Here is a 72,089-nt window from a genome sequence, read left to right on the forward strand (position 1 = left end):
AAAACTGTGTGCCCGACCGAGACTCGAACTCGGGACCTATGCCTTTCGCGGGCAAGTGCTCGACCAACTGAGCTATCGAAGCACGACTCACGCCCGGTACTCACAGCTTTACTTCTGCCAGTACCTCGTCTCCTACCTTCCAAACTTTACAGAAGCTCTCCTGCGAACCTTGCACAACTAGCACAGTTTTAATCTGCCAGGAAGTTTCATATGACCGCACTGTTTTGCTCTGGTGTACAGTGTGGAACAACCAGGGACCGTTCAAAACTATTCGACGAAATTTGGACACTGTTCGAAGTAGCACAGGGCGCTTATGCTTTTTCAGACCTGTTTCGCGCCCTCCCATGGTGTAATCATGGAGGGTTGCGACATTGCGTGAACAAAACGGCAAAGACCTCCATCTCGGCAACAACATCGGTGCCACCTGCCAGCCTTCATTGAGCACTTTAAAAATGTTCCTGTACAGAGAGAGACTGTGATGAGTGTCCTAGGCGCCTAGAGGCAAGCTGCACTGATTCTCTAGCGCCTGCTAGTAGGCATGTGGAATCGGAGGGCTGTCAAGGGGTTGCCTGTGCTGCAGGCGCCTAGGACTCAGTTACAGTATACCTCTGTACAGGTGCTTCCCACCGCCGATCCCGGTATCCTGGCGTGTTTTGGTGGCGAGTTTTGTAGTGTCGGCACACTTGCCAACACTACGCACACTAATTGAAAGAGGCGGCCAAGATGCACGCGCTAACTCACGAAGGATGGAGTGAGGTCTGAAACAGGAGACTTAATGAATGTGATAAAGAAAATACGTATCTTTGGAATATACTTAACTTTTAATACATCCTTGTATACATCGTTCTTGATGAGACATCTGGAGATTGTGGCGATACAAGTGACTTTTTATATACAAGCTATTTAAGGCTAATGGCGCCTTGCTAAGTCGTAGCCATTAACTTAACTGAAGGCTATTCTAACTGTCTCTCGGCAAATGAGAGAAATGGCTTCGTCCGTATAGTCGCTAGCAACGTCGTCGTACAACTGGGGCGAGTTCTCGTACGTCTCTCGAGACCTGCCGTGTGGTGGCGCTCGGTCTACGATCACACAGTGGCGACACGCGGGTCCGACATGTACTAATGGACCGCGGCAGATTTAAGCTACCACCTAGCAAGTGTGGTGTCTGGCAGTGACACCACATTCCTCCCCCGCAAATCGGCGAACGGTCGTGTTATAAGGCTTCCGCCCGCCGTGGGGAGGACCCCATGTTGACGTATGCGATGAGGTGGGGAGCCTAACAACAGGCGAGGCTGTGCCACCTGCACCCGGCCATTCGGTCCGAGGGGAGCTAGGAAACGCCTGAAAACCTAGTCCAGGGTGCACGTCAACATGCGGCGTATGCGCCCGTAGAGAGACAGGAGGGGCCGAAGGGTCGACCTCCATGTGGTCGGGGCACCCGACGGGCGAAGACGACATCTGGTCCGGAGCGGGCAAGAGTTCCATGGTGGAGGACATCTGGTCACGGGAAGCGAGTGGCGGCGCGTAACCCAGGGAGGCGCCTGGCGGTTGCAGCGACGCGTCCACTGCGGGCGGCGCCGGCGGGAGAACAGGCGGCGGCGGCGGCGCGTCGCCATGAGGCAAAATGGAAGGCAGCGTCGGTAACACCTGGGGATGAGGCGAGCCAGTAGATGGTTCCCCAGGGCGCTGACCGGACGGCACCGTCGCTGAAAGCAGACGGGGAGCGGCAGAACCCAGGCGACGACAGGGGCGCAGCTGATTGAGATGCCGACGCACCTCACCAGAGGCCCCCAAAACCAAATACATCGCGCGGCCGAGGCAGCGAAGAATGCGCCCTGCGAGCCAACGCCGTGAACCTCGATAGGTGCGATAGAAAACAACGTCGCCAGGAGCAAAAGCAGTAGTCTGCCGCTGCACTGGAACCTGATGCGGCGGATGCAGCAAAGACATCAAGGTTCGATGAGGACGACCATGGAGCAACTCAGCCGGCGAGCGACCATCGCGGGGCTGAGAGCGATACGAAGACAAAAAGAGCAACAATGCGTCCTCCCTAGAATGCGACCCTTTCAACGTCAACATCTGTGACTTGAAAGTCCGGACCAATCGTTCAGCGGCACCGTTTGACTGAGGCGAAAACAGCGCGGATGTCAGATGTTGAATACCATTGGCCTTGCAGAATGACTGAAATTCTGCGGACATGAATTGTGGGCCATTGTCGGAAACAATAGTCTGGGGAAGACCTTCAATGCAAAAAATAGCGGACAACGCTTGGATGGTGGCAGATGACGTCGTGGAAGACATCTGGACAACAAAAGGAAAATTACTGAAGGAATCCACCACAACCAACCATCGAGCATTCCAGAATGGACCAGCAAAATCGATGTGCAAGCGTTGCCAAGGGGAAATGGCTGTCGGCCATGCAAAGAATTTCCGCGGCGGGGCGGATTGTTGTTCGGCACACGCCACGCAAGAAGAGCACATAGTCGTAATCGCAGCATCGATTCCGAACCAAGTACAGTGCTGACGAGCAAGTTGTTTCGTTCGCACTATACCCCAATGTCCTTGGTGAAGAAGCCGTAAGACAGAGGACTGTAACGAACGTGGGACCACGACTCGGAATTGATCATTATCCGAACGCAACAACAAAACACCACGTCCTACAAAAAGTCTCCCCTTGTGAGCAAAAAATCGGCAAACCAACGGATCCTCGATCCGTGACTTTGACAAGGGCCATTGCGTAACAACAAAACACAAAACAGTAGCAAGGACAGGGTCAGCAGCTGTGGCTGTAGCGACACGACGAAAATCAATCGGAAACGATTCGACCACGTCATCGGTTTCCGAATCAATGAACATGCAAGCAAGTTCGGAAGAATCGAATGCTTTATCCTCAGCAACAGGCAAACGGGACAACGCATCAGCGTTTCCGTGCTTAGCAGTGGACCGATACAAGATATCGTAGCGGTACTGCGAGAGGAAAAGAGACCAGCGAATGAATTTCTGCGCAGTACGTGGAGGTACAGGCTCGTTTGGATGAAAAAGCGATGTCAAAGGTTTGTGGTCTGTGATGATGGTAAAGTGACGACCATACAAGAAATCATGGAACTTAGTAACACCAAACACGAGAGCTAAAACTTCTTTCTCCATCTGGGAATAATTGCGTTGCGCAGACGAGAGCAATTTTGAAGCAAAGGCAATAGGACGATTATGCGATCCATCTTTGTGCGCAAGCACAGCACCGATCCCGAATTCCGATGCATCGACCATCAACAAAAGTGGTTTCTGGGGATCGAATGGCGTAAGGCAAGTATGAGAAAGCAACGCCGATTTCAACTGGCGAAAGGCGCGTTCGCATTCCGTCGTCCAGACGAACGGAACACCTATACGGCGTAAGCGATGAAGCGGAGCTGAAATGGAAGAAGCGCGCGGCACAAACCTGGCATAGTAGTTAATTTTTCCCAACACACTCTGGAGCTGTTTCAAGTTCTGTGGCGAAGGCAACTCCTGTATGGCACGGAGGTGCTCTGGACTCGGATGTATGCCTTGGGCATTTATGACATGGCCCAGATATGGTAAGTCGCGAGCAAAAAACACACATTTGTCCTTCCTCAAGCGAAGACCATTTTGTCGCAAGACCTGAAATAACGTTCGTAGGTTGGCTAAATGTTCGGCTTCTGTCTTTCCGGAGATCACAATATCGTCCAGATAGTTCGCAGCAGTAGGGACCGACGCACAAACAGTTTGTAAATATTGCTGAAACAATGCAGGGGCGGATGCACACCCGAATGGCAGTCTTTTGAATCGGTACAATCCAAGATGCGTGTTAACCACCAAGACGCGCTGGGATTCGGCGTCCGCTGGTATTTGCAAGTACGCCTCTTCTAGGTCCAATTTCGAAAAGTATCTACCCGGGCACAGTTTGTCAAAAAGATCTTCCGGGCGGGGCAAAGGAAAAGTTGCAGTCACAAGTTGTGGATTCACAGTTGCCTTGAAGTCCACGCAAAGTCTCAATTTTCCGGAAGGTTTTGGCAAAATTACTAAGGGTGAGGCCCAGAGAGAAGCCTGCACACGTTCAATTACACCTTGAGATTCTAAATCGTTTAATGTTCTTGCGACCTCATCACGCAATGCGTGGGGAACATTGCGTGCTCTGAAAAATTTCGGTTGCGCGTCCACTTTGAGTTCCAAATGTGCTTCATAGTTCTTAGCGCAACCAAGGCCCGGTGCAAAAATGTCTGCAAATTCTTCACAAAGACGAGAAACACTGGCGGAAGGCACAGACTGGTTCACTGATAGGACCCGATTTACTATAGACATGTTAAACAACTGAAATAAATCTAAACCAAACAAGTTCACTGTCGTAGAAGAACGAAGAACGTAAAATGACACAAGTTTTGTTTGTCCCTTGTATGTTGCAAGAAGGCTGCACTGTCCTAACACAGGTATCTGCTGTCCTAAATAACTATTGAGCTGAACATTTGCGGCACGCAACGGAAGCTTGCCCAGCTGTTTGTACGTGTCTTGATTGAGCAATGAAACTGCAGCTCCGGTATCGAGCTGGAATGGTATCACTTTGCCTCTAAAGTCTAAGTCTACAAAAAGTTTATTGTCCCGCTGACGACAAGAGCGACTTTCACGTGTAATTTGAACTGATACAGGTACAGAAGCACTTGCGACTTTACGGGATTTCCTGCGACGTCGACACACACTTTTTGTGGGACGAACACAGTCACAGTTAGATACAGTGGCACTGGACGGGGTGGAATTAACGACATGAATGTCCATGGGCGAAGGTCCACGAGCCTGATTGTCGCTGGTTCGATTCAGGCGCGAAGCAAAGGGCCTGGAAGTGTTGTGATTGTCTGATCTAAGCTTTTTCTGGCAAACACTTTGAACATGTCCTTTCTTATGACAGGAAAAGCAAATAGCTTGGCGTGACGGGCAATTGTCCCGCGAATGTCTAGTTGCACACCGCGGGTATGATTTGAGCACGGCATTGGCCTGCTTACGCGGCACACGTGTTTGCAAGCTAGGCTGCAGCTGCTCGGACGTGCGCGAGGGCCGTTTAACGTCCCGTGCTGCGCGCCCGGCGGGCCGGTTAATGTGACACACTGCTGGCGAAGTTTCAAATGATTCCTGAGCAAAGTCAAGTGTGTCTTGCCTATCTAAAATGTCGATCACTTGTTGAAGGGAGGGATTTACTAGTTTCAAAATCTGTTCCCGTATGCGAACATCAGAAACGTTCTGTGCAATTGCATCACGCACCATAGTATCTGAATACGGAAGTCCACATTCACATGCAAAATCACAATCCCTAGTAAGTCCTTGCAATGTTGCAACCCACTCCCTATTAGTCTGACCGGCCGTACGTGTGGTATGAAAGAACGTATACCTTTTTGCAACTACATTAACTGTTTCTTTGAAATAGGCATCTAAAGCAGACAAAATTTCTTCGTAGGACAGAGTTGCTATGTCGCATCGGGGAAACAATTTCACTATCACACGGTAGGTGGACACACCGACACAAGAAAGCAAAAACGGCTGCCGCTCATTACCTTGAATTCTGTAGGCTGCTAGATGGAAGCCAAACTGGCTTGACCATTCTGGCCACGTTTCTTGCGTTGAATCAAAGCTACGAAACTGAGGTGCAACCGCGTGTGTTGGCTGCGGTAGCGATGAAGCGGCGGCGGCCGCATCGTGTTGCAGCGCACGTTGACCCTGGACGAGCTGTCCAAGGGCATCCAATAACGCCAGCGTCTGCTGATTCTGCAAGCGATAAAATTCGGACAGTACATCTGGAGAAGCCATGACACAAGTAATGTAAGCAAAGCAAGAAGAACGAAGACCGTTTTTACGCTCGTCGCCAAAATTGTAGTGTCGGCAGACTTGCCAACACTACGCACACTAATTGAAAGAGGCGGCCAAGATGCACGCGCTAACTCACGAAGGATGGAGTGAGGTCTGAAACAGGAGACTTAATGAATGTGATAAAGAAAATACGTATCTTTGGAATATACTTAACTTTTAATACATCCTTGTATACATCGTTCTTGATGAGACATCTGGAGATTGTGGCGATACAAGTGACTCTTTATATACAAGCTATTTAAGGCTAATGGCGCCTTGCTAAGTCGTAGCCATTAACTTAGCTAAAGGCTATTCTAACTGTCTCTCGGCAAATGAGAGAAATGGCTTCGTCCGTATAGTCGCTAGCAACGTCGTCGTACAACTGGGGCGAGTTCTCGTACGTCTCTCGAGACCTGCCGTGTGGTGGCGCTCGGTCTACGATCACACAGTGGCGACACGCGGGTCCGACACGTACTAATGGACCGCGGCCGATTTAAGCTACCACCTAGCAAGTGTGGTGTCTGGCAGTGACACCAGAAGTTTCGTCAAAGGGCTCTTGCTGTGAGAAATGATCGTGTGGCTTTTATGGCCAGGAGGCACCATCTGGGAAAGTTCGGCCGCCGAGTTGCAAGTATTATTTGAGGTAACGTCAGATTTGGCGACTCGCGTGTTGGTGATGATGAGATGATGGTGATGACAACACTGAGTCCACAAGTGGAGAAAATCTCCAACCCGCCGGGGAATCGAACCTGGGCTCACTCCATGGCAGGCACCACATTACCACTCAGCTAAGCACGCGGACACAGTGGCTTTGATTGGGCATCAGCGCTAGCGTCTGTCCGGTAGCTCACTGGTGGCGTGGCGGAGCGAACAGGTGTTGTTTAGTGGCTAGCAAGCGAGACAGAGACGTGAAGAGTCTGGAGCGTGGGGTGCAGTGGGGCACGCAGACGAATATGGCAGCCAGAGCCAGGAGCGACGAACAATGGAGATTAGTTACTACTATATTACGCAGAGCATTAGTTGTTGTGTGTTTATGTCATATCTACTCATGGGAAGCTGGCAGATATTGTCAGGGTGAAATTATTGTGCAGCTGGGACTGAGAACAGCAGAGACAGATAGTGGCTGTTGTATTTGCAAACACGATATAATTGTTCCAACTTGTAAAATCTGTACTGCACGGCGTGACCGTGAGAGTGTAAGAGAGTGTTTTTGTATTTTGTATTCACGCAGAGGTCATGGTTTAATCACTGTGTGTAGCTGTGTCTTTCTCTTTATTACGCTGTTGCCCATTGTCAGTATATTAGGCAGAGTGTGACTCTTGTTGTGGCGTTTGTTCATTTAGCATACTGTGTTATTATGGGTGCCAGCTTATGAAGTCACTACGGGGTGATAGTGTGAATAATGTGATTTCCGTCAATTTGTTCTTAGTCGGTACCTGCTTGTGCCAGGGCCAAATAAGATTAGTGTTTAAAAATATTGCCCATTATTTCTGTGCAGAATGCTGTTTATTTCGATATTAACTGCTAAGAATTTCTACTTACATCATTTGAGCTTTATGTGATGATGATGTACACGTCTGTTCTGAATTAAGCCGACGCTGGCACAGCCTCCAGCCCACCTACTGACCTCAAACATAGTAATACAAGCACTAGGGAGCTCCCAACGTTACCCGCTAGAACAGTGGGGTACTCCCTGAAATTACCTTTCAGTCAGTCAGTTTCGACCTGTGAAGAACAGCGTGTTGAATTTCATTACTTGTAAGTCCTGAAGCCAGTTACAAGTCTAGTCCGATATTCTAGAAGCTATTATTTTATTCACCACACGACAGTGAGGAATTGTATGGAGAATTTCCATGCTTGCGAGGTATTTTCATTTAAGGGGAGACGGAACGCCATTTCTATCAATATTATGCCAATGCTATTTCACTCCTACGAATGTTAAAACAATAAAATTTTGTACTGAATATGTATAACATGTATGCTTGCATTTGCAAGTAAAACTTACAATTACAAATTTACAAGTAAAACTTCTTACGGATTTGAAGAAAAATATTTTTTTGTTCTTTCACTAATAAAGTTATACTTTTTTAATGCATTAATTATTATAGAACAGTTTCTGTTATGTTGGTGGTTCTCAGTTTACTTGTAATAACTTATTACCATCCTGAGTACAAATTGACCAAATTTCGTATTTCTAACCCAATTAGTTAAGAAAATAATGGTACCTGAAAGTCAAAAAATATAGTTTTGAGAAAAAAAAATCAACTTAAAGTTTAATATTGCAATTTTAGTACAGTTATTGATGAGAATTGCTTACCACTAATACGTCCTGCACCATGCTGAGCATCATCTGAACCATACTGATCTACTTTTCTTCTGTTGGTCCCTCTCGTTTCCTGTTTAGCTTCTTTGGGCATTTGAAATTAGCAATTTCTGCTTTGAGAATTCTCTCTTTATCTATTTTTTACCAAGGACTTTCAAGTATTTCCACAAGGTTTTATGCCCAGTACTACCAAAACATCCAATTTTCTTGTTACACTATCACTGAAGCATAAATAGGACCATAAACACCAAATTTGAGGGTTGCAATTGAACAAATACAGTTGTCGGTAACAGGCTCCCAATGACAGAATTCACACATTCTTTTAAATATGATGTTTTCCGATGACGCTATTTCTTCAACAAAGTATCTTTACAAAGGTCCCTAACTTTAGGTTTAATTTCTTTACTGCTGCAGGTAAAGAATGTTTGTGATCACGTGTTGCACTTCTCCTGCACTTGCACCTAGGACCATTCTGGTAAAGACAATGCTGAGGACTTTATTTGTGGAAAGTTTATGGAAAAAGATAGCCCATATAGCTTTCATCAGGTTTTCTAAATTCACAACATTCCTTCTTGTGGCCAAGCCATAATAATTCTGTAACCCAGTAATTTCAACTTTTGTCAGGAGATCTTTACCACCTATCATCTTACCTTCTTCTCGTCCTATTTTTGACTTTCCTTTTAATGGTTGTCGCCTTAAAAGTAGGAGCCATTTGAGTACACAAGTATGCATTTGTTGCTACACTCTTCGGGATGTTTCTGCAAGTCGTCTTCTGCGAGGGTGCGTGGTAACTCCGTCACCTTTGTCTCCGGCGAGAACATGCCTGAATTAAACTAACAGTCCGCTGACGAGACTTTCATATTGTACACTGAACATCGGTACAGCATAATGGTACAGATAAAAGTCGAAAGCAGGCGTGCACTAATGCCCCAGGAGGAATAACTAGTCAGCAACGCAAGCAGCTCGGTTTCTGCTGCTCCAGAAGTGGTATGTACAGTCGTGCTCAAAAGTATCCGAACGACCTGAATTGCATTTCGCCTAATTCCCATACAACCCTCATAACGCAGCTGTCTAGCAGGTACTCTAATCGCTCCTCGGTACAGTCATTTGACTATTGAAAATCGTTCCAACAAATCACCACTAGAAAACACTGCTCTGTATCGCAATAACTCAAGATGTAAAGCAATACCACGATACGACAAATATCAGGGAACAACTTATCACAGATAAGACTGTCCTTAAGGCTTGTAAGCTCACATTTATTACAATAAATGACATACCTGAAATGTTACCAATCTCATTATTGCGTCAGATAGGTAATGCACGTAGTAAATTCGTCCTATTCATGAATTCCTCTTCAAAGTAACATACCGTACTTATTATCTAACACAAAATGACATTAAAATTTTCAGTTTTTCACGAGCTGCTACTTGAGAATATGTATGAACTTCAAATGACACGACGAACCGTCTCGTTCAGCATATGGATTCAAACCTAGGTCATGCAGACTAAGCAACGATTTCGTGACTGACGCAAACTAACAGTCATTCCTGACTAGGCATACAGAGAGTGATATACCTCGATTTCAGACAGTATGATTTAGCAAATATCAACTTTAAATTAAATAATGTAAACATTTTTAACAGACGCGAATTCCTACCCAGCATCTACTGTCCCTGTTAACGAACTACGAGAGATGTTAAATATTGCTTCTTCACAAGTAAGTTACTTGAAATGCCATGAGGTAAAGCTTTATGTTGGATAGAGATTCGAACCCAGAACCTAATCGGATTGTTATCGAAGCACAATCAACTGTGACATGTCGGATTTTCTTGGCAGTAGCAAGATGTTTTAACTGAAATGACGAGACGAAACATTAAGTTTTTCCTTCCCAGGACTCCAACCCGGCACCTATCGCTTTTGTATTCTAGAGAAAACGAACGTTAAATATGAGTTTGTTACACCGGCAGCGACATGTGAGAATATTTCAACTAGAAATAATATGACGAAGAGTTCAGTGCTGACTGGTAATCGAACCCCACACATATCGTTGTTGACTACACACAAAGAGACGCCAGCTACCGAATTTTTCTCCACCAGCAGCTCGGAATAACATCCTCGAACTTACAGTGCTCTCGCAAATAGTTCTGTGTCTCACTGGGAGTCAAAAACGTCAGATATCGTTAGTGTTGACAACGAATGAACATACATTAAAAAGCAAAGTTATTATACACCAGCAGATAGGTGTTCTCATGCTAGAGCTCGATAATACATAACGAAAACATTAGTGTCGGGCCAGGATTGGAACCCATTCACTGGCAGTATGTGGAGATGTTGAGGAATCTGCAGTTTTGAACAAACAACAAATTGTAGTCGAGCTGTATTGTCACGAAGGGATCAAATTCCGCGTTAAGGGCGGCCTGAGTTGCATTCCCAGTTCAGAACCAATTTTATGGACCTACAAAAGTTCAAATAAAAGATGGAATAAGTGTCGTGCGACCCTAAATACCGTTTGTTTCGTCACTAGAAATAAATAACTGGTATAAGAAAGGTTACTGGTGATAGAGTTTCTACATGTCGCCACTCCTGACTTTATTGCGGTTCAACCTAATTTCTACTTGGTAGAGAAGGAATATCATGTTTCGCTACGGTCGCAGGTTCGAATCCTGCCTCGGGCATGGATGTTTGTGATGTCCTTAGGTTAGTTAGGTTTAACTAGTTCTAAGTTCTAGGGGACTAATGACCTCAGCAGTTGAGTCCCATAGTGCTCAGAGCCATTTGAACCATTTTTGAATATCATGTTTAATGTGAATTTCAGACCACATTGCCATTATACGTTCTTCACATGGCGTAGCCAGATGGGAATAGAATCTGTCTCTATCTATTAAAAATCATCAGCAGAAGTTGTAATCGAACCCAGAATCTGAATATGAATCTAACAGCAATCCAAAAGACCACCAAATCCTCTGCTCTGTGGCTCATTTTCCTATTCTAATACCGTGCACCACACTAGATGAGAATTCTGATACACAGGCTCCCTGTAGTGGTTTGCAGCGTGTTCAGTACATTCATTTACTTGGTTGTCCGAATCGCCATGAACTAGCTGTCTCGGCTACCCAGTGCATACATTCGATTCTATTTTGTAATCACCGAAACAAAATCATGGAACTGCCACCTACACAGAACTGCCAACAGTGTAGGATGCATAAATTTAAATAGGAAGTGTTCCTATCCACTTGAGCTACTCTATTGTGCTATCTGTTTGTTGAAAACTTCGTGCAGTGCAAAAGAAAACCTGTAACGGTGTCTCTTAGAAGTCTACATCCGGCCATATGTATTGTCTCACAACACTGTGGAATGCGGAAGTTCTGGGGAATTGTTAAGTTCTAGAGCTGCGATAATTACAATTCAGCTAGCAGTGTACCGTAGACAAAACGTCGCGAGTTCAAATACATTCACTGATACATTTTTTAAACGCAATTCTGCTGTCTGCTGAAGTTATCAATCTACTGGAACTTTGAACATAATTCCCTTCAATTCTCAACCCAAAATAGTTGCATCTGCAAAAAGGGCCAACTACTGCGACGTTTTGTTCTTTACAGGTTTAATAGACAGGCAGGTAGCAGATTCATATCGAAACTTTTGTATTATGTATGGGGAGAGAGCATCGTGCCAAAATACGTCAGAAAAGTATTTTCTACATTAGCTGTCGTGTGGTTGTGGCATTTTATTCTTCTTCAAACCTTGTTTGACAGCTTGAACCCAGTACAAGTATTCTACATGCATGTAATCAATAAACTGCACCTGCGTTGTCATAGTGTCAATAGATAACATGAGAGAATTCGCATATATCTTTGATGATTAATTTGTCTCTCACCTTTACTATTGTTTAAACAACACTAAAATAAACCCTACAAACATTGTGCACTGTATTATAAGAAGTGAAATAAAACTACCCACGATAACCTTACGACTACAGTCTGTTTTAATAAAGCTGAGTATCCGTACACAAGCGTGCCTCTATAGGACCGAATTAGCAAAATACTACTCACTTAGATTTAGATTGGGTCGGTGTTTAATTGGTATGCTGTGTCATACTCAAGAGGTATGCAAATGTAGCATTTCATAAATAAAGTTATGTATTCCTAGAAACCCACAATTTGCTTGTCAGCAAGGGAAAGAGGCATTACCTGTTGTGCAGCATTGTAAGTTTTTCACCATTGATCTATGAGCCGAAAGTATTTTCTTGCGTTTTCCTTATCGATGTTTGATCTGACTACTTGTAGATCTTTCACAGTCAGAGAGACTAGAACCGCGAACCAGAACAAACACTTTTTTAGACGTCAGCATGTTACCACAGAGGTACCGAATAGGTATGTGTCTGGGATTCCTATTACGAGGCTAATGGTGGCTAGAAGTCGTAAATCGTTATTTACAGGACAAGATTAGTTGCGATTTCCACGTGCAACGACTCTCCTGGGCTGAAAACCGGAAATTTACAATCTTTTGTTACACCTCAAGAGATAATAACTCAGATTATTCAATGGAAATGGCAGGTAAAATCAAGTGAACTTCGAGGCTTAATTCCGTGCACAGAGTTGCCAAATCTCAGTTACAGCACAGCAGGAAGAAGACGTTCCGATGTGTTCCTACATAGGGCTGAGAAGTGACCATAGCTGGTATCTCAAAGACGGGGCTGGTACGGCCTGCGTCTGATTCGCATTTCTGTAACTAGGTTTAGGGACTGGAGCGTAGTTACTAATAATACTCAGAACTGACTTCAAACTAAGCATCATAAATCAGTAACTCTCATAGTTGTTTTTATATTTCTTTCGCAAGTGTACTCAAAACTAAAGAACTCATTCATGGACGTTTTCGTGCCTGGCCGATAGTCGTGCACAACAAACAAAAATAAAAACAAAGGGTGTGTGTATGTATATTGTACATGGTATGCAAAGAAATATTTCATTAAAATGACATGTTCTACATCATTACGAAATGTCGTATTCATGATCTATGGAACAATAATTAATCTAATCCAATCTAATCATATTGCTGTCTAGCCATGAAGCGTCTTGAAATTACCGAAATTTTCGCCAATATCAGTAACCAAATCTAAACTTGAAAATAAAAGACCACAGTTTTTGTAATAAACCGGGACTCCTACCAAAACCCTTTCGTTCCTGTTAACTAACCACGAAAGATGTCTGATAGACCTCCATTCGGAAGTAACAAAGTGTGCATCCATTTAAAGATGAAGCGCATGATGTGAAGTTCTGTGATGGAGATGCGAACCCAACACGTTATCTGATTGTTAACTATGTAAGATCAAATGTTATGTATCGGTTTTTCTTACCAGCTGCTAGGTGTTTGAATCTAAAATAAGGATACAAATTTTTGTGCCTGAGCGACAATCGAACCGCACACCTACCGTACTTCTTTATTATCCACGAATATAGCTTAAGTATCAATTGGTTACTCACCAACAGTAAGATGTGTGCGTGTTTGACCAGAATAACGACATCTATTGTGAATGTTGGCAGCACATGAACAGACATTAAAAATGCATGTAAATTTTCACTAGCACGCCGGTGTGCACGTGATAGGGCTTGAAATGAAATTATAAATATTTTTGTACTGGATCAGTTCGGACCCACATACTTACTTTTGGAGGAGACATAGAGAAGATTGCAGTCTTGGGAAAAGAAACGAAATGACTGAACTATACTATTCCGAGAGATTTAGATCCTTGAAAGAAGAGATACGAATTCAAATCACAGTCCAGCACCAAATTTTTCAACGTCTGTAGTTCAATCAAGTACAAGTAAAATAAGAGCCCTCTTCCTTTAAATGGCTACCGGTTCATCAGATAAAATAAATTTTTCTAATGTAAGAAAGTTTACGCTGGCGATAGAATTTCTGTTTACCATAACTTCCGCCTATGTTATATCCCAATGTAAATCTGATCTGCCCAGTTGGTAATGTAGGAACGTGGTGTTCAATGCGGATTATGAATTATAACGTCTTTCTCTTGAGGTTACCAGAGGCAAAGTAAATCTGTTTGTGCCTGTTAAAAGCAAATAGTTGGTAATGTAGGAACGTGGTGTTTAATGCGGATTATGAATTATAACGTCTTTCTCTTGAGGTTACCAGAGGCAAAGTAAATCTGTTTGTGCCTGTTAAAAGCAAATGCCTGAACCCACGCATTGTACCTGTGATAGTTCGTTCCACCAGACCACTGTGGGCACATTTCCCAGCCCCAGGAGTGTGCTGTAACGGATGATATGCTTAGCTTACAAAATTAGTCACGGTGGAAAAATGCGAGTCTAATAAATGGTTAAGTAGAAGCAAGATTCTGACGTGGACATTATGCTATTCCCATGTCAGCAGGATGTAAAGACTCTTCCAGGCATCATAGCCACGATGTGAAGCCATTTGAAATTTTCACAAAATCAGCAAATTTCTTAGTTCGAGAAAATCCACTGTGGTGTGTGAAGTTACCGGATAATTCGATTATTACCGTCATTATTACTATCATTTTCTTCATACCACTGCTGGAACACATGTGCCTGAACATCATTTAATGCCTTTTGGTCATTATAGAAGTAGCTGCCCAAGAACAGGTTCTTTCCCTGTCTACAGAATTCTTTTCATGTTGATATCAAACATCAGCAATTACTCGTAGATTACATTAAAACTGGGGAAATTGATAAAGACGTCACTTGATAACAAAAACGCGCTGTCTTTTTTCATTTACTTGCGCCTAGAAATGGCTGTCGAATACTGCCAAACCAAAAGCCAAGGGATCTTACTGCCTTCCGATATACGTCGCTGTCAGTTCTTCCATATGATTTGGTCGACTTGACCTGTTTCAAGTTGTGTATGACAGAGAATGTTTTAGAAAACAATTGTTTTCCTTTGCAATAAACAGAAAAATGTTCATTCTAAGCTATCCAAGTTCAAAATTTTCGCAGTATTTGTTCAAATTTAATATTCGCTTCTGTGAAATGGGAAAGTAGTTCAGAGTTGCAAAACCCGCATCGTACCCATTGACCTTACACTTATTCGCTGACCATAAATTCTAGCTCTGAGTGACACAAGTTTAAGTAACTTAATGTAGCGAAGACTGTTTGCCAGTGCTCTTTCTCGCCGGGAAATACGCAATTAACCCACGGGCAGTGCAACATCATACTGACAACAGTAATTTGCCTTTACTGACAACCTCACTGTTCGTTTTACCTGAATTTGTAATCAGAGTTAAAGCTGCCAAACAAGGTTTGAAGAATAATAAAATGCCACTACCACGCGACAGCTAATGTACACTCCTGGAAATGGAAAAAAGAACACATTGACACCGGTGTGTCAGACCCACCATACTTGCTCCGGACACTGCGAGAGGGCTGTACAAGCAATGATCACACGCACGGCACAGCGGACACACCAGGACCCGCGGTGTTGGCCGTCGAATGGCGCTAGCTGCGCAGCATTTGTGCACCGCCGCCGTCAGTGTCAGCCAGTTTGCCGTGGCATACGGAGCTCCATCGCAGTCTTTAACACTGGTAGCATGCCGCGACAGCGTGGACGTGAACCGTATGTGCAGTTGACGGACTTTGAGCGAGGGCGTATATTGGGCATGCGGGAGGCCGGGTGGACGTACCGCCGAATTGCTCAACACGTGGGGCGTGAGGTCTCCACAGTACATCGATGTTGTCGCCAGTGGTCGGCGGAAGGTGCACGTGCCCGTCGACCTGGGACCGGACCGCAGCGACGCACGGATGCACGCCAAGACCGTAGGATCCTACGCAGTGCCGTAGGGGACCGCACCGCCACTTCCCAGCAAATTAGGGACACTGTTGCTCCTGGGGTATCGGCGAGGACCATTCGCAACCGTCTCCATGAAGCTGGGCTACGGTCCCGCACACCGTTAGGCCGTCTTCCGCTCACGCCCCAACATCGTGCAGCCCGCCTCCAGTGGTGTCGCGACAGGCGTGAATGGAGGGACGAATGGACACGTGTCGTCTTCAGCGATGAGAGTCGCTTCTGCCTTGGTGCCAATGATGGTCGTATGCGTGTTTGGCGCCGTGCAGGTGAGCGCCACAATCAGGACTGCATACGACCGAGGCACACACTGCCAACACCCGGCATCATGGTGTGGGGAGCGATCTCCTACACTGGCCGTACACCACTGGTGATCGTCGAGGGGACACTGAATAGTGCACGGTACATCCAAACCGACATCGAACCCATCGTTCTACCATTCCTAGACCGTCAAGGGAACTTGCTGTTCCAACAGGACAATGCTCGTCCGCATGTATCCCGTGCCACCCAACGTGCTCTAGAAGGTGTAAGTCAACTACCCTGGCCAGCAATATCTTCGGATCTGTCCCCCATTGAACATGTTTGGGACTGGATGAAGCGTCGTCTCACGCGGTCTGCACGTCCAGCACGAACGCTGGTCCAACTGAGGCGCCAGGTGGAAATGGCATGGCAAGCCGTTCCACAGGACTACATCCAGTATCTCTACGATCGTCTCCATGGGAGAATAGCAGCCTGCATTGCTGCGAAAGGTGGATATACACTGTACTAGTGCCGACATTGTGCATGCTCTGTTGCCTGTGTCTATGTGCCTGTGGTTCTGTCAGTGTGATCATGTGATGTATCTGACCCCAGGAATGTGTCAATAAAGTTTCCCCTTCCTGGGACAATGAATTCACGGTGTTCTTATTTCAATTTCCAGGAGTGTAGAAAATACTTTTCTGGCGTATTTTGGCACGATGCGCTCTCTCCATACGCAATACAAAAGTTTCGAGATGAATCTGCTACCTGGCCGTCTATTAAACCTGAAAAGAACAAAATGTCGCATTAGTTGGCCCTTTTTGCAGATGCAACTAATTTGGGTTGAGAAGTGAAGGGAATTATGTTCAAAGTTCCAGTAGATTGATAACTTCAGCAGACAGCAGAATTGCGTTTAAAATATGTAGCAGTGAATATATTTGAACTCGCGACGTTATGTCTACGGTACACTACTAGCTGAATTGTAGCTACCGCAGCTATAGAACTTAACAACAATTCCTCCAGAACTTTCGCATTCCACAGTGTTGTGAGATAATGCATATGGCGGGATGTAGACTTCTAGGAGACACAGTTACAGGTTTCCTTTTGTACTGCACGACGTTTTCAACAAACAGATAGCACAATAGAGTAGCTTAAGTGGAAAGGAACACTTCCTATTTAAATTTCTGCATCCTACACTGTTGGCAGTTCTGTGTAGGTGGCAGTTACGTGATTTTATTTCGGTGATTACAAAATAGAGTCGAATGTATGCACTGGGTAGCTGTTGCAGCTAGTTCAAGGCGATTCGGTCAACCAAGTAAATGAATGTACTGAACACGCTGCAAACCACTACAGGGTGCCTGTGTGTCAGAATTCTCATCTAGTGTGGAGCACGGTATTAGAATAGGAAAATGAGCCACAGAGCAGAGGATTTGGTGGTCTGTTGGATTGCTGTTAGATTCACATACCCAACTTCTACCGATGATTTTTGATAGGGAGAGACAGATTCTATTCTCATCTGGCTACGCCATGTGAAGAACGTATAATGTTAATGTGGTCTGAAATTCACATTAAACATGATATTCCTTCTCTACCAAGTAGAAATTAGGTTGAACCGCAATAAAGCCAGGGGTGGCGACATGTAGAAACTCTATCACCAGTAACCTTTCTTATAGTAGTTATTTATGTCTAGTGATGAAACAAACGCTATGTAGGGTCGCACGACACTTATTCAACCTTTTATTTGAGCTTCTGTATGTCCATAAAATTGGTCCTGAACTGGGAATGCAACTCAGGCCGCCCTTAACGCGGAATTTGATCCCTTCGTGACAATACAACTCGACTACAATTTGTTGTTTGTTCAAAACTGCAGATTCCTCAACATCTCCACATACTGCCAGTGAATGGGTTCCAATCCTGCCCCGGCACTAAAGTTTTCGTTACGTATTATCAAGCTCTAGCATGAGAACACCTATCTGCTGGTGTATAATAACTTTGCTTTTTAATGTATGTTCATTCGTTGTCAACACTAACGATATCTGACGTTTTTTACTCCCAGTGAGACACAGAACTATTTGCGAGAGCACTGTAAGTTCAAGGATGTTATTCCGAGCTGCTGGTGGAGAAAAATTCGGTAGCTGGCGTCTCTTTGTGTGTAGTCAGCAACGATATGTGTGGGGTTCGATTACCAGTCAGCACTGAACTCTTCGTCATATTATTTCTAGTTGAAACATTCTCACATGTCGCTGCTGGTGTAACAAACCCATATTTAACGTTCGTTTTCTCTAGAATACAAAAGCGATAGGTGCCGGGTTGGAGTCCTGGGAAGGAAAAACTTAATGTTTCGTCTCGTTATTTCAGTTAAAACATCTTGCTACTGCCAAGAAAATCCGACATGTCACAGTTGATTGTGCTTCGATAACAATCAGATTAGGTCCTGGGTTGGAATCCCTGTCCAACATAAAGCCTTACCTCACGGCATTTCAAGTAAGTTACTTGTGAAGAAGCAATATTTAACATCTCTCGTAGTTCGTTAACAGGGACAGTAGATGGTGGGTAGGAATTCGCCTCTTTTAAAAATGATTACATTATGTAATTTAAAGTTGATATTTGCTAAATCATACTGTCTGAAATCGAGGTATATCACTCTCTGTATGCCTAGTCAGGAATGACTGTTAGTTTGCGTCAGTCACGAAATCTTTGCTTAGTCTGCACGACCTGGGTTTGAATCCATATGCTGAACGAGACGGTTCGTCGTGTCATTTGAAGTTCATACATATTCTCAACTAGCAGCTCGTGAAAAACTGAAAATTTTAATGTCATTTTGTGTTAAATAATAAGTACGGTATGTTACTTTGAAGAGGAATTCATGAATAGGACGAACTTACTAAGTGCATTACCTATCTGACGTAATAATGAGAGTGGTAACATTTCAGGTATGTCATTTATTGTAATAAATGTGAGCTTACAAGCCTTAAAGACAGTCTTGCCTGTGATAAGGTGTTCCCTGATATTTGTCGTATCGTAGTATTGCTTTACATCTTGAGTTACTGCGATACAGAGCAGTGTTTTCTAGTGGTGATTTGTTGGAACGATTTTCAATAGTCAAACGACTGTACCAAGGAGTGATTAGAGTACCTGATAGACAGCTGCGTTATGAGGGTTAATGCGATTCAGGGGAAACGCAATTCAGGTCGTGCGGATACTTTTGAGCACAACTGTACGTCTGGTGACCTGTCCTGTCTCAGCTCCTTGTCTAATAATTGAAACTATATCTCCTAAGCCGATTTCGCACAAAACGCCAGTTCTATGCAACAGTTTATACATCTAAATGCACCGTCAACAACGAGCTGTTTACTGTTTTCGTGTTGGTTCGGCCAGACGAGCAAGATTATAGTTGCAATCATGCTCTATTTCACAAAGTGGGACCCGGAAATTTTGTTCCACAGACTGCGTATGGCGGAAAACAGCCAATGCCTTTTTTCAATTTTTTTTATGGCAGATGATGCAATGATATTACTTCGGAAACGGTCGTAAGCAGTAAAACTTTATTATTGTAACAACTGTTGCGTTTTTGCTCATTTTTGCGAAAATGGCCGTGTACAGTTGCGGTTGCATTATGAAAGGATCCGTTTGTGAGATAAGGACGCTGCTTAGCGCTTAAGCTCTTAAAAATGTTTTTGAAGGAAGCACTAAAACATAGGAAAAGGAAGTGCAAGAAACATAGGTATTAGAATAGCTGATGACACCGTGTTCTCTCTACATTTCGGCCTGAATTGGATTATTTTCGCCGAGGAAGAAGACGTACATTACATATTAAGAAAACTTAAAGAAGAATATGAGCAGTGGGGTACGAAAATAAACTTCACAGAGACTGACTACTTGGTTGTCGAAGATATAGGAAGGGATCTTGTTACGGGTGATGGATATGTAGTAAAATGTAGTCAGTCATTTAAGGACAATCATTTCGGACACAGGTGGAAGCAACGAAGAAATAAAGCATAGAATATGTGAGGGAAAGGTGGCAATTAAGCAGCTACGCTCCATTATTGGGCATACGTATAAAAAATTGGTAATTGTACAAAACTGTAGTTGAGAGCATTGCTCTGTATAGTGCTAAACTGTGAGAAGTCTTCAGGGTCAGTGAGAAGAAATTAAAGGCAACAGAAATGGAATTTTGAAGACGGAATTATGAAGTAACTAGAAGACAATAAGAAATGAAATGCTACGAAAACAGACAGAAGTTATCAAGGATATTACAGAGACAATTGAAAAGAAACATTTAACTTGGTATGGACATCTCAGAAGAATGCAAAAGAAAAGATGCCTTCTACAATGCAGCGATGAAGACCTCCACGACACAGAAAAAGAGAAAGACTCCGGCTGAAGCGTGCGATGCGGGACAGAACCATGCAAGAAGAGGACTGGGAAGATAGAAGGAGATGGAAACTTGGATGCGAGAAACGCCCCATGGTGTGAAAACAGACAGATAAAGAAGCGGGTTTGATACCAAGTACTTCGTTGCGTCATGGGGAACAAGCAGGTCACACCTCTAAGACTCGTGAGGGAAAATAGAAACAGTAACTTAGTTCACTTACTTTGGAACCTTCTACATCTACATCTACATTCATACTCCGCAAGCCACCTGACGGTGTGTGGTGGAGGGTACTTGAGTACCTCTATCGGTTCTCCCTTCTGTTCCAGCCTCGTATTGTTCGTGGAAAGAAAGATTGTCGGTATGCCTCTGTGTGGGATCTAATCTCTCTGATTTTATCCTCATGGTCTCTTCGCGAGGTATACGTAGGAGGGAGCAATATACTGCTTGACTCCTCGGTGAAGGTATGTTCTCGAAACTTCAATAAAAGCCCGTACCGATCCACTGAGCGTCACTCCTGCAGAGTCTTCCACTCGAGTTTATCTATCATCTCTGTAACGCTTTCGCAATTACTAAATGATCCTATACTTCTCTATCAAATGGTTCTCTGAGCAGTATGGGACTTAAAATCTGTGGTCATCAGTCCCCTAGAACTAAGAACTACTTAAACCTAACTAACCTAAGGACATCACACACATCCATGCCCGAGGCAGGATTCGAACCTGCGACCGTAGCGGTCACGCGGCTCCAAACTGAAGCGCCTAGAACCGCACGGCCACACCGGCCGGCCGATCTTCTCTATCTCTTCTATCAACTCTGTGTGGTACGGATCCCACACTGGTGAGCAATATTGAAGCAGTGGGCGAAGAAGTGTACTGTAACCTACTTCCTTTGTCTTTGGATTGCATTTCCTTAGGATTCTTCCAATGAATCTCAGTCTGGCATCTGCTTTACCGACGATCAACTTTATATGATCATTCCATTTTAAATCACTCCTAATGCCTACTCCCAGATAATTTATGGAATTAACTGCTTCCAGTTGCTGACCTGCAATATTGTAGGTAAATGGTAAAGGATCTTTCTTTCTATGTATTCGCAGCACATTACACTTGTCTACATTGAGATTGAAGTGCCATTCCCTGCACCACACGTCAGTTCGCTGCAGATTCTCCTGCATTTCAGTACAATTTTCCATTGTTACAACCTCTCGATATACCACAGCATCATCCGCAAAAAGCCTCAGTGAACTTCCGATGTTATCCACAAGGTCATTTATGTATATTGTGAATAGCAACGGTCCTACGGCACTCCCCTACGGGACACCTGTAATCACTCTTACTTCGGAAGACTTCTCTCCATTGAGAATGATATGCTGCGTTCTGTTATCTAGGAACTCTTCAATCCAATCACACAATTGGTCTGATAGTCCATGTGCTCTTACTTTGTTCATTGAACGACTGTGGGGAACTGTATCGAACGCCTTGCGGAAGTCAAGAAACACGGCATCTACCTGGGAACCCGTGTCTATGGTCCTCTGAGTCTCGTGGACGAATAGCGCGAGCTGGGTTTCACACGATCGTCTTTTTCGAAACCCATGCTGATTCCTACAGAGTAGATTTCTAGTCTCCAGAAAAGTCATTATACTCGAACATAATACGTGTTCAAAATTCTACAACTGATCGACGTTAGAGATATAGGTCTATAGTTCTGCACATCTGTTCGACGTCCCTTCTTGAAAACGGGGATGGCCTGTGCCCTTTTCCAATCCTTTGGAATGCTACGCTCTTCTAGAGACCTACGGTACACCGGTACAAGAAGGGGAGCAAGTTCCTTCACGTACTCTGTGTAAAATCGAACTGGTATCCCATCAGGTCGAGCGGCCTTTCTTCTTTTGAGTGATTTTAATTGTTTCTCTATCCCTCTGTCGTCTATTTCGATATCTACCATTTTGTCATCTGTGCGACAATCTAGAGAAGTAACTACAATGCAGTCCTCCTCTGTGAAACAGCTTTAGAAAAAGACATTTAGTATTTCGGCCTTTAGTCTGTCATCCTCTGTTTCAGTACCATTTTGATCACAGAGTGTCTGGACATTTTGTTTTGATCCACCTACCGCTTTGACATAAGACCAAAATTTCTTAGGATTTTCTGCCAAGTCAGTACATAGAACTTTACTTCCTAAATATAGATCCAAATGACAAAGACGAAATAAATAGCAGAATACAAAAAGCGAATAGACCTTATTTCGCGTTATTGGACGTATTAAAAACATATTATTTCAAGAAATTAAAAGATTCGCATGTATAAAACTCTTAATCTTAAATGTTCTGACACAAAGAAAATCAGCAGAATCAAAAATATGAATCTTTGAAAGAAAAATTTTGAAGAAGATAATTGATGGGATGCAAGATAAGAACACAGCGCGATGGAGAATATTAACAAACAAAGAATTATATGATTTGAATGGAGAACTAGACATTGTATCCAAAATTGAAACTAGTAGACTTCGTTGGATCGGACACACGCAGATGAAAGGAAAATCTATCAAGTATGTACAGAACATCCTCGAGATAGAAGACCTTTGGAAAGTGCAAGACTACCAACGTCGACAACATCAGAGAAGTTATGAAAACCTTACACGTGATGAATTAGAAAGTTAAATGCCAAGATGTAAGTATCTAGCAAAACATAAGAGCTTTCATACGAGGCCTGTTCAGAAAGTAAGCTCCGATTGATTGCCAAATTGAAACCACAGTGAACATCAGAAATGTTTTACTTGTAACAATTAGCTACACCTTTCAGCTACTTCTCTACGTAGTCGCCGTTCTGACTTAGACTTTTGTCATAGCGTTGTACCAACTTTTCAATAGCCTCATCATAGAAGGCAGCCGCCAGTGCTTTCCGCCAATTCTCCACGCTGGCCTACACCTCGTTGTCTGTGTCAAAATGTTGTCTTCGAAGACAGCGGTTCATGTGACCAGAGATGAAACTCAGGGGGAGACAATTGCGGACTGTAATCTCACATTTCCATTTGAAAACGATGCAGGAGCATCTTCATTGCCCCTGCAGAATGCGGCTGAGAATTGTCTTGAAGACGAAACAGCACGACAGTTATGTAATGTTAGCTGCATAGCTTCAGGCGAAATTTCTCACCAGGCCCTCGTACTTGGCGGCGGACACTATTTTCTAGACATCTTTACGCACTCACTGCGAGCTCAGAAATGAGAAGAGCGACGTGATGCTAGCTGGGGTTATACTAGAGACACTACCCAACACATCTGTGCAAAGCTTTATCGGATTTTCATAGTCGTTTCCATTTCGCGACCGATCGGAGCTTACTTTCTGAACGCCCCTCGTAGCTTGTGAAACTTGCTAATAATAATAATAATAATAATAATAACAATAAGAAGACTGAAGAATAGGTGTTTTGTACCACAGTAATCCCATGTGGCCGCTTCCCTCCGTAACAAAAAGGAACTAGCGTGGCTGGAGATGATAAAATTGCAACGGTCTCGTTTGCAGTGCTAATGCAGTATCACAAACTTGGACCTACGCTTTATATCGTACCGAACAGTGATCACGGTCACACACTCAGTGGCTGGTGTTAGATGTTTCTCTCTCTCTCTTCCCCCGTACTTCCAGCGTGCAGCGGCCATTTGCTGATGAAAACCCAGTACGCAAAAAATTGGACGTACACGCGGGCCAGTTATGGAAGTGACGTCCGCTCATGAATATCGACCGTCGAAGTGTCGCGATGCGGGCAATGTAGCAGAGTGATGGCTGACCCACTTCTCTCCTGCAGTTCGCAATGTCTGAGGTGTCATCAAATGAGAAGCAATGTTTAAAGTGAACTTCAGCTTACCTCAGTGACAGAAGTATTTTCGGAAGTTTACTTTAGTGGCAGAATGTACCACTACAATCTTATCTTTAAATACAAACTAGCATTGAATTTACTTGCCTAGGATATTCCGATTTACTGTGTTCGCTCTGTGTATTAAAAACTCAACAAAACTGCTTTGCTTCTTTAGATAAATTTGATTTTTATTTGGCTTCTTGGATAGAAAAGACGTATTTATTGCGTTTTTTGTTGTTTCAGTGCCTAATTGCTACATTTTAATGTTATTTTGTTTAAGAATAAAAATGCTTAGAAAACAGGTGAGTCTTTCTCAATATACTAGAAGGGCTAAAAGACTGAGGATTATAGATTGATCAGCCAGGAACATTTTGACCACACAACTAATATCCAGTAAGTCCACCTTTTCCAAGGATAAAAGCGGCGACGCGTCGTGGCATGGAAGCAATGAGGCCTTCGTAGATCTCTAGAGGGAGTTGACACCACATCTACATACACAGGTCACCCAATTCCCGTAAATTCCCGGCAGGGGGGGGGGGGGCGATGAGCTCTGACACCACGTTCAATCACATGCAAGGTGTGGTCGATCGGGTTCAGGTCTGACGAGTTTGGGGCATCAATTGGAGCTAGCCAATGTCTTCCTCTAACCATTCTATCTCTCTACTAGCCCTGTGTCATGGCGCATTATCTTGCTGAAAAATGCCATTGCCGTCGGGAAACATAATCGTCATGAAGGGTTGAACGTGCAGTCAGTGCACGATAGTCCTTGGCCATCATGGTGCCTTGCACGAACACTGCACCCATGGATGTTCACGTGAATGTTCCTCAGAGCATAATGGAACCGCCGCCAGCTTGTCTCTGGCCCATAGTACAGGTGTGAAGGAGCTGTTCGCCTGGCAGACGACGGATTCGCGCCTTCCCATCGGCAAGATGAAGAAGGCATCAGGAATCATCAGATCATGCAACGCCCTGCCACTGCGCCAACGTCCGCTGCCAATGGTCACGTGGCCATTTCAGTTGTAGTTGCCGATGTTGTGGTGTTAACATTGGCACATGCGTGGGTCGTAGGCTGTGGGGGCCCATCGTTTGGTGCACAGTGTATTCCGACACACTTGTATTCCGCCCAGCATTAAAACCTGATGTTGGTTCCGCCACAGTTCGCCGCCTTTCCTTTTTTACGAGTCTGCCCAGCTTACGACGTCCGACACCTGTAATGAGGGTATTCCCCTAAATTTGGAAATTTTTGGTAAGTGCTATGGGACCAAACTGCTGAGGTCATTGGTCCCTAGGCTTACACACTACTTAATCTACCTTAAAGTAACTTACGCTAAGGACAACACACACCCATGCCCAAGGGAGGACTCGAACCTCCGTCGGAGGTAGCTACGCGAACCGTGGCAAGGCGCCTGAGACCGCATGGCTACCCCGCGCGGCGGTAGCCGCCCAAACCCACGACGTCTGGAAGTGGTTTCGCCTTGTGTTGAAGAGACCACAGCACTCCTCGAACACCCGACATGTTGTGCAGTTTCCGCAATGCTCGAACCGAGCCTCCGGGCCATCACAATCTGCCATCGGTCAAACTGAGATCGCGCGCCTTCCCCATTCTCCACACAGACTGCACGCTCACTACAGTACATCTATCGTGTTTGTGTGTGACTAGCAGTCAATCCTCGACAAGTGACGCTATTATCGCTTTGACGGATTTGTATTGATAGTAGGTCGGTGGTCATAATCTGTCTAAGCAGTGTAAGATCTCAAGAATCCAGTGAAGATCATCGGGCGAGACTCGTTGCGGCCCGAGAACATTAGGCTCTAACTCGCTCTTTGGAAACTGCTTCTGGAAGTGAGTTCTGATCCTCAATGGATATTACAAAGAAGTCGTCCGGCCAGAGAAATTTACTGTCACCCTTGTGAAGCCGGTGCAGGTAGCTATTAAGTACTGTGGGCTATAAGAGAACATGAAAATTCTGTGGCATTGTTGAAAGACTAATCCTCAAGAGAACACACATTTCATCTGGAAGGAATTTAAGTGAAAGCTGCTGTTTATGTAATCACGATAGCTTGGAGCAGCTAAAATGCACTCATGTTCAGAAAAAAACAGAACACCTTGAACGGCTAGAGACAGGGTGTCCATATCCACAGGAAATGTGCATTAGTATGTTGTGCAGAAATGATTAGCATTTGAATCACGTCGGCCCGTGGGTACAAGCTCAACATCCATGTCGCGTCCCAACTCCACCTACCGGTAAAATGTGCCTGCGGCTTTTGTTATTGCTATAAGCCGAAGATAATGGATCAGTGTATAAGGCAGAGATCTAGTCCTTCGCCATTACTAATCAGTCTGTACATCGAAGAAGCAGTAAAGGAAATAAAGGTTCAGGAGTGGAATCAAAAGTCAACGTCAAAGGATATCAATGATAAGATACGCTGATGACATTGCTGTCCTGAGTGAAAGTCATATTACTTAATAGATACCTGCCCCGGCTTCATACTAGTAGCAGTAAGTGTCTATGGCCGGACGACTTCTTTGTAATATCCAATGAGGAAATAGATACTCCATGACGCTCTCGATCAGAACTCGCTTTCGGAAGGAGTTTCCAAACAGCGTGTTAGAGCCTAATGTTCTCCGGGTGCAACGAGTCTCGCCTGACGATCTTCACTGGATTCTCGAGACCTTACACTGCTTAGCCAGAACATTATGACCAACGACCTACTATCGATAAAATTCTGTCAAGATCTGCTGAATGGAATGGAGTCTGAGTACAGAATAAGATTTCTAGTAAACCGAAGAAAGAAGAAAGTAAAGAGAAGCAGCAGAAATGAGAACAGGCGAATATCAGAAGCCGTGATCACGAAGTAGATGAAGTTAAGGAATTCTGCTACCTAGGCAGCAAAATAACCCGTGACGGACGGAGCAAGGAGCACACAAAGAGCAGATTAATACCGGCAAAAAGGGCATTCCCGTCCAAGAGAAGTCTACTAGTATCAAATTTAGGTTTTAATTCGAGGAAGAGATATCTGAGAATGTACGCGTCAAGTACAGCGTCGTACGGTAGTGAAACATGGCTGTGGGGAGACAGGAACAGAAGAGAATCGAAGCATTTCAGACGTGGTCCTAAAGATGAACATTGAAAATTATGTGGACTGATGAGGCCAAGAATGAGGAGGTTCTGTGCACAATTGTAGAGGAAAGGAATATATGGAAAACAGTGAGAAGAATGAAACCTCCCCTTAGAAAAATTTATGAACGGTTGTGTTGATAAACCCCTTACGTTATTTGATTTTCAAACAGCTGAGCAGAGCTGAACGTACTCAGACATTTCTCTCTTTCTCTGATCAACACTAAACTGACTCACAATATTTTTAGCGCAACGCAATCTGACTTTCAATAATCCCTACAAAAGAATGGCCCTGGTTAACAATGACCTATACCTTTCATGAATCACTTACCTCACAAAAATCTTCGTTTCTCGAACTACTGCAATACAGCGAACGCCAATACTGACAGCTAAATAAAAGATTCTAACTACTGAAGCCACGAACTACTGATAGGCATAGTTAGCAAATGAAATATTTTGATAGAGAACAAAGAATGTATTTAGCTTAATAGTGTTCAAAGGTCATAATATACACTCCTGGAAATGGAAAAAAGAACACATTGACACCGGTGTGTCAGACCCACCATACTTGCTCCGGACACTGCGAGAGGGCTGAACAAGCAATGATCACACGCACGGCACAGCGGACACACCAGGACCCGCGGTGTTGGCCGTCGAATGGCGCTAGCTGCGCAGCATTTGTGCACCGCCGCCGTCAGTGTCAGCCAGTTTGCCGTGGCATACGGAGCTCCATCGCAGTCTTTAACACTGGTAGCATGCCGCGACAGCGTGGACGTGAACCGTATGTGCAGCTGACGGACTTTCAGCGAGGGCGTATAGTGGGCATGCGGGAGGCCGGGTGGACGTACCGCCGAATTGCTCAACACGTGGGGCGTGAGGTCTCCACAGTACATCGATGTTGTCGCCAGTGGTCGGCGGAAGGTGCACATGCCCGTCGACCTGGGACCGGACCGCAGCGACGCACGGATGCACGCCAAGACCGTAGGATCCTACGCAGTGCCGTAGGGGACCGCACCGCCACTTCCCTGCAAATTAGGGACACTGTTGCTCCTGGGGTATCGGCGAGGACCATTCGCAACCGTCTCCATGAAGCTGGGCTACGGTCCCGCACACCGTTAGGCCGTCTTCTGCTCACGCCCCAACATCGTGCAGCCCGCCTCCAGTGGTGTCGCGACAGGCGTGAATGGAGGGACGAATGGAGACGTGTCGTCTTCAGCGATGAGAGTCGCTTCTGCCTTGGTGCCAATGATGGTCGTATGCGTGTTTGGCGCCGTGCAGGTGAGCGCCACAATCAGGACTGCATACGACCGAGGCACACAGGGCCAACACCCGGCATCATGGTGTGGGGAGCGATCTCCTACACTGGCCGTACACCACTGGTGATCGTCGAGGGGACACTGAACAGTGCACGGTACATCCAAACCGTCATCGAACCCATCGTTCTACCATTCCTAGACCGGCAAGGGAACGTGCTGTTCCAACAGGACAATGCACGTCCGCATGTATCCCGTGCCACCCAACGTGCTCTAGAAGGTGTAAGTCAACTACCCTGGCCAGCAAGATCTCCGGATCTGTCCCCCATTGAGCATGTTTGGGACTGGATGAAGCGTCGTCTCACGCGGTCTGCACGTCCAGCACGAACGCTGGTCCAACTGAGGCGCCAGGTGGAAATGGCATGGCAAGCCGTTCCACAGAACTACATCCAGCATCTCTACGATCGTCTCCATGGGAGAATAGCAGCCTGCATTGCTTGCGAAAGGTGGATATACACTGTATTAGTGCCGACATTGTGCATGCTCTGTTGCCTGTGTCTATGTGCCTGTGGTTCTGTCAGTGTGATCATGTGATGTATCTGACCCCAGGAATGTGTCAATAAAGTTTCCCCTTCCTGGGACAATGAATTCACGGTGTTCTTATTTCAATTTCCAGGAGTGTATATATATCAGTTCATGACATCCAGTCTTACAAATTTACTGTCTCTGATGGACACACGCCCTGATCATCCGCTCTCAAAACTCTGCCACCTCTCTCCCCACAGCCACCACTGCTGGCGGCTCACCTCCAACTGTGCAACGCTACGCGCTGTTCACATCCGACTGCCCAACACTACAATAGCGAATATTCCAACAGTGCCAACCAGCCACAGACTGCACACAGCACAGCCAGTGATTTTCATACAGAGCGCTACGTGGCGTTACCAACATAAAAACCTAAACAGCCTACTTACAAGAAGTAAGTACGGGATGATAGGACAAGACATCAGGGAATAACTTCCACGGTACTAGAAGAAGCTGTAGAGGGTGAAAACTGTAGAGGAAGACAGACATTGGAATACATCCAGCAAATAATTCAGTACATATGTTGCAAGATGAAGAGGTTGGCACAGAAGGGGCATTCGTGGCCGGCCGCATCAAACCAGTCAGAAGACAGATGAATCCACGAACAATGAAATAAAATAAAAATAAAATGAATAAAACTGTTTACGCACATGCTCATACAACTTGGAATACGTTTCGAAACAAAGTTTTAATTTCTCTTTCACAAACGTCCAATGTGCTCTCTAAGGATTCACAACAGGACATGCAAACGTTAGTCAAACTCTTCCGATATGTCTGCGAGTAAGTCTGCAGTTGCTGCGTTCATTGATGTGGCAGGTCACCCAAGGCCAGAAATGTGAGGCACATAGACGAAGCCTCTCACAAACTCCCACGGTGATAAATTACATACCATGAGTTAGTTAATGGTGCAATGTGACATATGCCATTCTGTGTCTTTAACGTAAGTTCCTGCAGTACATTGAGTCATCTGATAATCGGCAGCTCAAAATGTGCAAATGGTATTTTATTAATTAGATGCGAACCACTCAAGTAATGGCTCGATAATGAATAACCCGGTTTTTTGCTCAAGCAAGGCGGAAAAATAAATAACGTCAAAAGTACTAGTAACCGTATTATTACAGAGCGAAAAGAGTTTGCACTTCTGAGTCGTTTTCATCGAAAATCAGATTTACAAATACTCTGTTTTATTACTGAGAGATGTTGACACCAGTAAAATTAAAAATTTGCCCAAAAAATAGGCAACAGGCACCTAAAAATAGCTTTTACTTCAGAAGTAGAAGAAGGGAATTCCATTAACTACCTTGAACTCACGGTTAAGAACGTTGATACCAAACGAAAATTTTCGGTTTTCAGAAAACCTGCATGTACAGATAGTATCATCAGTTCCAGTTCGTGCCAGCCTTCACGATATAGAAAAGGATTCTTGACCTCAAGGATTTACCGGCTCTTTCATTTACTTTTGGCCGATAATGAAATACGTAAAAAAAGTCAGTATTTTAAAGCAAAATGTAATAGCTAATGGTTTTTCTGTAAACAATACAAAACCAAAAATAAACAGGAGGCAAACACACATTCACCAGAAAATAGAATTAATAAAAAAAGAAGGAGAACCAATGCAATGAAATTTCTCGGCAGTGTATCACAGAAAAGAGGGAAAGGTTTCAGAAAATCTAATGTTAGATGTTGCTTTCTAATTAATAAAACCCTAAAACTTCGAGTAAAACATAAATTCCAAAGTGCCTATGACAAATGCGATGGCTCTGCGGTATATGGATTGGTTCTAATAACTGTGATAAATATTAGAACGGCCAACGCGGCTGCTGTTGTAGTGCGAGGTTTAAGGAGCATTCACAGCAGTAAAATAAAACGGCTGTGGCTTTGCATTTATCAAGTAATGGTCGTACAATAGGGAGTACTGGGATTGTAGGGTATGATCCACAAGCTGAAAAAAGGTCGGGCTCTCAACTTGTAAGAAGAACCAGTAAGAGTACTCAGTGGACATGGCAGATCTGCTTCATTTTCTTACGTTGAGCGTATTATTCTCATGTTTACCTGTCCCTTCTCTGTTTATATGTTTCATTAATGCGATAATCTTATTAATAGAATTTTTTACTGTGTTTTGTCGTTCTTTTTTTGGAACAGCGTCCGCAGCTCGTGGTCGTGCGGTAGCGTTCTCGCTTCCCGCGCCCGGGTTCCCGGGTTCGATTCCCGGCTGGGTCAGGGATTTTCTCTGCCTCGTGATGATTGGGTGTTGTGTGATGTCCTTAGGTTAGTTAGGTTTAAGTAATTCTAAGTTCTAGGGGACTGATGACCATAGCTGTTAAGTCCCAAAATGCTCAGAGCCATTTTTTTGGAACAGCGATTAGCAGAGTAAGAGAGGCCCTCTTCTAGTGGCTAAGTTCCTCCGACCACTTGTCGCCTAAGCTGCATTCTGGTGGTGGCACCAACAGAGGGCGCTAATTACTTCGTCAGTCTTTTATCCATTTGGTTTTTTGTCCTATTTATTTTGTCATTTTTATATTATTCTGTAAGATTCGTAATCTTAATTTTATGTAACTTTTGTTGTGTTTTTAATTTTTGAATTTTATCACTGTACTAACTCCTATGCTTATTAAGCTTACCATCGACTTTACCTATTGTATTCCTCCGTATTGCATTTTGTACAGTTGTATAACTGACGAATAAGTGTAGGCCTACAGCAACGCAAACAGTACTGTAATTCGTAGCTCCGTTAACAAGATGACTCGGTCGACACTGTGACCTAGAATAAACTATGTTTGAAATGTCTGCGACAATTCCAAGCTGATTTTGTGTTTATATTTTGACGAGATCATTAGGGCTTGCTTACATTAGCAAATGTTTTAAAACAGGCAGGCATCATCATATTTTAAGCGCATATTTTCCACTTGTATGCCGGTAACACTTTTGATTATGGCCTATTTTATTGTTTTAAGGTGTATACGGTCCACTAGTTGTATTTGTTTTTTCACATGTTTTGCTACATATTTGAAGGAGGTGATGGCTAACGGAAACCGGTAGCGTAAGGACCTAATAAGTTGGTGATCATAGACAGAAATAAAAGAAATTCATTCTACGTTATCTGGTGACTGTTCTATTCGCGAACATTTCGCGGCTTGTGATATTATATTACCATTCAAACACGGAAAGTTTGCTAATACACAGCGTGCAGTTCTGGGAAGAGCACTTCACTCCATGCTGGAAATAACACAGTGTTGCGTGGGAGTGTTGTGATCCACACGCAGCTGACGCGCCGTTGTACGTTAACTCGAGTGAAAGCTTTTTAATGCTGTCACTGATTGGAGAAGCTAATTATACGTCCCAATAACGCAAGCGAGAGTTACGTAGTACAGCAGGGAATAATGTTTACTTCGACAGGAACAAATTTGTTTACTCAACGTAATTCGACAACTGCAAAATTAGAACGTGCTGATTATTCTCTGAAAAGTTTCAAAATCAAAATTTTATTGTATGAGGACTTATAATCTTCAGTAGCGAATATTTATACTCACTGTTGTAACACGCAGGGGGAAGATCACACTACTTGCTGTTTCTGTAATACAGACATCGGCATTCGTAAGAAAAAATAACATACTGTATTACTTGCCTTTTGTTCTTCTCGAATCTTCGAATGCCTTCTTGAAGCTCTGCTGTGGGCATCCCGAAGACCATATAAACAGGTGAAAAATTAGAAAGAATAAGTACTCCGTAGAATGTAAAACTAAGCTTTCCTAACATTCATACATCCAGACATTGCCAGATCCAAAACAAACGACTTCTATACTGAAAAACTAGGTTTTTCTCCTTTAGAGGCAAGAATAATTTTCCGGAAAGACTTTTCACTCTGCAGCCGGTTTGCATTGGTTTGAAACTTCGTGACAGGTTAAAAATATGCGTCGGACCGGGCCCCAAAACCTGGAACCTTTGCCGAAGATCGCAGGCTCGAGTCCTGGTACCGTACACAGTTTTAATCTGACACGTTTCAATAATAATTTCTGGTGAGAAATCTACACTCCTGGAAATGGAAAAAAGAACACATTGACACCGGTGTGTCAGACCCACCATACTTGCTCCGGACACTGCGAGAGGGCTGTACAAGCAATGATCACACGCACGGCACAGCGGACACACCAGGAACCGCGGTGTTGGCCGTCGAATGGCGCTAGCTGCGCAGCATTTGTGCACCGCCGCCGTCAGTGTCAGCCAGTTTGCCGTGGCATACGGAGCTCCATCGCAGTCTTTAACACTGGTAGCATGCCGCGACAGCGTGGACGTGAACCGTATGTGCAGTTGACGGACTTTGAGCGAGGGCGTATAGTGGGCATGCGGGAGGCCGGGTGGACGTACCGCCGAATTGCTCAACACGTGGGGCGTGAGGTCTCCACAGTACATCGATGTTGTCGCCAGTGGTCGGCGGAAGGTGCACGTGCCCGTCGACCTGGGACCGGACCGCAGCGACGCACGGATGCACGCCAAGACCGTAGGATCCTACGCAGTGCCGTAGGGGACCGCACCGCCACTTCCCAGCAAATTAGGGACACTGTTGCTCCTGGGGTATCGGCGAGGACCATTCGCAACCGTCTCCATGAAGCTGGACTACGGTCCCGCACACCGTTAGGCCGTCTTCCGCTCACGCCCCAACATCGTGCAGCCCGCCTCCAGTGGTGTCGCGACAGGCGTGAATGGAGGGACGAATGGACACGTGTCGTCTTCAGCGATGAGAGTCGCTTCTGCCTTGGTGCCAATGATGGTCGTATGCGTGTTTGGCGCCGTGCAGGTGAGCGCCACAATCAGGACTGCATACGACCGAGGCACACAGGGCCAACACCCGGCATCATGGTGTGGGGAGCGATCTCCTACACTGGCCGTACACCACTGGTGATCGTCGAGGGGACACTGAATAGTGCACGGTACATCCAAACCGTCATCGAACCCACCGTTCTACCATTCCGAGACCGGCAAGGGAACTTGCTGTTCCAACAGGACAATGCACGTCCGCATGTATCCCGTGCCACCCAACGTGCTCTAGAAGGTGTAAGTCAACTACCCTGGCCAGCAAGATCTCCGGATCTGTCCCCCATTGAGCATGTTTGGGACTGGATGAAGCGTCGTCTCACGCGGTCTGCACGTCCAGCACGAACGCTGGTCCAACTGAGGCGCCAGGTGGAAATGGCATGGCAAGCCGTTCCACAGGACTACATCCAGCATCTCTACGATCGTCTCCATGGGAGAATAGCAGCCTGCATTGCTGCGAAAGGTGGATATACACTGTACTAGTGCCGACATTGTGCATGCTCTGTTGCCTGTGTCTATGTGCCTGTGGTTCTGTCAGTGTGATCATGTGATGTATCTGACCCCAGGAATGTGTCAATAAAGTTTCCCCTTCCTGGGACAATGAATTCACGGTGTTCTTATTTCAATTTCCAGGAGTGTATTAATCACTAGTTTTAACTCCACGAGAAGACACGTATGGTTCATCTTCAAAATGCAGTTAATATTCTACTTTCAATTTCAGCAGTTATCATTAACAATGTCTGTGATTCATTCTACCCTTACTAGACCACCTTCCGTCTTCTTTATCAGCAGAAACCTCTACTGGAATGTGAGACATTTTGAATAGTGATCGTGATTTGACTTTTACATCTTTTAATATCCTCTGACTCCCAATGTTCAGCTGGCGCTAGAATGGTTTCTAAAGTACTAAAATAATTAAAGAATCTCAAACATGAGTGCACTTCAGCAACAGTGCACGTAGAAACTTGATAGGATTGGAAAACAACAGTCAACCAGGTGCTGAATTAAGGGTTTATTAACCCTTTAATATAGTATCGACAAATATAAATTTGTTTTCTTGAGCAGGGAAATGGGCTCGGTAGAATCAGATATTGAAAAAAAAGGCGACTTTGTGGGGCTAGCCTAATATAACGTGCTTTTAACCACTAAAAATGGTGTTATTTTTGTGATAACTCGCATTAAATGTACAGAAATATAAACGAATGCATTTCAGAGAACAAAGAAACTTAGTATTCTATGTCTACAATGTCAGTGAGTTATAAATGGAATCAGTCAACTCATACAAATACTTGGGTGTAACGGTTTGCACGGATATATAACGAAATTATCACAGAGACTCAGTGGTAGGTAAATCACGTAGCAGACTATGGTTCGTTGGTAGGATACTAGGGAAATGCAGTCAGTCCAGAAAGAAGACTCTCTACAAAATGCCGCGCGGAGTGGCCGCGCGGTTTGAGGTGTCATGTCATGGACTGCGCGGCCGCTCCCGCCGGAGGTTCGAGTCCGCCCTCGGGCATGGGTGTCTGTGCTGTTTTTAGCGTAAGTTAGTTTAAGCAGTGTGTAAGTCTAGGGACCGATGACCTAAGCAGTTTGTTCCCTTAGGAATTCACAACCATTTGAACATTTTTTTGCCTACGAAATACTCACGCGACCCAGTCTAAATCGTTACTCAGGTCTATGCGAATAGTACCGAGTAGGACTAACAGAAGATACTGAAGAGCAGCACGAATGGCTACAGGTTTGTTTGACCTAGGGGAGAGAGCGGCGAAATTGCTGAAAGAATTGAAGAGGCAGATGTCTGAAGATCGACGCAAAACATCCCATAAAAGCCTACTTGAAACGTTTCAAGACTCAGCTCTAAGTGTGAAATCTAGGAATAGACTTCAATTCCCGTAGGTAGCACTAAGACATGATTTGAAGAATTACAGTGCTCGCAGGCGAATTTGAGCAACCACTTTTCCTATTGCTCCGTTCGTAAAAGGTGCGGGAAGAAACGGTAATGAGAGCTACAGCCGAAAATATCATCTCCCAGGCACTTCACACTGGTTTGCGGAGTGCAGAAGTTGATATAGACATCTGCAGATATGCAGGTAACGCAAAACGTTTTTTCCTAGTTTTTTCCTCGCAGGCGAATTTGAGCAACCACTTTTCCTATTGCTCCGTTCGTAAAAGGTGCGGGAAGAAACGGTAATGAGAGCTACAGCCGAAAATATCATCTCCCAGGCACTTCACACTATTAAAATCAAGAGCTCAGATGGCAACCCAGTTCTAAGCAAAGAAGGGAAGGCAGATAGGTGGAAGGAGTATATAGAGGGTTTATACAAGGGCGATGTACTTGAGGACAATATTATGGAAATGGAAGAGGATGTAGATGAAGACGAAATGGGAGATAAGATACTGCGTGAAGAGTTTGACAGAGCACTGAAAGACCTGAGTCGAAACAAGGCCCCGGGAGTGGACAACATTCCATTAGAACTACTGATGGCCTTGGGAGAGCCAGTCATCACAAAACTCTACCATCTGGTGAGCAAGATGTATGAGACAGGCGAAATAACCACAGACTTCAAGAAGAATATAATAATTCCAATCCCAAAGAAAGCAGGTGTTGACAGATGTGAAAATTACCGAACTATCAGTTTAATAAGTCACAGCTGCAAAATACTAACGCGAATTCTTTACAGACGAATGGAAAAACTGGTAGAAGCGGACCTCGGGGAAGATCAGTTTGGATTCCGTAGAAATGTTGGAACACGTGAGGCAATACTAACCTTACGACTTATCTTAGAAGAAAGATTAAGAAAAGGCAAACCTACGTTTCTAGCATTTGTAGACTTAGAGAAAGCTTTTGACAACGTTAACTGGAATACTCTCTTTCAAATTCTGAAGGTGGCAGGGGTAAAATACAGGGAGCGAAAAGCTATTTGCAATTTGTACAGAAACCAGATGGCAGTTATAAGAGTCGAGGGGCATGAAAGGGAAGCAGTGGTTGGGAAAGGAGTGAGACAGGGTTGTAGCCTCTCCCCGATGTTATTCAATCTGTATATTGAGCAAGCAGTAAAGGAAACAAAAGAAAAATTCGGAGTAGGTATTAAAATTCATGGAGAAGAAGTAAAAACTTTGAGGTTCGCCGATGACATTGTAATTCTGTCAGAGACAGCAAAGGACTTGGAAGAGTAGTTGAACGGAATGGACAGTGTCTTGAAAGGAGGATATAAGATGAACATCAACAAAAGCAAAACCAGGATAATGGAATGTAGTCAAATTCAATCGGGCGATGCTGAGGGGATTAGATTAGGAAATGAGACACTTACAGTAGTAAAGGAGTTTTGCTATTTAGGGAGTAAAATAACTGATGATGGTCGAAGTAGAGAGGATATAAAATGTAGACTGGCAATGGCAAGGAAATCGTTTCTGAAGAAGAGAAATTTGTTAACATCGAGTATAGATTTAAGTGTCAGGAAGTCGTTTCTGAAAGTATTTGTATGGAGTGTAGCCATGTATGGAAGTGAAACATGGACGATAACCAGTTTGTACAAGAAGAGAATAGAAGCTTTCGAAATGTGTTGCTACAGAAGAATGCTGAAGATGAGGTGGGTAGATCACGTAACTAATGAGGGGGTATTGAATAGGATTGGGGAGAAGAGAAGTTTGTGGCACAACTTGACTAGAAGAAGGGATCGGTTGGTAGGACATGTTTTGAGGCATCAAGGGATCACAAATTTAGCATTGGAGGGCAGCGTGGAGGGTAAAAATCGTAGAGGGAGACCAAGAGATCAATACACTAAGCAGATTCAGAAGGATGTAGGTTGCAGTAGGTACTGGGAGATGAAGAAGCTTGCACAGGATAGAGTAGCATGGAGAGCTGCATCAAACCAGTCTCAGGACTGAAGATCACAACAACAACAACAACTAGTAGTGTTTACGAATATTAAAAAGTGTAATACAGGACAGTGCCCAAAACAGAATCCTCATTTCCTTTTTGATTTTTTAAAGAAATACAGAGAAGTTAAAAGTTACGTTATAAAAGCATTTTATATTTACTTTATAGTGGATCATATCATTTACAGTTTGCTCAGAAAATATTATTAAAAGTTATTACAGAAGAAAATACTTTCAATAATTTCACAAATAGCCAGTTTGAAAAAAAAAAAAGAGTGGCCACAATCGGACCCTTTCTACAAACAAGCAAAATTACACTAAACAAAATTGGAAAAGTTATTAAATTAGACAAAACATAATCTAGTTCCGAAGCAGGTATGATATCATATCTTCCAGAAGGCTACTGAATTTATCTGTGTTTGCTTTTATGAACCCATGAGGCCTACTGTAGGAGATTCCTGTAAGCCTTAATTGAGACACTTTGGTTTTGTCGAGTTCAGGAAGAAGACTAACCTTTTTTTTCCAGCAATTTCGACTTAGAAAGGATGTTCAATTTTATTGTTCCCTGCCAACTGTACGGCCGTTTGTCAAAGTCATTATGAGTTAGCCCAAAGATAGAAGCTTGCACAGGAAGACAATATTAAACCAGCTCTTCTTCAACATCTTCGTCCAAACTTATAGATCTGGCTATTTTTTTCCGCTTTCTGTTGTGTACTATATTTAGTTGTTTTTACAGGCATTCTTCCAATCCGGTTTTAGAAAGCATCACTCATGCAAAACTCAGCTTGCCCTCTTCTTGTAGATATGTTGTGAACGATGCATGAAGGTAAACAGGCGGATTCTATATTTCTAGATTTCCGAAAAGAATGTGACACATTGCTCCAATGGAGACTGTTAACGAAGGTACGAGAATATGGAATAGGTTAGTGGCTCGAAGACTTCTTAAGGGACAGAACCGAATACGTTGTCCTCGACGGTGAGTGTTCATCGGAGACCAGGCTACAGTCGGGAGTGCCTGAGTGAAATGTGATGGGACTGCTATTATTTTTTATATACATAAACGATCTGACGGACAGGAAAAGCAGCAATCAGCGATCGATTAAATGTCTAGGTATAGCATTGAAAAGCGATATGAAATAACATGAGCATGTGAGGATTACGGTAGGAAAGACGAATGGCCGGCTTCAGGTTATTGGGGGAGAATTTTTGGGAAAGTGTGGTTCATATGGAAAGAGACCACATGTAGGATACTAGTATATCCTCTTGTTGAGTACTGCTCGAGTGTTTGGGGTCCACAGCAGATCATATGAAAGAAAGACATTGAAGCAATTCAGAGACGGAGCTGCAACAAGAAAGTATTACGGAGTTGCTTCAGTAACTGAAATGGGAATCCCCGGAGGAAAAGGGCCGTTCTTTTCTGGAAAGTCGAGTGAGAAAATTTAGAGAACCACCATTTGAAACTGACTGCAGAACGATTCTACTACCACCAGCATACATTTCACGTAAGGACCACGAAGAAAAGATAACAGAGATTAGGGCTCTTACGGAACCATATAGATATTCGTTTGTCCCTCGCTCTATTTGCGACTAGAACAAGAAAGGAAATGACTGGTACTGGCACAAGGTACCCTCCGCTACGCACCGTACGGTGTCTGTTTATGTAGATGTAGATGGACATCTTTTGTTGCTGAACTTCATCAATAGCCTTATCATTTTAGACGGGCTGCTTTGATAAACCTTGGCCATTATCCTCTTCGAATCTGATATAAAATTCCAGGAGAATAAGAGTGTGTACTAACACAGACGGATTGTAAACACTGAAAAGTAAGAGATTTTATTTAAGCAGCTGAAAGTATTCCAGTTTAGACAACTACAGCCCACAGCCAAATAAATTTTTAACGAAACATCTAAATGAAACTGTTTAATCACAAACATTAAACTCAGCCGGCCGTTGTGGCCGAGCGGTTCTAGGCGTTTCAGTCTGCAACCGTGCGACCGCTACGGTCGCAGGTTCGAATCCTGCCTCGGGCATGGATGTTTGTGATGTCCTTAGGTTAGTTAGGTTTAAGTAGTTCTACGTTCTAGGGGACTGATGACCTCAGATGTTAAGTCGCATAGTGCTCAGAGCGATTTTTGAACCATTAAACTCAAATCTTACTATTCGAGAACACATATATGTCGAAATACTTATCTTCCAGTATCTAGGAGAAAGAAAGTAAAAAGTAACAGAACGTAAACGCTTTTCCAATCGACAAAACATGTACTGGCGAGCTGATAACAACTGAAGCGGGCGACTTGCGCACAACGCTACGGATTAGTGTGAGCCTAAACTACTCTTTGCACCTGATCCCACTAGAGTTCAGGAAAACGAAGAGCCAAGGGCCAGGGAATGTGCTTTGCGGTGCGGGAGTCCACTTTAGGGCACCGTTTTCTACGTTGAGGGATACTTTTCTATTTATCTGTCCTACATGTACGTTTTATTCCCTTCGTCATTCTTCAGTAGTTATTACTGACGAGACCTGTTTTATGATTCTTGCTTTCAGTTAATTTAATTTCTTATAATTTTTTTGACAACGTAATGATCTTATCGTTTCATCGCTACAGGGTGCCCTCTGTCATGTACTGTTCTTTTGTACATCGGTGTCACTGTTTCGAACTTCACCGTACGTGGTATATCAATATATGAGCCACAGGTGTTAGGGGACATTTTTTGCAGGAAAATTTACTATGATACATTTCATCTTTTCATTTTATGAAGCTACTGTTTGTTAGCCAATCTCGCTCCTACATCTGCATAGACAACCATATTCAGCAAACCACCTTACGTGTGTGGCGGAGGGTATCTCTTTCACTATTGTCATTTTCCCCCTTCTCCGTTCCATTCGCGAGTGGTTCGCGAGAGGAACGACTGAATATAAGCTTCTGTATGAACTGTGATTTCTATATTTTTTGGTGCGGTCATTTTGTGAGGCTTATGTGGGACGAAGTAGCATGGTGCCTGTCTCTTCTTCGACTATACGATTTAGCAATTTCAACACTGACCATCCACGTAATCCGCAACGTCTCTCTTGTTCTGGAAGGTACCGGCATGGATGAGGATTTGTGCTAACTCCACGCCGTGGCTAGCTGCTCTAGATTTGTAAGGAGAATCAGCATTGGCCGTATTTTTTTGTTTTATTATCCGCAAAATCCACTTTCGGTCACTTAGTGACCATCCTCAGTGCTGTAATATACAATTAAAATTGGAAGGCACTGGTATCAACAAGCTAAGAGCGATCTAGATTTCTCGGTCGAACACCCATGGCGCGAACAGTCCGATCGAGGTAGTCCCACAGATCCTCGACTGGGTTTAAATCTGAGGAGCTTGATGGTTAATAGAGTACGGTAAACTCATCCTGGTGCTCTTCGAACCACGCATATAACATGCAGAGCCGTGTGACATGTTGCATGGTTCTGCTGGTAGATGCCATCGTGCCGAGGGAAGCAAACTGCATGTAGGGGTGGACATGGTCGCCAATTATAGATGCATACTTTTGCTGATCCACTGTGCCTTCCACAGTGATGACATCACCCAGGAAAAAGAAAACTTTCCGCAGCATCCCCCCCCCCCCACTCGAACGGCCATCTGTCCGGAAGAGCAAAGAACGTGACTCACCTGAAAAAGGCCACCTGTCGTCAGTCAGTACAGTTGCAGTACTCACGTGCAAATTCCAGCCTTGGTCGCAGATGATCAGCAGCCAGCATGGGTGGATGAAATAAGCGCCTGGTGCAGAGGCACCAACCTTTGCCGAACAGTCGTTGAGCAAACACTTATGGTAGCCTTTTGGTTCATCTGTGCGGTCAGTCGCTCAACAGCTGCACGTCTGTTCAGCCGTACACAGCTCCGCAGCCGTCGTTCACTCCTATGGCCTGTGGTGTACCACAAATGCCTCTGCGCCAGTTTTGGTGGTGGTTGTTAGTGTTTAACGTCCCGTCGACAACGAGGTCATTAGAGACGGAGCGCAAGCTCGGGTTAGGGATGGATTGGGAAGGAAATCGGCCGTGCCCTTTCAAAGGAACTGTAGTGTTAGCAGTTAGCCAACACTACGCACACTACTTGGTTGAGGAGGCCGAATGCACGCGTTAAACTCACGCAGGATGGCGTGAGGTCTGAAACAGGATACGTAATGAATGTTATAAAGAAAAGTACGTAGCTGCTGGAATATTTAACTTTAATCCATCAATGTTGTACATCGCTCTTGACGATACAAGTGAGACTCCGTAGATACATGCAATGTAATGCTAATGGCGCCTTGCTAGGTCGTAGCCATTGACTTAGCTGAAGGCTATTCTAACCATCTGCTCTGCAAATGAGCGAGGCTTCGTCAGTGTGCATCGCTAGCTAAGTCGTCCGTACAACTGGGGCGAGTGCTAGTCCGTCTCTCGAGACCTGTCGTGTGGTGGCGCTCGGTCTGCGATCACTGACAGTGGCGACACGCGGGTCCGACATGTACTAATGGACCGCGGCCGATTTAAAGCTACCACTTAGCAAGTGTGGTGTCTGGCGGTGACACCACAGGAACCATCTCGGCATTTGCCTGAAACGATTTAGGGAAATCACGGAAAACCTAAATCAGGATGGCCGGAGACGGGATTGAACCGTGTGCTAACCACTGCGCCACCTCGCTCGGTGCGCCAGTTTTGGATAGCGTCATTTTGCCACGCACGGTATATTCTAACCATGCAGCGTACTAACAATTCACAAACTTAGCCGTTTAGAAAATGCTTGCACTCTTGGCTCGAAATCCAATGCTCATGCACTTTTTGAAATCAGATAAGTCGCTCCGTTTCTGCATTAGAACAACCACTGGACTGTTTCCCGCGTCCCCGTGACGCGCTTTACATGTCCTCCAGTGCTAGTGCTGCCAAATCAAGTCTGTGAGTGGTTATCGCACGTGGATGTCGAACATATATGGTGTCTACATTAATGTGACTGGACCGTGTATAAAAAGGATATAAGGACGCACCCACAAAATTGCAAAAAATGGTTCAAATGGCTCGGAGCACTATGGGACTTAACGTCTAAGGTCATCAGTCGCCTAGAACTGACAACTACTTAAACTTAGCTAACCTAAGGACATTACACACATCCATGCTCGAGGCAGGATTCGAACCTGCGACCGTAGCAGTAGCGCGGTTCCGGACTCAGGCGCCTAGAACCGCTCTGCCACCGAGACTGGCACACATAAAATTACACATCAATATCATTAACATCGGTTTGCTACAGAATTCCTGAGCATATTGCATCGTACGGACTATAATACACACCTTAATTTTTAAGTAATTAAAAAAAAATAACGTTTTTACCATTTTTAATATTAGACTGTAAAGCCAGTTTATGAAAGCGAACTAATCTTTAAAATCGCTGAAAACCGCCATTTTCTAGTTTTGGCTATTTTGCATTCAGTCTTCTATTGGCATATTTATTCTTCCTCATTTTTTTCAGTTCCTCTTTACTAGCGCGCCCATCGTGAATAGTTTTTTCTGTTGATGGAGGGCCGAAATGCCGCTCAGCTCCTCTGCTCCCATGTTCTTCTGCATAAGCTGTTACTTCCAATTTATAGCCCGCATCATATCAATACCTATTATTTTTTTCCAATTCGAAAGTAACTACTAACAAAAATGTTGTACTGTTCCCTGTAACACAAATAACTTTTAGTTCAAGTTCTCTGGCACTGTAGTCTGCAGTGACGCATTATAGGCTAGATAGTACTCTGGGTTTGTGATGGCGGAGCGGGAGGGAGGCAGTGTTAGCAAGCTTTTAAATCTCCGTAGCTGATGTTCGTCGCATCGGTGCACTGCTGCGGGAGTTCAAAATCAAACACTTGGCATTTTTACATTAATATTGAGTAAAAGATGCACCTGAATGTTGAAGGCAGTTTTTAGAAGAAAAAAGTACGTCTTATTGTCAGTAAAATGCAGTGTTAGAATATAATAAATTTACTTGAGACAGAATAGCTTTCATCCACAAAGCAGCACGGTTTCAGAAATCATCGCATGTGTGAAACTCAGCTTCCTCTTTCCTCGCACTATCCGGCCGCTGTGGCCGAGCGGCTCTAGGCCCTTCAGTCCGGAACCGTGCTGCTGCTACGGTCGCAGGTTCGAATCCTGCCTCGGACATGGATATATGTGATGTCTTTAGGTTAGTTAGGTTTAAGAAGTTCTAAGTCTAGGGGACTGATGACCTCAGATGTTAAGTCCTATACTGCTCAGAGCCATTTGAACCATTTTTTCCTCGCAACATATTCTGCGAAACATGGATAAAAGCAACAGGCGGATTCTACATTCATTGATTTCCGGAAAGTGTTTTACACGGTGCCCATTGCAGGGTGTTCAAGAATGAAATGAAATGAGCGTATGGAATCGTTGGCCGGGAGGCCCCAGTCAGGGAAGTTCGGCCCCCAAGTGCAAATCTTATTTGAGTCGACGCCACATTGGACGACTTGTGCGCCGGTAATGAGATGAAATGATAATGAGGACAACACGACGCCCAGTCCCCGAGCGGAGAAAATCCCCAACCCGGCCGGGAATCGAACCCGGGCCCGCTTGCATGGGATGTGAGGGTGCTCAAAGTCCCCCAGAGATGCGAGTGGCTCGAAGACTTCTTAACTAATAGAACCCTGTACGTCGTCCTGGATAGCGAGTGTTCATCAGAGATAAGGATATCGGCAGGAGTGTCCCACCCAAGTGTCATAGGACCACTCTTGTTCTCTGTATATGTCACGGTCGGCCATGCCGTGTGTGACTGTTAACGTGCTGTTAACGTGCTTGGCTGAGGCTCGGCCTACCTAGGCACTACACGATGCATCTTGGCTTTGCTCGCCCCTTATCGGTATAGCGCCACATTCCGTTTATCAGTACGTTGCTAAACTTTTTCCCAGCATTTGGTGCGATTTATTTGATCGGCATGACTTTCTTCAGTTCCGCAGAATCGTGCTGTAAGCGGTGTTCGACTGGTACCGCTAATTTGGTACGAAACGGGATTACAACACCATGCTGTAAGAATTTAAAGATTTAGTTGACGATGAAATAGTTAAAATTGTAACCTTCAACGGACGATTTGTCCAGGATTCCTTGTTCTGTACATCAAGAAGCACTTTCTTCTAAATATGCAAGCATGGAACACGTGATGGAAATGGTGGTCCAAATAGTAATTTCCTGAAGTCTCAAGCATTATAATATAGTCAGTTACCGCAGTTTATGATGAAACTGAATAAACACTATAGAGATGTTATATACCACTGCAAAAGTACGTTTATGGAGTCACACGACTTTCTTGGGACGAGTTTTCGATTTAAGACTCATGTTGCTGAATTTATGAGCGAAAAAGGAAAGCAAGAACGAAAATTACGAGATCCGAAATAGATTGAAGACCCTGCATATTAAAGACAACTGACTGCAGAGTGCTCTCAGTGTCTAATTTCTAGGTGAGAAGCAAATTATTTCAGTCTTCATGATGATTGTGGATGCATTTAAAAAGAAAATCACTTCGTGGAAGAGCGAATTTCCGACAAGCAACACTGTCTATTTCCCCAAGCTCACTAGCGTTAGAGAGAATTTCTGACAAGAAAAACTCTGTTGCTCCAAACTCACTGGCGCTAAAGAAATGCGAATTTTGAACAATCGAATCTGGAGTTGGAGGAATCAGAGGAACAACTTTCTAAATGTTTGAGGACACTGCCAAACTTGCATCTGTTTATGAGCTGACAAGTGCGAAAATCATCGCACAATCAGCCTAAGGGGGGTAGGACGTCAGACGGGCCGACTCGGAGCAGAAGAGGCACCACAGGACATTTTAATTTCCACTGTCTATACTTTTACAAATAAATTCATAAAACTTTGCCAGCATGACCAGAAAGGATTCAGGATTCATACTCATAGCAGTGGATGTTCAAAAAAGTACAAAATAATTTTTTTAACATGTGAAATTTCATCATTTTTTTCACTTACTATTGGCTGCATTTGTTGCTATAGGTACACTTTTCTTCATAAGTAAGAGAGAGTCTTCGATGAATTTTGCACAGCATACAAACCATCGTTATAGGTGTATGAAACTCTAGAATTTATTTAATTTATGAAAAAATGAATGAGCTGTTACATTTTCATGTTTAGAAAAAAACTCAAATTTTATAGTTAATTATCTCAATTTTTACCACAGTTTTTAATAGATTTGTAAAATTCTAGAGTTTCATACACCTGTAAGTATGGTTTGTATGCTGTGCAAAATTCGTCGAAGAATCTCTCTTACTTATGAAGAAAAGTGTACCTATAGCAACAAATGCAGCCAGTAGTAAGTGAAAAAAATGATGAAATTTCACATCTTAAAAAAAATATTTTGTTACTGTTTTGAACTTCCACTGCTATGAGTGTGAATCCTGAATTCTTCCTGGTCATGCTGACAAAGTTTTATGAATTTATTTGTAAAAGTATAGACAGTAGAAAATAAAACGTCCTGTCGTGCCTCTGCTGCTCCAAGTCGGCCCGTATGACGTCCTACCCCCATTAACGGCTCATGCGTCCACGTTGCTTGCAAGAATAATATACAGAAGAATGGAAAAGAAAATCGAAGATGTGTTAGTTGATGATTGGTTTGGCTTTAGTAAAGGTAAAGCCACTAGGGAAGCAATTCCGACGTTGCAGTTGATAATGGAAGCAAGATTAAAGAAAAATTAAGACACATTCACAGGATTTGTCGATCTGAAAAAAGCGTTCGACAGTGTGTAATGGTGCAAGATGTTCGAAATTTTGATAAAAATAAGGGTAGGCTACAGGGAGAGACGGGTAATATACAATGTGTACAAGAACAAAGAGGGAACGATTAGAGCGTACGAACAAAAACGGAGTACTTGGATTAAAAAGGGTGTAAGACAAGGATGTAGTATTTGGCCCCTACTCTTCCATCTATACTTAGATGAAGAAATGACAAAAAGAAAGGTTCAGGAATGGAATTAAAATTCAAGGTGAAGGGGTATCAGTGATACTACACTCCTGGAAATTGAAATAAGAACACCGTGAATTCATTGTCCCAGGAAGGGGAAACTTTATTGACACATTCCTGGGGTCAGATACATCACATGATCACACTGACAGAACCACAGGCACATAGACACAGGCAACAGAGCATGCACAATGTCGGCACTAGTACAGTGTATATCCACCTTTCGCAGCAATGCAGGCTGCTATTCTCCCATGGAGACGATCGTAGAGATGCTGGATGTAGTCCTGTGGAACGGCTTGCCATGCCATTTCCACCTGGCGCCTCAGTTGGACCAGCGTTCGTGCCGGACGTGCAGACCGCGTGAGACGACGCTTCATCCAGTCCCAAATATGCTCATTGGGGGACAGATCCGGAGATCTTGCTGGCCAGGGTAGTTGACTTACACCTTCTAGAGCACGTTGGGTGGCACGGGATGCATGCGGACGTGCATTGTCCTGTTGTAACAGCAAGTTCCCTTGCCGGTCTAGGAATGGTAGAACGATGGGTTCGATGACGGTTTGGATGTACCGTGCACTATTCAGTGTCCCCTAGACGATCACCAGTGGTGTACGGCCAGTGTAGGAGATCGCTCCCCACACCATGATGCCGAGTGTTGGCCCTGTGTGCCTCGGTCGTATGCAGTCCTGATTGTGGCGCTCACCTGCACGGCGCCAAACACGCATACGACCATCATTGGCACCAAGGCAGAAGCGACTCTCATCGCTGAAGACGACACGTCTCCATTCGTCCCTCCATTCACGCCTGTCGCGACACCACTGGAGGCGGGCTGCACGATGTTGGGGCGTGAGCGGAAGACGGCCTAACGGTGTGTGGGACCGTAGCCCAGCTTCATGGAGACGGTTGCGAATGGTCCTCGCCGATACCCCAGGAGCAACAGTGTCCCTAATTTGCTGGGAAGTGGCGGTGCGGTCCCCTACGGCACTGCGTAGGATCCTACGGTCTTGGCGTGCATCCGTGCGTCGCTGCGGTCCGGTCCCAGGTCGACGGGCACGTGCACCTTCCGCCGACCACTGGCGACAACATCGATGTACTGTGGAGACCTCACGCCCCACGTGTTGAGCAATTCGGCGGTACGTCCACCCGGCCTCCCGCATGCCCACTATACGCCCTCGCTCAAAGTCCGTCAACTGCACATACGGTTCACGTCCACGCTGTCGCGGCATGCTACCAGTGTTAAAGACTGCGATGGAGCTCCGTATGCCACGGCAAACTGGCTGACACTGACGGCGGCGGTGCACAAATGCTGCGCAGCTAGCGCCATTCGACGGCCAACACCGCGGTTCCTGGTGTGTCCGCTGTGCCGTGCGTGTGATCATTGCTTGTACAGCCCTCTCGCAGTGTCCGGAGCAAGTATGGTGGGTCTGACACACCGGTGTCAATGTGTTCTTTTTTCCATTTCCAGGAGTGTATTTTCTGATGACATTGCTACCCTCAGTCAAAGTGAAGAAGAATTACAGGATCTGCTGAATGGAATCAGTACAGAATATGGATTGAGAGTAAATCGAAGAAAGACGAAGGTAATGAGAAGTAGCAGCAATGAGAACAGCGAGGAAATTAACTTCAGGACTGATGGTCACGAAGGAGATGAATCCTACTACCAAGGCAGCAAAATCATCAATGATGGACGGAGCAAGGAGGACATCAAAAGCAGACTAGCAATGGCAGAAAGAGCATTCCTGGCCATGAAAAGTCTGCTAGAATCAAACATAGACCTTAATTTGAGGAAGAAATTTCTGAGGATGTACGTTTGTAGCACAGCATTGTATGGTAGTGAAACATGGACTGTGGGAAAATCGGAGTAGAAGAGAATCGAAACATTTGAAGCGTGGTGCTGCAGACGAATGTTGAAAATTCGGTGGACTGATAAGGTAAGAAATGAGGAGGTTCTGCGCAGAATCGGAGAGGTAAGGAATATGTAAAAAACACTGACAAGGAGAAGGGACAGGACGATAGGACATCTGTTAAGACATTGGGGAACGACATCCGCGGCGCAAGAGGGAGCTGTAGGGGGCAAAAACTGTAGAGGAGGACAGAGATTGCAATACATCCAGTACATAATTGAGGACGTAGGTTGCAAGAGCTACTCTGGGATGAAGAGGTTGGCACAGGTGAGGAATTCGTGGCGGGCCGTATCAAACCAGTCAGAAGAGTGAAGACTAATTCAGTTGAAAGCGCCCCTGTGTATCCGCTGGTGTAATTTCTGTATGAAAGACAAATTCTTTTAAGCTGAAACTGTCGACGGTTTCTACGTTGTTTTCCTCGGGAAGAAGATGTGATTATCAATGTTTCCATCAATATATGTGTATGAAAAGCTTTTTTAAAAAATTACTAAACTAAATAAGTCACGATTACGTGGCAAACTGAGTGACAAAAATCTACGAAAATGTCTGCTTCTGTCTGTACACTGACAGTGCCAGTACAAATTTTATTATGTCCTTAGGGTACCAAAACTAAATAAATAATACTAAATAATTGTTTTGTATTCGTCTACGTTGATGAGAAACGCGAATTATGAAACAAAGCCAGATGACACATGTTTTCCCCTTACTCCTCTTCCCTCTCAGACAACGTGGAATGGTAGAGGGGAAGCGTGCACTCGGCTAGAGATATTGAGAGATTGGCACTCGTAGACGAGCACCACGCTCTAGCCGAGTTCTCCGCCGTCCTTGATCTACGTAAATGGTCAGACAGGTTGAGCAACAAGCTTCTACGGTTCGATGATGACACTGTGTTGTACAGAAAAGGGTCGTCGTTGTATGACTGTAGGAGAATACAGGTTGACAGACTGAATTTCTAGTTAGCGCGTGAATGGCAGCTTGCTCTAAATGCTGAATAATGTAAATTAATGCATGTGAGTAGGAAAAAAATCCTCTAATGTTCGAACAAACTGTTAGTTCTGTGCTGCTTCACACAGTCAATTAAATATATAGCCATAACATTGCAAAGCATTATGAAATGGAATGATCACGTAATGATGGTGGTAGGGAAGGTGAATGGTCGTCTTCCGTTTATTGGGAGAATTTTGGTAAAGGGTAACTCATTTATAAACGACACCGCCTATGGAACACTAATGCGATCCATTTTTTAACATACTGATTGAGTGTTTGGGATCTCAACCAGGTCAAATTAAAGGAAGACAATGAAGGCATTTAGAGGCGTGCTGCTAAATTTATTAACAGTATGTTCAACCGACGTGCGAATTATACAGATGCTTCTTAAACTCAATTGGGGATCCCTGGAGAGAAGACGACGTTTTTTTCACGACACACTATTGATAATGTTTAGAGAAATACCATTTGCACCTGACTGCTGCGCCGTGTCGAACTGCTGAGGCAGGGCATGTGATTGCCGTGAGCAGCACCGTGGGGTAGCTAGAAGCCTGCACGGACGGCGGTGGAGAGTGTGGTGTACGATGAGAAACTGACGCCATCGGGAGGCAGGCGCCGCGCTGGAACCGTGTCACGATCCTATGGCGCGTCGGCAGGGGTCAGACTTTGGTACAATGGCCGAGACTGTCTGACCGGCGGACTGGACCTGGAGCTGTTGGGAGTCAGGTGGGCAGTCTGCTGTACGGTAAAAATGCGGCGACGTCAACTGGAGACAACACTAGTGGCCGCTGTGGCTAATGCTGACAGCTGTTGGCCGACACCTAGATGTTTTACGGTGCACTGGCCACGCTTGTTTGGCGTCAGCATAGCTGGTCCACAGAGTGCCCACTCCTCAGTCCCTGGAGGGACACGAACAAGGCTAGTCTGGAATGCGCCAAGTCGAAGGGGCCTCAGGGAGTTGGTGCGGAGAGATACTGGACGGACAGTGGTCAGTTCGGACAGCGGCCGTGTAGACAGCAACTCCAGAGAGCGGATGCTGTCTTTTCTGGTTATGCGCATAGCACTCCGGTAAAGGGGAACGACTTAAGCAGATTACGAAGAACACAGAATGCTTTTGGAGTTAATGTTGGCATCCTGATTACTTTGGGTTCAAGCCGATGCACAGTGTTATTTACAGATGTGTGAAGGTGCATTATGCGTTGCTAGTTGTAATACACTGTGCTACAAAAGTTTTTGAGTACTCTGTAGCGGTATGTTTGTGGATTGCGTGCGGGGCATGCAATAGTGAATGTTATGTCATTGAGCAAGCCTGTTAAGTGAGTATGTGCAGGTAAACGACTGTGCTGATTAAATGAGAGTCGAAATTGTTTCTATTGCAGAAGTGGTTTCATTTTGTAAAGAGTGATTTTGAATGGTTCTATGATTTTGTCTTTACCAAGTCAATGGTTCAGTTCAGTGTGCGGAATGGTGTTATATTTTCTTATGTGACTGACTTATCATGCGTGTAACTGGATTACTGATCATATAGACAGAGGCGTGGGTAGCTAAGTAATGTTGATGATAGCTGATGTCTTGGTGATGGGCTATAATTATTAGTTACTGGGCGAGGAGTAGTTAACTGCTATACTACTTACTGTCTGTCCTATAGAGCGATACAGGTGCCCCTACTGATGGGTCTTATGCAACACACAATCCCTTCAAATATCAAATGTCCTCACTCGCTATGCACAATATGTTAGTACTAAAGAAAAAATGAACAGGACCATTTTGTAGCAAATTTAATGTAGTTCAATTTTGTACTGTGGTACGTTTTTGCTAGAGGCCATAGTTTTGGAATTATTAAAAAAAAAGGACAAAACTGACCACCAAAGGCGTTTTTCTTGAATAACTCGAAAACCGTGGCTTTCCGCAAAACCACATCCCAGTACAAAATTTTAATAAATCAAAATTCCTACGAAAGGGCCATATTAATTTTTTCTGTAGGATTAATAGTTTTGCGCCGGCCGCGGTGGTCTAGCGGTTCTAGGCGATCAATCCGGAACCGCGCGACTGCTACGGTCGCAGGTTCGAATCCTGTCTCGCGCATGGATGTATGTGATGTCCTTAGGTTAGTTAGGTTTAACTAGTTAAAGTTCTAGGGGACTAATGACCTCAGACGTTGAGTCCCATAGTGCTCAAAGCCATTTGAACCATTTTTTGATTAATAGTTTGCTTGCGAGAGAATACGAAAATCTCTAACTTGGTTTATGAAGGCATTTCTTATTACATAACATCTATCAGTAGGGGCATCTTAATCACCGTGAAAATAAGCTGAGTATTTTCTAGCATAATTACTTGCTGGTGTCACGACTATTAAGGGCCGAAGGCCATACTCTTTTACTTATTATGTTGTATTTGGTGGACTTTTTTAGGACCATGTGACCGCCGGGGTGGCCGAGCGGTTCTAGGCGCTACAGTCTGGAACCGCGCGACCACTACTGCCGCAGGTTCGACTCCTGCCTCGGGCATGGATGTGTGTGATGTCCTTAGGTTAGTTAGGTTTAAGTAGTTCTAAGTTATAGGGGACTGATGACTTTAGACGTTGAGTCCCATAGTGCTCAGAGCCATTTGAACCATTTCTTAGGACCATGTTCTTTATTCTATATTGGATAGTCTTATTTTAAGGGGGTATTTTGTGTTATTACTTGAGTCTACTGAGGTTCATGTGGGCTACCAAGAATTAATTGTTTTGCCATTGTGATGTATGTTTTGTATCTTGATATTCTGTATGTTCGACAAATTCTTACTAAAAGTGTAGCCCAAGATATACTCCTCATACACTACTGGCCATTAAAATTACTACACCAAGAAGAAATGCAGATGATAAACGGGTATTCATTGGACAACTATATTATAATAGAACTGACATGTGATTACATTTTCACGCAATTTGTGTGCATAGATCCTCAGAAATCAGTGCTCAGAACAACCACCTCCGGCCGTAATAACGGCCTTGATACGCCTGGGCTTTGAGTCAAACAGAGCTTGGATGGCGTGTACAGGTACAGCTACCCATGCAGCTTCAACACGATACCACAGTTCATCAAGAGTAGTGACTGGCGTATTGTGACGAGCCAGTTGCTCGGCCACCATTGACCAGACGTTTTCAGTTGGTGAGAGATCTGGAGAAGGTGCTGGCCAGGGCAGCAGTCGAACATTTTCTGTATCCAGAAAGGCCCGTACAGGACCTGCAACAAGCGCTCGTGCATTATCCTGCTGAAATGTAGCGTTTCGCATGGATCGAATGATGGGTAGAGCCACGGGTCGTAACACATCTGAAATGTAACGTCCACTCTTCAAAGTGCCATCAATGCGGACAAGATGTGACCGAGACGTGTAACCAAATGGCACCCCATACCATCATGCCGGGTGATACTCCAGTATGGCGATGACGAATACACACTTCCAATGTGCGTTCACCGCGATGTCGCCAAACACGGATGCGACCATCACGATACTGTAAACAGAACCTGGATTCATCCGAAAAAATGACGTTTTGCCATTCGTGCACCCAGGTTCGTCGTTGAGTACACCATCGCAGGCGCTCCTGTCTGTGATGCAGCGTCAAGGGTAACCGCAGCCATGTTCTCCGAGCTGATAGTGCATGCTGCTGCAAATGTCGTCGAACTGTTCGTGCAGGTGGTTGTTGTCTTGCAAACGTCCCCATGTGTTGACTCAGGGATCGAGACGTGGCTGCACGATCCGTTACAGCCATTAAGGTAAGATGCCTGTCATCTCGACTGCTAGTGATACGAGGCCGTTGGGATCCAGCACGGCGTTACGTATTACCCTCCTGAACCGACCGATTCCATATTCTGCTAACAGTCATTGGATCTCGACCAACGCGAGCAGCAGTGTCGCGGTACGATAAACCGCAATAGCGACAGGCTACAATCCGACCTTTATCAAAGTCGGAAACGGTACGCATTTCTCCTCCTTACACGAGGCATCACAACAATGTTTCACTAGGCAACGCCAGTCAACTGTTGTTTGTGTATGAGAAATCGGTCGGAAACTTTCCTAATGTCAGCATGTTGTAGGTGTCGCCACCGGCGCCAACCTTGTGTGAATGCTCTGAAAAGCTATTCATTTGCATATCACAGCCTCTTCTTCCTGTCGGTTAAATTTCGCGTCTGTAGCACGTCATCTTCGTGGTGTAGCAATTCTGCAGGTGCCAACATACATTTCGCCTAAGGACCGCGAAGACAAGATAAAAATTAGAGATCGTATGGGAGCCATATAGACAGTCGTTTTTGCTTCATTCCATTTGCTGGTGGAACAAGAAGGGAAAGACTAGTAGTGGTACATGGTACTCTCCGAAAAGTACCATACTATGACTTCCGGTAAATATATATAGGTATGTTTCGTTCCAGATCACTGATCATGGTCTTGCTGCGGCAGCTGCTCGAAGCCCACAGGGTGGTTGGTGGTATGCGGACGATAGGGCTATGATCCAGTTTCTCGTTCGTGTTGACTTTAGACACACAGTCACACGCACACACATTTATAAATTCGTATGTGTGTGTGTGTGTGTGTGTGTGTATTTTAGAGAGAGAGAGAGGGGGGGGGAGGCGGGAGAGGTGACATGGGGGAAGTGAGAGACATGGGAGATGTTGGGTGCGCGAGGTGTTGGCGTGGGAATTCCCAGATAAACGACCGCCGGCGCTAATTGAGCCCCCCTCCGGGCGCGCAGCGGCTGCCGGTACGCCGCGAGCAAGCAGAACTGCCGCATTAGGCCGCGGCTCGGCGTGGCGTGTTGTGCCACTCCCGCGCCCCTCCCGCAGACACGCAGGAGGAGCCGCAGAAGCGCCCGCTCGGCATGCGGCGCGGTGCTGCGCGCAGCAGATTAGCGGCGGCGGAACAAAGCCCTGGTAATGACTCCCGCCCTCCCCCACCCGCTCTGCGGGGGCGCGAGCTAACGAGCCGGTCGGCCTGCGCTTCGTTACGCTCTGATGGATGTGGAAACGAGATCTCCGCCGGCCGCCTGACTTGCGGTCAGGTGTCGCTGCCAGTAAAGCAAGTGCATTCGTGGCACTAGTCCGCGACCACAATAACACCTGCCGCAACATGCTTTACTTCTATTCATTATTTCAAGGCATGAGGCTCATGACTGGTTTGCTCCCGTCGTTCCCCTATTCCTATTTTGTGATAACATTCTCGTCTCTATTCTTACCGTATACAAACACAGTTTGATTTTGACAAGGTGTCAACTGCGGATCTAGGGCTCGAATTTAACGTATAGGGAAAAGTGGGGTCTCAGTTTGTTACTGCGCCCCACTCCCCCTCCCACCTCCCCAAACACAGCATACCATCACCTTCATTTGGAACGAGCCCAGATGGTTCAAATGGTTCAAATTGCTCTGAGCCTATGGGACTTAACTTCTTTGGTCATCAGTCCCCTAGAACTTAGAACTACTTAAACCTAACTAACCTAAGGACATCACACACATCCATGCCCGAGGCACGATTCGAACCTGCGACCGAAGCGGTCGCGCTGTTCCAGACTGTAGCGCTTAGAACAGCTCGGCCACCGACCCCAGATGCCTAAGTTTTAGAAAATAATATACCCTATCACATATATACTAAAGCGCCAAAGAAACTGGTATAGGCCTGCGTATTCAATTACAGATATATGTAAACAGGCACAGTACGACGCTGCGGAAAACAACGCTTGTATAAGACAAGTGTCTGCGCAGTTCTTAGATGGGTTACTGTTGCTACAATGGCAGGTTATCAACATTTAAATGAGTTTGATCATGGTGTTATAGTCGGCGCACGAACGATGGGACACAGCCTCGCCGATGTAGCGATGAAGTGGGGATTTTCCCGTACGACCATTTCACGAGTGTACCGTGAATATCAGGACTCCGATAAAACATCAAATCTTCGACATCACTGTGGCCGGTAAAACATCCTGCAAGTACGGGACCAAATACGACGGAAGAGAATCGTTCAACGTGACAGAAGTGCAACCCTTCCTCAAATTGCCGGCCGGGGTGGCCGAGCGGTTCTAGGCGCTACAGTCTGGAACTGCGTGACCGCTACGGTCGCAGGTTCGAATCCTGCCTCGGGCATGGATGTTTGTGATGTCCTTAGGTTAGTTAGCTGTAAGTAGTTCTAAGTTCTAGGGGACTGATGACCGCAGATGTTAGGTCCCATAGTGCTCAGAGCCATTTTTGAACCTTCCTCAAATTGGTGCAGATTACAATTCTGGGCCATCAACAAGTGTCAGCATACGAACCATTCAAAGAAACATTATCAATATGGGCTTTCGGAGCCGAAGACCCACTCGTGTACCATTAATGACTGCACGACACAAAGCTTTACGCCTACCCTGGATCCGTCAACACCGATTTGGACTGTTGATGACTAGAAACATGTTGCCAGGTCGGACGAGTTTCGTTTCAAATTGCATCGAGCTGATGGACGTGTACTGATATGGAGACAACTGCAAGTCAGTAGCGGACTGTTCAAGCTCGTGGAGGCTCTGTAATATAGGGCGTGTGTAGTTGGAATGATATGGGACCCCTGACACCTCTAGATACGATTCTGACAGGTGACACATACGTAAGCATCCTGTTTGACCATCTGCATCCATTCATGTCCCTTGTGCATTCCGGCGGACTTAGGCAATTCCATCAACACATGCGACACCCCACAGGTCCAGAATTGCTACTGACTGGCTCCAGGAACACTCTTCCGAGTTTAAACACTTCCTTTGGTCTCCTAACGCACCAGAGATCAATGTTGTTGAGCATATCTGGCATGCCTTGCAACGTCCTGTTCAGAAGACCCCCTGGTACTCTTACGGGTTCATGGACAGCCCTGCAGGATTCTTGTATAGGAACCCATATCTGGAAATGTGGCGTTTCTTTTCTAGGATGGTTTCATTCCAGATTAGTAACGCGTCCACTTCTGCTGAGGGAAAGAGAAAAGTCCCAGAGTTGCTTGTCCTGGCATGCAATAGGGTAGACACGATAACGTGTACTACTTCAGACGGTCACCTTACGTCGCTTAATGTCGTATGCGAAGTTTAATTTACGAGATTGCTGTAGATACAGAGGAAGATGTGCTGGCACGAGTTCTGGTCGCTGTTATAGGAACTGAAGAGACACCAGGTGGGATGGAGCGTGTGTACCAGAACATGCTTCGAAGTTACAATGTCCGTAACAACGACAGAACCGATGCTGTAATGGATTATAATGTATCAGTACTGTTCTGTACATACAGTAGACTGGTAAACAGATAATTTTTAAGTGTTAATACAAAGAAATGCCCTTAAGTGGTAACGGATGTTTCGTTATGTTTCCTTTCGAATTGTTACCTAGTGATTGTACTGCGTCATGCCTAATTCAGATCCTCAAGCGAAACATCTGAGCCACGCGCGGTAGCCGCGCGGTCTAGGGCGCCTTGCGCGGCTCGCGCGGTTCCCCTTGACGGAAGTTCGATTCCTCCCTCGCGCCTGGGTGTGTGCGTTGTTCTTACCGTAAGTTAAAGTTAGTTTAATTAGTGTGCAAGCCTAGGGACCTATGACCTCAGCAGTTTTGTCCGATAGACCCTTACCACAAATTTCAAATTTCGAAACATCTGAACTGAAACCGTCCTAACCGTCCTAGAAAGGAAACGGTACTTTTTCTGATATGCGCCCCCATTCAAAATATTATGTATTCACTTTCCTTTACAAGTCTTAGAAGTTTTTAACAGGAATGTGTACGAACTCTATGGAGTGACCGACGAGACGACACGGAACAAAAAGACCTAAAGAACTTATGTCCAGAAATGTGTGATTTCCATGCTGGAGACCATTTACTCAGTCATACATTTTTACAGAGACTGCGTTCTAATAAGCGCTATACCACGCAGCCACAGTTACAGTATGTGTCGAATATGGTTTCCATGTGCCTCGGCGCATGCATGTACGCGCCGTAGCGTGTTCTGTCTCACACGATTGCATCGACCAGGCGCATCCGAGCTTGGTCAAAGCCAGCATGAATAAACTGCTCCACTGTCTCGACATCAGGAATGGGCTCTGCATACACGATACTTTTGAGATTGCCCCATAACCAGAAATCGCACGTGTTGAGATCCGGTGAGCGAGCAGGCCTTGAAAGTAGACCCCCTCATCCGATCCGTCGACAAGGGAAGACAAGACTGAGATGTGTCCGGAAGTTAACGGCGCAGTGGGTTGGAGCACCATCATGTAGCAGCCACATAATCCTTCGAATCATCAACAGCACTTCTTCCAGCAGGGGAGACAAAGTCACCTGCAAGAAGCGCCGATAGTTCCGGCCCGTTAGGCGACGAGGAACGAAGACTGGATCCTAAATACGGTCGCCAGTAATCCCGGCCCACACCTTCCTAGTGCACCGATGCTGATGGTTCGCTGTCACCATACGATGGGGATTCTGCATACCATACCACAGATGACTGTTATGAAAGTTGAAAACACTATTCCACGTAAAGGTGGCCTCATCTGTGAATAGGATGGATGACACAAATCCCGGAATCGTGGTTGCCTGGAGAAGAAACCAGTGACAAAACTGCTTCCGATGTGGGAAGTCTGTTGCTAGTAAGCCTTGCAGACGATGTAAGTGATAAGGGTAGTTGTTGTTGTTGTGGTCTTCAGTCCTGAGACTGGTTTGATGCAGCTCTCCATGCTACTCTATCCTGTGCAACCTTCTTCATCTCCCAGTACCTACTGCAACCTACATCCTTCTGAATCTGCTTAGTGTATTGATCTCTTGGTCTCCCTCTACGACTTTTACCCTCCACGCTGCCCTCCAATGCTAAATTTGTGATCCCTTGATGCCTCAAAACATGTCCTACCAACCGATCCCTTCTTCTAGTCAAGTTGTGCCACAAACTTCTTTTCTCCCCAATCCTATTCAATACCTCCTCATTAGTTACGTGATCTACCCACCTTATCTTCAGCATTCTTCTGTAGCACCACATTTCGAAAGCTTCTATTCTCTTCTTGTCCAAACTGGTTATCGTCCATGTTTCACTTCCATACATGGCTACACTCCATACAAATACTTTCAGAAACGACTTCCTGACACTTAAATCTATACTCGATGTTAACAAATTTCTCTTCTTCAGAAACGCTTCCCTTGCCATTGCCAGTCTACATTTTATATCCTCTCTACTTCGACCATCATCAGTTATTTTACTCCCTAAATAGCAAAACTCCTTTACTACTTTAAGTGTCTCATTTCCTAATCTAATTCCCTCAGCATCACCCGACTTAATTTGACTACATTCCATTATCCTCGTTTTGCTTTTGTTGATGTTCATCTTATATCCTCCTTTCAAGACACTGTCCATTCCGTTCAACTGCTCTTCCAAGTCCTTTGCGGTCTCTGACAGAATTACAATGTCATCGGCGAACCTCAAAGTTTTTACTTCTTCTCCATGGATTTTAATACCTACTCCGAATTTTTCTTTTGTTTCCTTTACTGCTTGCTCAATATACAGATTGAGTAACATCGGGGAGAGGCTACAACCCTGTCTCACTCCTTTCCCAACCACTGCTTCCCTCTCATGCCCCTCGACTCTTATAACTGCCATCTGGTTTCTGTACAGATTGTAAATAAGGGTAGTAACAATTAAAATTAAGAGCTGTAGCAGCCCGTGGTCGCAAAAAAAGAATCTCTTGACCAAGGTTTCGGCACTACTATCAGTGCCTTCATCAGAAATAAAATTTCCAATTGGCATGTCACGTATTATACTAAAAATCAAGCGATAAACCTTTAGTCACAAAAATTGTAGAATACACGAAAGGCAAGCCACTATGGACTGCTGCGTCGAGCTACGGTAACATCAGATGAAGGCACCCTTAGCAGTGCCGAAACCTGCGTCAAAAGACTCCTTTTTTGCGAGCAAGGACTGCTACAGCTGTTTACTTCGTAAACTTTAAAAAAAACTTTTAGTAATAATTGTTATGGAGAATGTTGTACACACAGTCGTTTGCCTTGTCCTGTACTGGTGGGTCAACTAACTGGTACCGACACTCTCGTCCTCGCTGTTAATCACATTTTCCTTCAAGTCTGGTGTCCGAACATTTTGGGTACATCCTTCAAGACTTCCTGCTTCCTGAAACGACATTGTCTCAGAAAGCGGATTAAACACTGTTGCCAACATTGCATGCTGTGTTTGTTGACGGCGGGGATAGGTCTCCTGATACAACCTTGCCGCTCACCACACGTTGCCATTTGCTTTCCTGAAGCAACCACCATGGCGGCAAGCTCTCCATTCGAATAGAGAGCCATTGTGTACAACGCTGTATCACATCCACTTCAGTCTGAGTCAGCGAGATAAGTGAATCTGTCACAACATTACCAATTACTATGGCAGAAGAGGGCACCAGGGCACGACGTATGAGGAACAGTACCACCCTCTAGGGGGAAACCATGCATACTGGAACTGTGGCCGTATGGTGCCGCGGGTATTAGACCGCAGCCTCTGTAACACAGTCTGGCTGAATAAATGGTGTCTAGCATGGAAACCGGACGTAAGTTCATTAGGCCTTTTTTGTTCCATATCCTCTGACCGATCAATCGCTAGAGTTTGTACACGGTGGAAGAAAACACGCTTCATAGAAAAGACAAACTGCATGGCCGGATTCTTGACTGGAAATGGAGAGCCAACAGTCCTATGAGCATGTGTAATAAGTACAGAGTTTCGCTTCTATCTCTTTTCTGTTTGTTTTGTTTTTACTATTACTCGCGTAACAACTAATATATGAGATAAAATATGTTACTACGAAAAGAGACCCGAAATACCTTTTAGTGATGCTGTGCTATGCCTTTCTTTGGATCATTAATTTTCAACAAAAGAAAATATATTATGTTCTTATTGTTCTGGATCTGGCTTTCTATTAAAGGAACATTTTTTTTTGTTACTGTAACTCGTCATAAAGTTCAACATATCTTCCTTACTTTATAGTTATTGAAAAGGTTAATGAAAATTACTTCGTTATCAATACTGATGTTACAGTACGCAATGATTGTTCAACATCATAATTTTGCAGTGGATTTTTGTTAACAGTAAAACAACAATAAGTACCACGACTAACACGAGAACATGAGACTATTATCGGAGAAAAAAGATGTTTTTACTATAAGGTTGCCAGATCAGAACTACGCACAGCAAGATTTCTTTTATGTTATGAAAGTAAATTATCTTTTTGCACTGTTAGTAATATATTATCAGCAGCCCGCATCAACCTGTAAAACACATCATAAAATCTGCTGCTCTGCTCTGCAATTCCGAAAGCTGAAAGAAATAATTTTACTTCACTATTACCTGCCCGCTTCTTTGCGGTATGATAGATTTCATTTAATGCAATTTGAATGCGCCGCGGCAACGGCTCGTTCGTTCGCAGCGCAGCTCTGCACCACGAATAATATTTAAATAACTGAAAATGTCTTAAAGGGATGGGATAAAATACCAGGAAAGCTTAATACAAATCATAATGCAAGGTTTCACTAAGTAACTCTATTCAAAACATTTCAACAATTCAATTAATTACACACCTTTCCAAAACTTTACTTAATGGCGTCCCTCTTACAAACTTGACAAAAGAATGCTACGCTAGCGTACAATATATCGTCACGGGCTATCCTACTCACGTAACTCCAAGAAGACGACAGAGAAATTAATGTTCGTTCTGTATTATTTATACTAGTCACACATTCTCATCTTTATTTGATATTTAATAAGTATCGTCTGTGGCGGTTTCAGTACTCGCCGACACAGATATTATCCAAAAGAAATAAAAAAAACAGTACATAATTTGATACAAGAACAAAACATGACACACAATGTTTTCTCTTTATTACATAATATGTCTTTTGCTAAGAGACGTTACAAGAGCTTCATCGCATTCACGTCACAACAGACGTTCAAAGTGTCCATGGGATTGCAGGTGATAGGGATAGTAGCGGTGTTCATGCAGTATACAAGTAATCGTAGTTTGGGCTTACACCATGGTGGTGGGCCAGTTGTCTGGAGATTGTACAAGGGTTTGTCTCAATATTCTGTGGAGCCCGGTCCTCCAAGTCTGGCGTTCACACAGCCTCCCTGCACCTTCGTCTCTCTGAAATGATGCATTATCACACAGACTCCTAAAAAGGGCTTGAAATGTTGTGCGATGTGGTTGGTGTCTGTAAGACTATTTGCTTTGGTATAGCGTGTTGCCTCTCGACCATTTCCATCTGCTTGGCCTTATATAAACACCTTCCCGGCTTGTTCCCGACATGAATACCGGGCCATGCTGATGCGAACAGTACACTGCGCCAATCACACAGCCTGCAAAACACAAGGAACACACGGCATGTGGTTAAGAAACTGTCATTCGGCAGCGCCGCCTACCGTGGCAAGGATGCCTTTCCGGACAAATGTTCATAGGACACTTTCTCCTCCACTTCCGGTCAGGAACCCGTTTCTGCCGTTTGTCAGTTTTATTAACGTTCGCTCTGAACATACAAAAATTGGTATTGTATTTAAACAATGTGTCTTACTAAATGGCCAAAATGGTCATCAATCAGTAGGTTGCCTATCTGACGGCTTCTAGGGGCAACAAAAATTTGGTTTTAAATATTTCATATGATTATTGACTGACTTTAAAAATTTAAATTTTGTCATAATCTAATCTTAAGAGATGTAGTCTTATAATTTTACCACAATAAGGCAAATATTAAAGTTAGGAACTGTGTATATTTCTTGAGGGAGCGTAACTCACTGTACGGGAATTACCCACGTTATATTCATCCAATATTTGAGAATGAAGACACAGCAAATTCCAGCAAACTTAACACACGACTGCCAATCCTTTCGCAACTTTGTCTCACTGAGACCCCTTACAAAATAATGAAACTAAAAATCTGTATCGCTTGCTACATTTTGGCTCTTCATGTAAAATAGCGCTTCGCAATCAGTCATGCCAATTTACTACTTCTTTACTACTAATTAAATACTCAGCATATTTTACAGCCAATATCCACATATACCACTGATTTATCAGCAAAGTTATGCAGACACGACATCATTAACAATGAGATTTGTGGAAAACTAGCTTTTCTTGAAATGGAGTGAAAATTGCCTAGACTGTACTCATCCAGTGTTTGACAACGAGCGCTCTTAACATCTTCCAGCAAACATAAGCTGAAGCTCTTTTATACAGGGAGTTCGATTCTTTAAACAGTCCGTGGCGGCGGATACTGCTCTTATATAGTTAAAAGCTGCAGGATAGCTTTCAAGAAATTGTAACTCAGATAACGGCGTTATCTCAAAAGCATTTGTCCAAAAATTCTAGAAGTACATGTGTCATGGAATTCTTTTAAGAACCACAACGGCAAAAGACTTTCATAACTTTGAAACTTCATAAATTAATCGGCACGAAATTGAAGTGTGCACTCACTATCTTCAGTTTCTGACTTAGCCCTAAGATTGTGAACACATGCTGCATACTACGACTTCATGATCATATAAATGGGTGGGAGGTGGGGGGGGGGGCGTTATATCTTTCAAACAATCCTGTCGGAGGAACATCCCCAACCGAGCATTATATCTGGGGATGAAACTACCGCTACAGTTGTAAGGTTCTCTTATTTAGAACACGACCAGTTTCGGGCTCTTATACGCCCATCTTCAGGTGTCGTAACTTGATACTGTGACTCCGAGCGCCGCGATGGACGAGTACAAGACACGGTGTGCTACAAGTGAGGGCAGAGCATGCTCACAGCCTCACGTTGCGACATCTGGATATGGACGTATAAGAGCCCGAAACCGGTCGTGTTCTAATACAGCTGTAGCGCTATTTTCAACCTCTGTCACATCTTTCAGTTGCTTCCACATGCGTTCGGGAAAGTCATTCTTTCTGTAATTTTTTCCTTCGTGGAGCATCGTCCCTCTTCTGTCTTGGCTTCCCTTAACTTGCTGTGCAACACAGGTTCCACCTCCGGTCTCGCGAAATGTGTCAGGTTTGTTGTTGTGAAGTCCAGGCATGACCGGCTTTTACTGGCTGGAATGAGGTCTGCAGGGAGTCAGCCAGTAATCCAGTCAACATGAGGCAAACTTCACGATCGCCACTGAAAGTGTCCTATGTTAAACGAAGCTTTCTTCCATTTTCGAGGATCTCAGTTCTAAAGGTACTACGTATATTCTCCAGAAGTTAGCTAAGAAACTGGAAATGTACTTATATGAAAACATTAACTTTTTTGTGAATTTATGTTGGGGTGGAGTGCAGTCTTCTTCCCCTCCCTCACACCACACCTCATCCCTCCACCCGCCCCCCCCCCCCAGCCCTTCCCCAGCGCCCTTCTCGCTGGTCTTTAATTCGCGTCTGGTGAGTGTTGAATCGAAAGTATATCTGTCCAGTGTAGCTGACTGTCATGCCTGATTGTAGGGGAGAGCGTGAAACTCGCCGCCGGCGTGTAGCCAACTCCTCTGGAACAGCATCAAGGGGACCGCCGAACTTAACATTTCCACGAATCACCGAAACAGCATCTCCCGTCCCCATTTTATGAGACTGTAGGAAGAGGTTTGGAATTTAACATAGGGCACTGGTGCAAAGTCTGGTGACCGAGAACGATGCCCACCACATCTCCTCACGTTGTTGACCAAACACTGGCGATGAACTTTCTTCTACCACCAGATTCACACCGGCTACTGCTGTGTCGAGCACTTCCGTACAGCGTCAATTAGCGATGTACGCTGCAGGAGCGACCACCAGAACATGGAACCAGGTTAACTAAGTTCCCTGCCTGCTAACTCACATCCCTTACTCTGCGATACAAATGCATTGTACTACACTGTCAATCTTGTATAAAATGGTGAAAGATATCATAAATATTTTTAACAAGATTTAAATGTAACCAACCACATGCTTATTCACATTTTGATTCTTTCAGGTCCTTCATTTCCGTCAGGTTTTTTTTTCCAGGTCTGTTTACTGAAAACACTAAGCTAAACTCCGATTAGGCTACATATTGCGTTTCAAAACTGTTTATTCCTCCAATGCAGTCGAGATCAAAGACCAGAAGAGCGCAATAAGTGCTATTTTGACATTATCAGAAACAGAGAATAATATTTTGGGGATCTTCTCCGGAATATAGGGGTTAGTCTAATCGAAACGAGACAGATGGGAAAAACAAAGTAAATTCTTCACTATTTCAAAAGTAACCGCCGTAACTGTTAATACATCTATCCGGCTGTGAGACAAGATGGTTCAAATGGTTCAAATGGCTCTGAGCACTATGGGACTTAACTGCTGTGGTCATCAGTCCCCTAGAACTTAGAACTACTTAAACCTAACTAACCTAAGAACATCACACACATCCATGCCCGAGGCAGGATTCGAACCTGCGACCGTAGCGGTCACGCGGTTCCAGACTGAAGCGCCTAGAACCGCACGGCCACACCGGCCGGCCGACAAGATGGTCAATGTCTTCATGGAAAAATACACTCATCAAAAACAGTTTTGCATCACCGCGGTTCCCAGAACACCTGAAGGTATTGGATATTGTATCACAGAGACAGACCCTCTGACTGTTGAGAGATGTCACTAAACCTGCCCAAAGATGCAAACAACCATGCATGAGCAGCGCCTATTAGACAGAGGTAGTTCGATAGACGATTAGTTCCAGTCATTCCACGGCTCGTGTTGTTTGTAGTTCAACCATGCGTAGACGGTCAATATCGCGGTTAAATCGCGCCCGCGTTGTTACTTTGTGCCAGGAAGAGCTTTAACAAGGGATGTGTTCAGACGTCTCGGAGTGAACCAGAGCGATGGTGTTCGGACACGGAGATACAGAGAGACAGGAACTATCGATGGCATGCCTTGCTCAGACCACCCAAGGGCTGCTACTGTAGTGGATGACCGCTACCTACGGATTTTATATATATTGTGACAATATATATAAATGACCTAGTAGATAGTGTCGGAACTTCCATGCGGCTTTTCGCGGATGATGCTGTAGTATACAGAGAAGTTGCAGCATTAGAAAATGCAGGATGATCTGCAGCGGATAGGCACTTGGTGCAGGGAGTGGCAACTGACCCTTAACATAGACAAATGTAATGTATTGCGAATACATAGAAAGAAAGCTCCTTTATTGTATGATTATATGATAGCGGAACAAACACTGGTAGCAGTTACTTCTGTAAAATATCTGGGAGTATGCGTACGGAACGATTTGAAGTGGACTGATCATATAAAATTAATTGTTGGTAAGGCGGGTGCCAGGTTGAGATTCATTGGGAGAGTCCCTGGAAAATGTAGTCCATCAAAAAAGGCGGTGGCTTACAAAACACTCGTTCGACCTATACTTGAGTATTGCTCATCAGTGTGGGATCCGTACCAGGTCGGGTTGACAGAGGAGATAGAGAAGATCCAAAGAAGAGCGGCGCCTTTTCGTCACAGGGTTATTTGGTAAGCGTGATAGCGTTACGCAGACGTTCAGCAAACTCAAGTGGCAGACTCTGCAAGAGAGGCGCCCTGCATCGCGGTGTAGCTTGCTGTCCAGGTTTCGAGAAGGTGCGTTTCTGGATGAGGTATCGAATGTATTGCTTCCCCCTACTTATACCTCCCGAGGATATCACGAATGTTAAGTTAGAGAGATACGAGCGCGCACGGAGGCTTTCCGGCAGTCGTTCTTCCCGCGAACCATACGCGACTGGAACAGGAAAGGGAGATAATGACAGTCGCACGTAGAGTGCCCTCCGCCACACACCGTTGGGTGGCTTGCGGAGTATAAATGTAGATGTAGATGTAGATTATGTCTCCAAGGAACCCTGACAGCAACTCCAGCATGTTGAATAATGCTTTTCGTACAGCCACAAGATGTCGTGTTACGATTCAAACTGTGCGCAATAGGCTGCATGATGCGCAACTTCACTCCAGACGTCAATGGCGAAGTCCATCTTTGCAACCACGACACCAGGCAGATGGGCCCAACAACATGCGGAATGTAGCGCTCAGGATTGGCACCATCTTCTCTTCACCGATGAGTATTCATATGCCTTCAACCAGACAATCGTCGCAGACGTGTTTGGAGGCAACCCGGTCAGTCTCAACGCCTTGGACACATTGTGCAGCGAATGCAGCAAGGTGGAGGTTCCCTGCTGTTTTGAGGTGGCCTTATGTGAGGCCGACGTACGCCGCTGGTGATCATGGAAGGCGCCGTAACGGCTGTACGATACGCGAATGCCATTCTCCGACCGATAGTGCAACCACATCGGCAGCATATTGTCGAGGCATTCGTATTCATGGACGACTATTCGCGCCCCCATCGTGCACATTTTGTGAATGACTTCCTTCAGGATAACTACATCGCTCGACTAAAGGGCCAGCATGTTCTATAGAGATGAGCCATATCTAATATGCCTGGGATAGATTGAAAAGGGCTGTTTATGGACGACGTGATCCACCAACCAGTCTGAGGGATCTACGCCGAATCGCTGTTGAGGAGTGGGACAACCTAGACCAACAGTGTCTTGATGAACTTGTGGACAGTATGCTACGACGAATACAGGCATGCATCAATGCAAGAAGACGTGCTACTGCATATTAGAGGTATCGGTGTGTACAGCAATCTGGACCACCACTTCTGAAGGTCTCACTGTATGGTGATACAGTATGCAATGTGTGGTTTTCGTGAGCAATAAAAAGGGTGGAAATGATGTTTATGTTGATATCTATTCCAGTTTTATGTAAAGGTTCTGGAACTCTCGGAACCGAGGTGATGCAGAACTTTTTTAGATGTGTGTATTTGCAATTCCACGATTGTACCCATGCGTGCAGTTCTTCGTTCGAAGAACTACCAAGCGAGGTGACGCTGTGGATTGCACACTGGACTCGCATTCGGAAGGACGACGGTTCAGATTCGCGTCCGGTCAACCTGATTTAGGTTTTCCATGATTTCCCTAAATCGCTTCATGCACGCGTGTCAATCATGGTTCCGTAGGCAACAGTAAACGGTTTTTCATGAAGGCACTGATCTCACAGTGGAATAAACGGTTTCACAGTTGTGATGCTTATTTATGAAATAATAAACAGTTTTCTTACTTTTTTTTATTTTATTTTATTTTTTTTACATCTGTCTCATTCTTATTTGCGCACCCCTTATACCTGTACATAGTTGTAGCCTTTCATCATGTGTCGCAGCAGCCCAGCTTTCTATGAAAATACGCGATAAACCCTTACAGTTGGCTGAATTCTCTACAGAGAAGATCTTTAATATGCGTAAGCAATTCAGTGACATAAACCCATTTAGCAGCACGCAGCAACATCTTCCACTCTGATTGAAGCGACGGCAGGTCGTAACATAGGGTCACTTGTCACTGCTTTGTTGAAAATTTTCCTGCTTTCGACTTTGGTTTGCAGACGATTCTAAGAGATGAAGATGAAGGACTTCGCTGAGAACACATCACTCTCTTAACATCTGATACACAAGAGATGTAATAATTGGCTACTGTGATAATGGATTTTCTTGTGAAATCTTAGAATTTCACCAAAAAAATTGCTGCGATATTCACTCTGCAAACAAAGTTGGAAGACGGTGGCCTAGTCTGTACAGTGTTTTCGGCACCATCACGTTGGTTGAGGCTTGTCAGCTAGTCAAGTACTGGAGGAAGCAAGCCTGCAAGGAAACCGTTGCGTGGTTTTACTGTGGAATTTATGGTGAGCCCTTTTCTGTAGCGGGCAGTAATTTTGCCTTAGCTGACGTGTGACCCACTGCATACTGATTCCTTTCAGAGCTAGCCGGTGTTTATGTCGTTCCTCCGATAGTCTGCCGAGAGCAAAGGCAGTCGTTTGTATTTCTCTGCCAAGCGGTTTGGAGGATTTTCTGGACGTGTATTCAGCATTTGTGACGAATGTGGATTGTAATCTGGATTTTGATTTCTACATACCACAGCATTGGGTAGTACAGCTTGGCTGATGGTGTACGTGAGCCTATCTATGCCTACTGTTAAATTTTTTCTGTAATCTACTGGTCTGGCATATTAGCCATTCAGTAATTGGCAGACTTGTTTTAATTATTGGTGTTATGTATTTTATTAGAACAGTGTTTAATTCTGCTTATGAGCGTGTGCTACAGGATAGATTAGTCATTATTTAATACCTTGCTTAGTGAATTCAAGAGAGAACCTGGAAAGAGACCTCACTATATGATTTAGTTGGTCTTTTGACTTTCATCGGATAATTTTTAGTAGTATAAAGTCCTCATCTGTGGGAAAGGTGTCTATTTTGCTACGACAGTAGCTTCCATTACTATTTATATTGTTTAGGCAATTTGCCTTGAAAGTCTCACAAATTACACGTCTTATACCTGGTGTTTTGATCGGCCATTGCACGGCAAAGCTCAGCTCACTCTTTTTATAAGCCTCAAGGTGTAACCGTCGACAGCGGCGTGTTTGGACGCAAGCTTAAGTGCCCTCAAAATTATTACTAATGGGCATCTTGTATTCTTAACCAAATTTCGTATGAACTCTAAAACACCTTAGCCCATTGTAGAACTTAAACCATCTGCATAAAGGTGGACTTACTGAGCATTGTAAAACTTTTTTCGTAGCTACTGGCCGTTGGTTCCCGTTATCTTGTCTTAAAAATGTTATTAAAGTTTTCTGAGCTGTGAAATTTTGTTCACTTAAGATTGGTCAGTGTTGTCCGAATTTGGTCTTTAGGGATGAGGCATCTTGAGCCATGATGAAATATTTGTGTAAAAATTAATTACTTCAGTAGGTTTACCGCTGTAGACATTTATCATTGGGTCTTAAGCCATTGGTGCAGTTGCTAAGTGTAGCTATTTGATCGAGTGTGGTTATTGCCCTGTAGTTGTCAGTTAACAAGCAACACCATATGGCAATTAATACACTCCTGGAAATTGAAATAAGAACACCATGAATTCATTGTCCCAGGAAGGGGAAACTTTATTGACACATTCCTGGGGTCAGATACATCACATGATCACACTGACAGAACCACAGGCACATAGACACAGGCAACAGAGCATGCACAATGTCGGCACTAGTACAGTGTATATCCACCTTTCGCAGCAATGCAGGCTGCTATTCTCCCATGGAGACGATCGTAGAGATGCTGGATGTAGTCCTGTGGAACGGCTTGCCATGCCATTTCCACCTGGCGCCTCAGTTGGACCAGCGTTCGTGCCGGACGTGCAGACCGCGTGAGACGACGCTTCATCCAGTCCCAAACATGCTCAATGGGGGACAGATCCGGAGATCTTGCTGGCCAGGGTAGTTGACTTACACCTTCTAGAGCACGTTGGGTGGCACGGGGTACATGCGGACGTGCATTGTCCTGTTGGAACAGCAAGTTCCCTTGCCGGTCTAGGAATGGTAGAACGATGGGTTCGATGACGGTTTGGATGTACCGTGCACTATTCAGTGACCCCTCGACGATCACCAGTGGTGTACGGCCAGTGTAGGAGATCGCTCCCCACACCATGATGCCGGGTGTTGGCCCTGTGTGCCTCGGTCGTATGCAGTCCTAATTGTGGCGCTCACCTGCACGGCGCCAAACACGCATACGACCATCATTGGCACCAAGGCAGAAGCGACTCTCATCGCTGAAGACGACACGTCTCCATTCGTCCCTCCATTCACGCCTGTCGCGACACCACTGGAGGCGGGCTGCACGATGTTGGGGCGTGAGCGGAAGACGGCCTAACGGTGTGCGGGACCGTAGCCCAGCTTCATGGAGACGGTTGCGAATGGTCCTCGCCGATACCCCAGGAGCAACAGTGTCCCTAATTTGCTGGGAAGTGGCGGTGCGGTCCCCTACGGCACTGTGTAGGATCCTACGGTCTTGGCGTGCATCCGTGCGTCGCTGCGGTCCGGTCCCAGGTCGACGGGCACGTGCACCTTCCGCCGACCACTGGCGACAACATCGATGTACTGTGGAGACCTCACGCCCCACGTGTTGAGCAATTCGGCGGTACGTCCACCCGGCCTCCCGCATGCCCACTATACGCCCTCGCTCAAAGTCCGTCAACTGCACATACGGTTCACGTCCACGCTGTCGCGGCATGCTACCAGTGTTAAAGACTGCGATGGAGCTCCGTATGCCACGGCAAACTGGCTGACACTGACGGCGGCGGTGCACAAATGCTGCGCAGCTAGCGCCATTCGACGGCCAACACCGCGGTTCCTGGTGTGTCCGCTGTGCCGTGCGTGTGATCATTGCTTGTACAGCCCTCTCGCAGTGTCCGGAGCAAGTATGGTGGGTCTGACACACCGGTGTCAATGTGTTCTTTTTTTCCATTTCCAGGAGTGTAATTCTTAATGCAACTGTTTAGCACTTTAAATTATTTTGGTAACATAGGCAATTTTATTTTGGTTCCGCCAATATTTTTTAAAAATTATCACCCTGCATTCATGCAGTTTATTATGAGCCATATGTGCATCACGTCTTTTTAACATGGATTCTGTCTGCACTAGGCTTGTCTCTAGGCTTTTGTCTGGAGACTAGAGGACGTAATCCGCTGCCTGGCTCGCTATGAGGAGGTATTACCTGGCGGTAGTGGAGGCTGAAGATCTACATTTACCACGAATGTGTGAATGCTCCGTTTTGACCGAACATTGCTGGAAAGCGGCGGCCTCACCGGTGGAGTGTTTTTGGCGCCCTCATGCTGGATGGAAATTTAACTGGCAACTACTCTACCACTGAAGGAAGTGAGTGTGCTCTGGGGAAGCGTTGCATGTCCATATTGTGAACTGTGGTGATATCCTTCGATAACAGGCATTAATTTTGTACTTAATACCGCCACCTGGTTCCATTTTACATCTAACTGATATTTGTGTCATTACTCCAGTCTAGTGCTGGGAGCCAAACGCTCTCTTTTTTGTATTTCAAGTAATTCCCGTTTTCGGAAATTGTGGCAAATGTGTATCAAGTTTTTTATCTATTCGCCACGTTGTTGAACGACGTGGGGCACTTTCATTAATTTCACTCCCTAAATTTCTTGTTGTGATCTTTTATGTCATGCTTGGTAGTTTTCTTTAAGGTGTAATGCATTTTTTTACCTGTTACCTAGGGTCTTGCATTTTCATGAAAATAGTGTTAA

This window comes from Schistocerca nitens, chromosome 2 (genome assembly GCF_023898315.1).
Source record: "Schistocerca nitens isolate TAMUIC-IGC-003100 chromosome 2, iqSchNite1.1, whole genome shotgun sequence".
In the NCBI taxonomy this organism is placed as follows: domain Eukaryota; kingdom Metazoa; phylum Arthropoda; class Insecta; order Orthoptera; family Acrididae; genus Schistocerca; species Schistocerca nitens.